This window comes from Solanum tuberosum, unplaced genomic scaffold (genome assembly GCF_000226075.1).
Source record: "Solanum tuberosum cultivar DM 1-3 516 R44 unplaced genomic scaffold, SolTub_3.0 scf00096, whole genome shotgun sequence".
Lineage (NCBI taxonomy): Eukaryota > Viridiplantae > Streptophyta > Magnoliopsida > Solanales > Solanaceae > Solanum > Solanum tuberosum.
In genome coordinates this window covers 1464972-1531187 of record NW_006239025.1, presented here as the reverse complement: position 1 = coordinate 1531187, position 66216 = coordinate 1464972, and the positions used below count along the sequence as shown (strand labels likewise).

General features: G+C 33.4%; 7 protein-coding genes and 1 long non-coding RNA gene across 11 annotated transcripts; 4 read left to right on the top strand and 4 right to left on the bottom strand.

Annotated features, from left to right (window-relative positions):
- Positions 1–10267: 10267 nt before the first annotated feature.
- Positions 10268–19550, top strand: LOC102598834 (ankyrin repeat-containing protein At5g02620-like). Of its 2 annotated transcripts, XM_006348304.2 has the most exons (4): positions 10384–11245; positions 11453–11982; positions 18908–18970; positions 19161–19218. In XM_006348304.2, exons 1-4 carry the CDS (start codon positions 10666–10668, stop codon positions 19167–19169), a joined length of 1182 nt encoding a protein of 393 aa, XP_006348366.1. In that variant the 5' UTR covers positions 10384–10665; the 3' UTR covers positions 19170–19218. The 2 variants fall into 2 exon arrangements, with proteins under 2 accessions (XP_015164663.1, XP_006348366.1); XM_015309177.1 differs by having other exon boundaries at positions 10268–11245; positions 18908–19550.
- Positions 19551–22407: 2857 nt separating this feature from the next.
- LOC102598277 (ubiquitin carboxyl-terminal hydrolase 15) lies at positions 22408–33182 on the top strand. The gene is made up of 15 exons (XM_006348303.2): positions 22408–22622; positions 23649–23749; positions 25443–25879; positions 27428–27818; positions 27955–28375; positions 28452–28603; positions 28726–28814; positions 28981–29066; positions 29157–29319; positions 29470–29593; positions 29703–29860; positions 29971–30055; positions 30428–30646; positions 32162–32223; positions 32387–33182. Exons 3-15 carry the CDS (start codon positions 25587–25589, stop codon positions 33042–33044), a joined length of 2901 nt encoding a protein of 966 aa, XP_006348365.1. The 5' UTR covers positions 22408–22622; positions 23649–23749; positions 25443–25586; the 3' UTR covers positions 33045–33182.
- A 170-nt stretch (positions 33183–33352) lies between these two features.
- On the bottom strand, positions 33353–34376 carry LOC102597635 (heme-binding protein 2-like). The gene is made up of 2 exons (XM_006348300.2): positions 34063–34376; positions 33353–33977 (listed from the first exon to the last, which is right to left on the bottom strand). The coding sequence occupies exons 1-2, from the start codon at positions 34317–34319 to the stop codon at positions 33545–33547; spliced, it is 690 nt and encodes a 229-aa protein (XP_006348362.1). The 5' UTR covers positions 34320–34376; the 3' UTR covers positions 33353–33544.
- Positions 34377–37599: 3223 nt separating this feature from the next.
- Positions 37600–38861, bottom strand: LOC102597954 (heme-binding protein 2). Its single transcript, XM_006348301.2, has 2 exons — positions 38570–38861; positions 37600–38201 (listed from the first exon to the last, which is right to left on the bottom strand). The coding sequence occupies exons 1-2, from the start codon at positions 38800–38802 to the stop codon at positions 37766–37768; spliced, it is 669 nt and encodes a 222-aa protein (XP_006348363.1). The 5' UTR covers positions 38803–38861; the 3' UTR covers positions 37600–37765.
- A 4731-nt stretch (positions 38862–43592) lies between these two features.
- On the bottom strand, positions 43593–44426 carry LOC107060814 (proline-rich receptor-like protein kinase PERK2). Its single transcript, XM_015309127.1, has one exon. The coding sequence runs from the start codon at positions 44424–44426 to the stop codon at positions 43593–43595; it is 834 nt and encodes a 277-aa protein (XP_015164613.1).
- A 6657-nt stretch (positions 44427–51083) lies between these two features.
- On the top strand, positions 51084–54571 carry LOC107060813 (uncharacterized). Its single transcript, XM_015309126.1, has 4 exons — positions 51084–51502; positions 53566–53761; positions 53847–53928; positions 54465–54571. Exons 1-4 carry the CDS (start codon positions 51115–51117, stop codon positions 54531–54533), a joined length of 735 nt encoding a protein of 244 aa, XP_015164612.1. The 5' UTR covers positions 51084–51114; the 3' UTR covers positions 54534–54571.
- Positions 54572–54653: 82 nt separating this feature from the next.
- Positions 54654–58522, top strand: LOC102597086 (uncharacterized). Of its 3 annotated transcripts, none has more exons than XR_001473546.1 (5): positions 54654–55751; positions 55837–55875; positions 56017–56457; positions 56677–57618; positions 58283–58522. It is a non-coding gene; the product is annotated as an uncharacterized lncRNA (long non-coding RNA). The 3 variants fall into 3 exon arrangements; XR_001473547.1 differs by having other exon boundaries at positions 54654–55875; positions 56017–56270; positions 56367–56457; XR_001473545.1 differs by having other exon boundaries at positions 54654–55875.
- A 1304-nt stretch (positions 58523–59826) lies between these two features.
- LOC107060812 (uncharacterized) lies at positions 59827–61630 on the bottom strand. The gene is made up of 2 exons (XM_015309125.1): positions 61056–61630; positions 59827–60868 (listed from the first exon to the last, which is right to left on the bottom strand). The coding sequence occupies exons 1-2, from the start codon at positions 61628–61630 to the stop codon at positions 59827–59829; spliced, it is 1617 nt and encodes a 538-aa protein (XP_015164611.1).
- Between the last annotated feature and the right edge of the window lie 4586 nt (positions 61631–66216).

The following is a 66216-nucleotide window of genomic DNA, read 5'->3' as shown; positions in this document are numbered from 1 at the left end:
AAGATGAGAGGAAACTGAGATTTCCAAAAGAGTTTTGCGCAGTTTGAGTACCATCTCATTTAAGAGAAAGATTTTTGAGTAATTATCTCAAATCAAAGAAAAAGTTATGTTTTTAAACATATGAGCTGAGTATTTTGGGAGTAGTATTGAGCACCTCTATGGGAACGAGTTTGAGTTCAGATAACTCACGTCTTCATAAACCATGTAGCCATCATGGGTAGAAAAGATCATACTTTTTAGATGATTCTTTAGTGCATTTTAGCATAGACTAGTGGATCCACTTAGTTAAGGCGTCCTATATGACGGGAAAGTATAGGACAATTATGGTAGCGTGGGCAAGACGTTGTATCATCACTTAGACTCATAGTGGTGGTTGTCGGTTAGAGAAACTCCCACAGAGTTATATTATATATAAATTGAGTTGTTATTGTATTCTTCAATACACTGAGTTGATTTCTACTGTTTTAAAAGATTTTCATATATTGCATGTGTATTGTTGCTTTATATTGAGTTGAGTATCATATCTTTGAGTTGAGTATCTAATCTCTGAGTTGAGTATCTTATCCTTGAGTACTTCTGAGTTAAGTTAGTTTGAGTAGTTTTGAGTATCCTTGGGTATTCCTTGAGTTGAGTAAGTTTGAAAAGGGGTGAGTATGTTTCCTTTTTATCAAGTTCAAGCTTATGTTATCCTTTAGAATTCCCCTTACATGCACGTACATTCCACGTACTGAACCATTTGGCATGCATCCTTTCATGATGCAGATTCGGGTATTCGGGATCATCAACAGGAGCTTCATTGATACCACATGGAGTTCGAGTTAGCTATGGTGAGCCTCCTTGCTTCTGGAGGATTTCATTTACTTTTCAGTTTTGTCAGGATGTCGTGGGTTTCATCCCGACTTCCATCTTTGTCATTTAGAGGCTTCATAGATAGACAGTAGAGTTTGAGAAGTCTGTATCATTTATTTTGTTAAATGTTTTAAAGACTTAAGTTGCCTATTTTATGGCGAGTTGAATATATTATTTTATTCATAGTTTTTCATTTGAGTTAAAGCTTTGTATTTCAGTTTCATGAATTTTATTCAGTTTTTAAGCTTTGTATGCTTGAGTTAGTCTTTCGCTTGTAATTAACCCGGATGAGGGTTCGCTTGGGGACCAACAATGGTTCTTCAGTACCGACCACGTCCAGGGTGTAGGCTCGGATCGTGACACTAACATAGAATAGGAAGGCACAAATAAAGAATAATATAATACATAACTTGAATATAGAGTAAACAAATAAACAAAACAATCAATGGTGAGGAGATAAAATCAGAAAAGTTAACGCAATTACTCTAGGTAAATAATCATAATAAGAAAACTACATCAGCTCGAAATACATTGCATTCAACTGTCAAGTGTCTAAACTGCCCTCAAATACAATTTTAAAGACAAAAAACTGCCATGTTGATACCTCACATTTCTAATATAGCAGAAGTAAAAGTACAAAAGAAAAAATTATGTTAGATTGCTTAATTTTCAGCAAACCAACGATCTTTTGTTTAAGAATTAACAAAGCAAGAATACAGTAGTATAGATTGGTATTATTTATGAAATTTCCTCTTTTCAAATATTAAAGACTCTTAACTTAAACTAGACTAGATGAAAAAAATTATTTTGAGAACTTCACTATATATTCATGTTCTAGAAATCAAACTATTCAAGACTCTTTATTTGTTTATAATTTTCTTTTTTCCTCAAATAAAACCTACTAAATTAATAGGTCAAAATGTCAAGATTAGCCCCGAAAAATAAATTAAAATGATGTAAAATTTAGGTTCAATCGTAAATTAGATATTCATAATCACATCGTCCTATATTAACAAGTCGTCTTCATTTGTAGACTTTATTTGTCAGAAAACCTACATATTTGTTTGCTTCTCTCCGGGTATGGATAATATTTATCTTGGTGGCATCAAGCAAATACTTGCAATCTCTTATCACATTCATTTTTTTATGCGGAAATAATCTCTTCTGATCAATTACAATTTGAATAGAAAAATATGATCATTTTTGGATATTCTAAATATAAAAAAAAATCATCATATAAAAAGGAGATAGGGTGAAAAACACACTTAAACTATTGAAAGCGTGAGTTACATACCTATACCTAAACTATCACTTACTCCCTCTGTTCCCTTTTATTAGTCATCCTTACTATAAATAGTTGGTTCATAATACTTATCATTTCATAAAATCTATGCATAAATTACAATATTCTTCCTATTTTACCCTTATGAGTTATTGGCCTTGAAAATATACATTTGGCCAACATAAAAAACTAAGTGAATAATACATGTTCATTGATCAAATTAATTAATCAAAATAAATTAATTCATATTCATTGATTGAAAAGTAGACTTCAAAAAAAATTAAATAAGGATAGAATAGTAAACTTACTTAATTTCTTAATGCACATGAATAAAGATGATGACATATAAATACGAATAGAGAGAATATTAGTTTGAGAAACACATCTCTCTCTTTTATTACACTCTCATCGTGGTGCATGTACTACACTCTCTCTCTTTTATTTTAAAAAATTATCACATCACACTCCACATAGACAAACATTCCACCTTTACAAAAATTAAATAATTATTAGTATTTATTAAAATTAAAGATTAAAAAATTATTATCTCCCAAAAAAATAATACTTTTTTATAAAATAAAATGTAAAATATTTTTCTTACCTCACTCATCACTTCCTCTCACCGTCCCCCCTTCCCCACCCATTTTTTTTGTTTAAATTTCTTTTATAAAAGTATTTAATTTTTTTACTTCATCCCCCCCCCCCCAAAATACTAATTTAGATATTATTTTATTTTTAAAAAATATATAATTCTACCCACTTCACCTAACCCTCCGCTTTCAAAATTTTTTTCTCGTTTTATGTTAGATATATACATACCAAAATATTTTTTACTTGCTGCCACAAGACTTTTTTTAAAATAAACTTTTTATTTATGTTATATACGGTACACAAGTAGAAAAAATTCCTAAAAACATATGTACATATCTAATACAAAACGAGAAAAATGTAAAATAAATAAATAAATTATAAACAGATAGTTAAATAAGATGGGTTAGAATTTTATTTTATTTTGTTTGGTAACTGTAATGTTTATTACCAGATTTTCTATATGTACAAAGTTTAGATACTCTGGATGTGGACATCTTCCACTCTCAGAGCCCATCTAATTAAAAAAAAACTACCTGCTAGATTCTATTCTAAGGATAGAAATTAAGCTTTTGCATAAAACATATAAATCTAGGTAGCATACTAGCTCTACAATGTATGTCCTGTATGATTGTTCTAATGATCAACTCCATGTTCCTCTCCTTGCTTTGAAAAATTTGGTAGTTCCTCTCTTGCCAAATATAGTAGATTGTTGCTGCAAGTGTCATTCTGTATATTTATGCTTGTATGGTTTTGTTTGAAGCATGCTCTACAGCCCACGTCAATTCCTCATTCCATCCATTACTGACTCTAATTATTGCTAGCCAGTGCAGGAGTTTTTGCCATATCCCTTTTGAGAATCGACAGGTAAATAATAGGTGTTGGTGTGATTCATTTTCTTCCTTGCAAAGTGGACATATTACTTCACTTGTGATCCCCCATATTTCCAATCTATCTATGGTGTATAATCTTCTATGAATAGCCAGGTACATTGCAAATATCCATTTAGGATTTCCCTGGTTATTGCATGTCATTCTCCTCCAGGGAACCTTTATATACTCCATTTTTAGCTTCTTATACATTTCTTTAATACTAAATTCATCTGCCTCCAAAATTTCTGCAAATTGCAGACCTTTTTCTTCCAGCCACTTGCCTGCATGCATGATTTTCCTCACTATCCAAGAAGCCTGATTTGCTCTCACTTCCCATGGTCTTCTACCTTTGAGGTAGAAGGTATGTACCCAAATAATCCATAATTTATCTTTCTTCTTGCTTAGTTCCCATAAGTGTTTTAGCAGAGCTGCTTTATTCCACACATATATATCAGTAACAGTGAGTCCTCCTGCAACTTTTGGCCAACAAAGTGTGTCCCATGCTATAAGAGCCTCTCCTTTAGCTTGTACCTCTCAATTCCATAGGAACCTTTTACATATAGTCTCTATTCTTTTGAGAATTTGCTTTGGTAGCAGAAAGATTTGTGTCCAGAAAGCTTGCATAGCTGTTAAAACACTGTTAACCAGTTGTAAACTTTTTGCATAAGACAAGAATTTGACTGTCCATGTTGTAATTTTTCCGAATATCCTGTCTATTAATGGTTGGCATTGCCCTACTGACAGTTTCTTTGAACTCAAAGGCACTCCAAGGTATCTGAAAGGGAGTAGTCCTTTTACAAAACCTGTTTGCTGCAGTATTAATTGTTGCATCTCTTCTGACACTCCTCCAAAGTAAATACAACTCTTGGCCTGACTTTCTTTGAGTCCAGACACCTTTGAGAAAAGCTGAAAACACTCATATAAGAAAGTACTTGATGTTATATCTCCTCTACTAAACAACAATAGATCATCAACAAAGCTTAGTTGTATGATGTGTTGTATGTGGCATCTAGGATGATACTTAAACTTTGGATTCCTTCTCAGTGTTTTCAGTAATCTTGTGAGGTAATCCATGGCAAGGAAAAACAAATAAGGTGACAGTTACCCCTCTCTTTGCTTGAAAAGGTACACTAGGACATCCATTGATCAATATTGAGTAAGACACAGTCCTGACACAGCTCATTGTCCATTCTAAGAACTTTTGAGGAACCTGCATACCAGTTAGTACCTCTTCCAGAAAATGCCATTCCAAAGAGTCATATGCCTTCTGCATATCTATCTTGAACATACATCTAGGTGAGGTTCCTTTTCTTCCATACCTTTTAACCAGTTCATGGCTGAGGAGCACATTATCAGTCAACATTCTACCAGGTACAAAAGCAGCCTGTCTTGGATCAACTAGATAGTTCATGACACTATGAAGTCTTTTTGTGAGCATCTTTGAAATGATCTTATACAAAGTAGTGCAACAAGAAATGTGCATGTATTCTTTTATTGAAGTGGGGTGTTTTACCTTAGGAATCAAAGTGACAGAGGTTCAATTTATGGGAGCATACATTTCAGTTGTGAGAAAGAATTGTAAAACAGTTGTTGTTACCTCCTCCCCTATGATTGGCCAAGCTTTTTTGAAGAAATAAGAGTTGAACCCATTCTCTCCTGGTGCTTTTGAATCCCCAATGCTCATAAGAGTTTCTTTCACATCAGCATCCTTGAATGGTTGAATGAGGACCATTTTTTGCTCTCTTGTAAGGACTGGTCCATCTTTTAGAACTTCAAGATGTGTAGCTTCCATGTGTTTATTGCATTGACCTAGCAATTTTTGATAAAATCCCACAGCTTCCTTTGTAACATCTATCGCATCCCTAATAACAGTCCCATCCTCTCTTGTGAGCATGTTGATCTGATTTTGAGCCTTCCTTCCTTTCATACTAGCAAAGAAATAAGCATTGTTAGCATCCCCCAGTTTGAGCCATTGTACTCTAGACTTTTGCTTATATATGTTCTCTTCAATCATACTCCACTTTGCCAGTTTAGTTCTCAGTAGTTTTTCCTCATCAATGATGTCTTGTGATATTGGCCTTACTTTCATATTCCTTTGTGTATCTATGAGCTCTCTTCTGAGTGTTTGTACTTTTTTCGAGACTCCCATAAACTCTTTTTGATTAATCTTTTTCATCTCTATCCTTACCATTTTCAGATTCCTCCATACCCCTTTCATGCCTCCTCCTAAAATTTGCCAGCTAGCTTCTACCCTTTTCCCTGAAGTCTGGATGTTGTCCTATGCAATTATAAAACCTGAAAGGTCTCTTCCTTGTATCACTTTGCTCATCCAGTATCAATCTTAAAAGGGAATGATATGAAAATAAAGGCTCCATAGCAATGACCTGTTGTGTATCCAGCTTGTTCACCCACTTAACATTAACTATAGCTTTGTCTATTCTGCTATATACATGTCCATTGGTCCTTGTATAATTCCTCCCTCATATCTGCAGTTCAATAAGGTTGGAATCAATCACACACTCCTTGAAATCTCTTATTTCTACATCTTGTACCTGACTACCAACTATTCTATCATCTTGTGCTAGTATAGAATTGTAATCCCCCATAATCAACCATAGATCATTAATTTGGCTACTCATTTGATGAATTGCTGCCCATAATGAAGCCCTGGTATTGATAGTATGTAAGCCATACACAGCAGTAAACTGAAACTGTGTATTATCTATTTCCACCAAACCATGTATGTATTGTTCAACATCTGCCACCTTTTTGAAACTAGCTTCCTTTGGATTCCATATCACCCATATCTTTCCTTTTATATTTGTGTTAGCATTAGTACACCACTCCTATCCTGGTAAACTTCTATTAATAATATGATTTTCTCTATCTTGTCTTACTCTATGCTCACAGATTACTATTAAGTTCACCTTATTCCTTCTCACAAACAACCACAGCTCCTTTTGTTTCATCTCCTGATTAAATCCCCTCACATTCCATGTTACTATCATGAATTGATGGTTGCAAAGATGTCATCTTCATTCCACCACTTCCTTCTCCACTCATTTATCCTTTCTCATAAGTCATGACCCCTGCTGTAGGACCCTGTCCTCCTCTTTCTTCTTGTATATTTCTATAGTCCCTTATATTAGAAGTTCTATGTCTTACAGTATGCCACTCTCCTTAACTGTGTTGCTTCATCCTTATCCTTAGTTGATTGCTCTTGCTGGTTTGCTTCAACCTGTTTAGTATCACATCATTGCTCATTGTTTGTAGTGGGTATCCATTCTTTCCTCTGTACTTGCCCCTGATTCTTCTTTTGGAACTGTATAGGTGCCTCTAGTTTTTCCACACACGAATGCCCCACTTGTAGACATTTCTGGCAAAATATTGGCTTCCATTCATACCAGACTTTCTGCTCTACTACTCTTTCTTTTGTATCCTGTATTTTAATCACCTTTGCCAGGGGTTTAGTAACATCTACTTCCACTAATATTCTGGCAAACGAGATTGTACTGACTTGAGTTGTACATTCATCTGCATACAAAAGCTTCCTCAAACTACTACCTATCTTACTCAATACAACTGAATTCTAACAGTTAAGTGGCAGATTTGGGAGTTTAATCCACAGCGGAATGGTGGTGAGAATTTCCTCTTTGAAGTTGAACTACGGCACCCATGGTTTCATTATAACAGGTCTTCTAAGTAAGTGGTGAGGTCCAGAGCACAACACCTTATCCATTTCTTCCTTATTAGCAAACCTTACAACAAAATACCCATCTACATGGTATAGAATTACAGATTTTGTGGAGAAAGTACCTTGTCCCATTATAAATCTCTATATGGCTCTAATAGTTGGAGTTGTTCCTACCACATAAACTACTATTAATTGATGGAGCCCATTTCTCATCATCCTGAGCTACATCCTCAGGTAAAATTTCTACTACTTCTTCCCCATCCACTATCATAGGTGGAATGTAATTTAGATTCATACCTCGAGTCGTCAATCTATTGGTAGCAAACAGATCTGCCCATGGCTTCTTCACTTCTTCAACACTCAATTCCAGCTTCCTCTGTGTTTTGTTTGGTGTTTTCCCTGAGTTACTGTTCCATTGCTTCCCAACAAATTTTGTTGTAGCCCAGATCCAGTTCCTCTTTTGTTTGAGAGCTCTGGCCATTGCTCCTCCATTTTTGTTTTCCCTTTCCCTTTACTAGCATCAACCATCAGTTGTATTTGTAGTCCGTCCAGTGTGAGCATCTGTACTTCTTCAATTGTTTCACTCCTAGTTAACTGCCCAGCTGTCGAGCTGCTAGCTACTCTATGGTGTATCTCCTTCTCGCAGTACCTTTGGTTAGCTCTTTTTGGTCATCCCCTCCCCATTTCCGACAAGGTGCAAATTAGTGCACACTAACGTGCGCCGAGAGAGAAAAAGAGATGTTTAAAAATATTTTATAAAAGAATTTTTAAAAAAAAATAAAAGGACGGGGGATTGTGGGGGAGGGAGGGGAGGAGGTAGTGGAGTGAGGTAAGAAAAACAATTTAAATTTTATTTTTAAAAAAATAATTTTTGGGGGGATAGGAATACTTTAATATTTAATATTTAATTATTAATTAATATTAATAATTTATTATTTAATTTTTGTCAAGATGAAATATTTTATCCATATGGAATGCCATGTGTCAAGGTTTTTTCAAATAAAAGAGAGAGTGTATTACACACACCAATGAGGGTGTGTTTCTCAAACTAATAAGTGATAGTCTAGGTATGAAACTCACACTCTCAATAGTTTAGGTATGATTAGGGGATAATTTAGGTGTGTTTTTGACACTTATCTCATAAATTAATAGTATTAGTTATAGTTAAAGTTAAAGATTAAAGTATTACTATTCCCCCAAAAAAAAATTATAAAATAAAATGTAATATATATATTTTTACCCGACCCCACGACTTTCTCTCACCGTACCACCCCTAACTCAATTTTTTAGTTTTTTTTCAAAAGATATTCTTTTATAAAAAATTCTTGTTTCGTCCCCGTTCCCCATCCCTTCAAATAATAATTTAGATAATATTTTATTTAAAAAAAACAAAAACAAAATTCCACACAACCCTCCGCTACCTTTTTTTCTCGTTTTGTTTTAGATAAATATATTTTTTTGCTTGCCGCAAAACTTTTTTTAAAATAATTTTTTTATTTCTATTATCTTCGGTACATAAATAGAAAATAATATTTTCTAAAAATATATATACACATCTAACACAAAACGAGAAAAATATAAAAAATAATAATAATAGATTAGGAGCAGAGGGTGAGATGGGGTGAGGTAGACTTTTATTTTATTTTTTAAAAAAGTAATATCAAACGTTTTTGGAAGGAGTGGAGAGAGGGCGAGGTATAAAAGAATTTGAAAAAATAGGACGGGGAATTATCCGGGGGAAGGGGTAAGGAGATGGTGGAGTGGATGAGAAAAATTATATATATATTTGGAATAGTTATACTTTATACTTTAGTTTTTAACTAATATTAATAGTTTATTTAATTTTGGGAAAAGGTAGAAGTACCTCCCTAGATTATGACCCAAATTTCAGAGACACACCTTAACTAAACTAAAGTTCTATTATCGCCTGAACTCATTTTTTTTTGTAATTTTGTATACCTTTTTGGCTTACGTGACATCCAAATATATCCCACGTGCCTCAATTGTGTGGAGTCGCGGGGTGTGCCACATAAGCCAAAAGGTGTACAATATTATATATAAAATGAGTTTAGAAGGATAATAAGACCTTAGTTTAGTTAAGGTGTATCTGTAATTTCGGTCATAGTCTAGAGAGGTATTTGTGCCTTCTCCCATTAATTTTTATCAAAGTAAAATATTTTATCGATGTGATTTTGCAAATAAAAGAAAGAGTGTATTGCTTAAATATGTTTCTCAACTTACAAGATTTTCTTTGTCCTCTTTGATTGCTTTAATTCTTTACTTCCTCTGTGTCTCTCTGGGTCCATCCTATGAATTTCCTAGCCAATAATAGTATGCCACGTGTGTAAACATGCATAAAAATTCCGTTTTTGAGTCGTGAAGTGTGAGAATGGCATAAGAAATTATTGTTCTCTCTTTATGTTATGTTCTTACCAACTAAGGAGTCAAAGAATCTTTGTTGGGTTTTAGACTTGTAGGGAAACAAGAAGAATAAAAGGCCTACAAGTGTTAAACTGGTCATTTAGATTTTATCCATCAAAGAAAACAAAAGGTATGTTGAAGAGCTACCTACCTAATCAAATCTTTCTTTAGTTTTACAGTTTTCCATGTTTGTGTTTTACCTAAATCCTCTTTTTTTCCATTTGGGGTTTGCTTTTTGTGAATGAATATGAGTTAAGGATTGGATTTTTAGTACATGTTGTTGATAAAGATTGTGTTTTTGTCTTGGAGTGAGAAAATCTTGTGTATATTTATCTTTGTCGTGTACTATTTCCTCTTTTTCCGATTTATTTGTCTGATTTAATTTATCGACATTTAAGAAAATAAATGAAGACTTTTAAATCTTGTTCTATTAAACTAAACATCCATATTGTTGTAGAATGTATGAAAATGACATTTAATCTTAATTTTGAATTAATGAACAAGTTAAAAAATAACAATATATTTTCTTTTAAATGGACTTGAAAGAAAAATCAATTGAAACAGGGTACCATTTTATTTTCAGAATGCCCTTCTCTTACTTGATTCAGATTGCTGCTCTTATTTTTGGATGTTATGCGTAATTTCTTTTGGTACATTAGAAAGAAAAATAAAAAATTTAAAGTTGTTCATAAGCAATATGCTTAAGTTGGAAACTTTATGTTCTTAATTAAGTGCATGAATCCAGAGTATTACAGAGCCTCTTCATGATTGTGATTCTCCACAAACAAGTAGTTTTTGGATATGCGCTTTATACGTGTACTTGAACGAGTATGTAAGTTTTAAAAAAATTGGATAAATGCAATGCTTTTGACTTAATCATTTGTCTAACATTGTTTGGTTGGGCACAGAATTTGAGAAATAAGAAGACTTTTGTGACACCTTGGATATATCCACACATAATGGATCTAAACATGTACTATGCTGCAATGAAAGGGATTATGGAAAATGGTGATTTTTCACTTGTTGATCATCTGAAAAGGGAGGAATTAGAAAATGGTTACCAAGTCACTTCAAAGGGAAACACAATCCTCCATGTGGCAGCTCTCTTTGGCCAACGAGGTTTCGTGGGAGAAGTCCTTAAGATTACCCCGGCATTATTATGCTATAAGAATAAGAAAAATGAAACTGCGCTTCACATTGCAGCTGATGCAGGACAAAGTGAAGTGGTGAGTGAGCTACTTAGCGTAGAAGGAAAAGAGACACTTGTGAGGATGACGGATGACATTGGAGATACGGCGTTGCACAAGGCTATGAGAGGTGGACACATTGACATTGTCAGGATGTTGGTGAAATTATTACTAGATCCTGAACACGACTTCCCAGCCAATAAGGCAGGGGAGACACCACTTTATTTGGCAGCAGAGTCTGGTTTTCATGATGCTTTGATTGAAATCTTGAACGTTTGCAAAGAACCAACTTATGTTGCAGGTCCATCCAATCGAACACCTCTACATGCAGCTGTAATTCAAGAACACACGGGTGAGTACCTCCTGGATGATTTCATCATATTATATATGGAAAATGATTAAATTTGTCCCTCTACTAACAGAAAGAAGCTATATTTGTCTTTGGTTAAGAAAAATTCAATAAATATACTCCTACAGGCATACTTTATGATCTTGTTAAACGAAAAAATCATTCATTTATCAGCATATATCATATATAACATTTGACTAATATATCCAGAATGCGCGAGATCACTATGGCAATGGAATAAACCTTTATGCGAAGAACCTGATAAATGGGGTTGGAATTCACTGCACTATGCTGTTAAACAAGGATTGAAAGAAATAGTTTCCGATATGTTGGGATGGAAGAAATCTTTAGCCTACCTTCTGGCAGGCAGTGAAAATGACTGGACGACAACGTTTCACATTGCAGCTAGTGAAGATGATGTGTTCATGATATTTCAGTTATTAAGCCACTGCCCAGATTGTTGGGAAATGCTTAATAGCAATGGCCAAAATGCTCTTCATGTTGCCATATTGAACGATCGTAAAGTGTTGGTCGAGCTGTTACTTGACTTGGAATTTTTTAATAGCCTTGTTGATGAGGCAGATAATGAAGGCAATACTCCACTCCATTTGCTTGCTGCCTCTAGGGACCATGTGCCGCAAATAATATTAAACCATCCTAGAGCAAAGAAGATGGCATTTAACAAACAAAATCAGACTCCACTTGACATAGTAATGTCTCGTACACGGACAATAACGAAGGTACATTTTAATAATCCGCAAATTTAATTTCTTTCAATTTGTTTGTCTAGTTGACACGTAAATAAGATTTTTGAATCTCCTCATCTTAACTAAAGATATAATGTATCAAAATTATACCATTTAAATATATATATATATATGAGTATATCTTTTCTATTTTTGTAGTTTTAGTATATTAAGTAAATATTTTTATTATTTTAAATAATTTTAGTATGTTAAATAATTATTTTACAATTTCATGTGGTTCGTTGAATTGTTAATTCGTGAATCTCCTTTGAAATCTAAATTTTCAAGATTCCTCTCTTCGGTTCTTTTTTTCTTGTAATAATAAAATATAATGATTAAATAAACTTCTTATGGGTTCGAGTATGCAAAATATAGAAAAACTCCTAACAATTCAAGGACCTAACTTTTTCCGACAAGAGAGAGTTACTCGGATGATAAGCATTCATTACTTCCAATCTTAAAGTTGTAAGTTCCAGTTACCAAGGAAACAAAGGTGTACTATACCAACAAGAGTTGTGGTGAAACAATAGATACTACTTCATTCTTAAACAAAGATTTTGGATTCGAGTTCTCCTAGCTAGGTACATATTCACATTTGTTAGGGAACGTTTTACCCCTAGTATGAAACTTTTCGAGGCAAAATTAAATTTTATCGGACTTCAATATGGATACCAGAAATTAAATGAAAAATCAAAAAGGAGGAACAAGATTAATATTTAGTCAACCCTTCAAAACTATTCAATATTTAGTTGCATTTTAATGTGAAAGACTGGCGACACTTTAGCCTCTCATTCTAGGACTTTCACGTGCAATCATTTCCATTAAGGAAGAGATCAACCCATTCATTCATTAGTACTAAAAGCTTTAAAAAAAACATCAGTATGGTATTGTATTGGAATTTGAAACTTTTGTTAAAAAATTTCTATAGGTGAAACTCGAATAGAGTGCAACTACTAAAATTTCAAACTTATAATTAATATAATATAATTTATAATCACAAATTTTACTGAAACGTCTCTGCTTTCTCTCCTTCTCTAGAGAGAAATGGATAAAAGGCAGACCAGATGACGAAGATATAGTATTTACTCTTGGAAATACTTAGTTCCCATATATCATTTTAAAGAAAATGAACTTTACTCTTACTCTTTACTCAACTCAAAGTTTAAGTCTTATAACAAAGTTAAAACGTTTGTAAAAAAGACTTCTTAAAATATGGTTCATGCTGAATTATGGATGTGAATGACTCAATGCAAGGTTTTCAATAGCCATAGATGGAACTCAAGAACTTCAATGATACTACTCATTTCAAGAATGCTCAACTCAGAGGGTTCATGTGAAATTATGTGCATGAACTACTCAACTCAAGGACTCAAAGATACTTCTCATCTCAAGACTGTTCGACTTATAGGGTTCATGTGAAATTATGGGCGTGAAAAATTCAACTCAAGGGCTTTAAGGGTAACATGTAATAGTACCATGATTAGAAATATAATCTCAAAGGGGATTAGTAACTCAATACTCAAGACTTAGAGCTTGAAGATACTACTCCTCTCAATGATACTCAATTTATGGATTCCATGCGGAATTTATGGGCATGGAATCCATAAAGACCAAAATACCCCTTACTATTTTTGGGTAACTTTCCCTAACTGGACAGCCCGACTTCAAAAGGGAATATCTCACTCATCCAAACTCAAAACATAGCAAACTCGGCGGCGTTGGAAAGAGAAGATCTTTAATTTAATATTTTATGGGTCTCCTAACTCATCATGTACTAAAAGTTATGGTTGTTTGAAGTTGAACCAAAACTTGAGAAAAACTTAGGAATGACTTGAATACTTTTCTCTTTTGTTCCTATTAGAACTTAAGGTGCTACATCTAGTGACCTTAACACTCAAGAAATTTTAAATTCCTTTCAAAAATCTCACTTACTACGAAGAACGGTTCGAGTCTTAGCTCAAAATTTTTCTGGAGTGTTACAGAAGATCAACTAACTAGGAGAAATCAAGGAACCGATATATCACTCTCCGAGCCTATACAGTAGACATGGCCGGCACTCGAGAATCATTGCTGGTCCCCAAGCGAACCATTAGCCTGATTGACTACTTAGCGGAAGACTTACTCAACCATAACAAGCTTATAAATAATATTATAAACATTTAAGCTCAACAATTTTTCAATTCAACTATCTGAAAATAATTAAGTTCAAAAATAGTAATACTCTATAAAACAGTCTCAAAACATTTCAACAAAAGGAAAAGTAATGAGAGACTTTTCAACTCTAACTATATATAAAGCCTCTAGTACTAAGATAGATATCGGGACAGAACCCTCAACAACTCAACAAAAGAAGGAAATAAGTGTGATGTCCTCCAAAGAGCAATAAGGCTCACCAAAGCTAGTTAGAGTGCAAATGGTATCAACGAAGCGCCATCTCATGACTCTGAACATTTGTATCTGCATCATAATAAGATGTAGATCAAATGACATCAGTACATTGAATGTATGAACATGCAAAGGGAAACTGAAAGCATGGATGATTGAGCTGACAAGACTAGGAGAAATACTCATCTTAACTCAACCCTAATACAAAAGCATTAACAAGAGATGTAATGTTTAAAGCATTATAAAACATAAGATATAACTCAATGATGTATAAAAATACAATAAAATACTATTTACTCTTATTTGAGAGATTCTCTAACCGACAACTATCACCATCAGATATATGATGATACAGCGTCTCGCTCACGCTGCCAGAACTCTCATATACCTTGTCGGGGTATAGAAAACCTCAACTAAGTGGATCCACTAAGCTATGCCTAAAAGTAATAAGATTTCATCTAAAAAGAATGATCATTCACCCATGTTGGCTACTTGGTTTATGAGTAATGTGAGTTGTCTAAACTCATCCTCAAATCAGTGCTCAATACTACTCCCAATAATATATATATATATATATATATATACACTTATGCTCAATGTTTAAAAACATTTTCTTTCTCAATTTGAGGTAATTACTCAAAAGATCCTCTTAAAAAAAAGTGCTTTGAAATATCTCTTGACTCATAAACTCATTTAGAAATTAAAGTTTAACTTTTACATTTGGGAATAATTAGTTCCCTTATATTCATTCTCAATCATGAATACGACTCTTCTCATTACTCATAATTACTTTCTCAAAACTTAGTTGAAACCATTGTTGATTACAAAAGATTCTCAAAATAACTCAAAAAGACATCTTGAACTTTCCTCTTAAACTCACTTTAATTTTAAATGTAAATTAAGACATGTGATTAGGACATGTAGGAACTCTCAAGAATGGGTGGAGTTTATAGGAGCTAATACAAGAAGGGAACGTAGTCACGACTCAAAGAAACACGTCATGAATGAAACACGAAAGAAAATAGGCTAGACAATCTCTGATGTACTACTGACGTGGGGCGTCAAGGCCTAAACTGACCAAAGTTTGGGGTGTACTGTTTGTGTGGGGCATCAAATCCCAAACTACGGAGCAAAAGCCCTGGCACTATGGGTGACACGTCGCCCCCACACCCCTGTCCAGATTTCTGATGAAGTTTTCAAGCCAAAAAAAGTCCCAACTAGAAATTCTCCTAAACTCTTCTTGATTCTCAAACCCACCATTAATACAAGTGGAATTCCATATGATCCTTTTGGGAAATCAAACTATTACCAAAGAGCAACAACACAAAAGAATTCACAACCTCCATTGTTCAAGAATTGAACAAAAATCAAGAATTACTCAAGAACTCTTTGAATACAACAATTTCGTGGATAAATTCAGATGTATGGCGTGAGGATAAACAAGTCCAACAGTGTGAGAAGCCTTACATACCTGGAAATAACAATGTTCTTAGCGAAAATCCACAGGATCTTGACGAACGCTCAAAACCTAGCTCTTTAGCCTCTTGAACTCTTCTTTTATTTTTCTAAGTGTTTAGGAACGACCAAGAGTGGTTTAGCATTTTATTAGACCCTTAATTGGGTGAGGAAAAAGTCCAAAATACCCTTCCACAAATGAATTGTCACTATCCGAGCCTACACCCTGGATGTGGCCGGTACTCAAGAACCATTGTTAGTCCCCAAGCGAACCCTCATCCTGCCTGACTACAAGTAGAAGACTAAGTCAAGCATGAATAAGCATCAAATGGAAAGAAACATTTAAAAATAGTTTATTGAATTTCAAAACTTCGCTGAATATACTGAGTATACAACATAAGTTTTAAATAAAATATCTGAAACTGAAAGACTCTCCAAAACTGTCTATCTATGAAGCCTCTATTATTAAGGAAAGATGTCAGGACAAGACCCACGACACCTCAAAACTACTAACTGGAAAGTAACACTGAAGTCATTTGGAATACAAGGAGGCTCACCAAAGATGACTAGAGTGTAGAATGATCTCAACAAAGCGCCTGTTGATAATCATGAAAACTTATATCTGCATCATAAAAGGACGCATGTCGAATAACATCAGTACATGAAATGTACGAGTATATAATATGGCTGAGTAACAAATAACTGAACTGAATGGCTGAAAGCAACTCAACTGAATCAATACATGAACATGAAGTGAAAACCATTTAAGCATTACAAAAAAATATACAATGAAAGCAATATGCAAATAATATATTTTACTTGTGGGGAGTTTCTCTAGCCGACAACCACTATCATGAGCCTGACAATGATACAACGTCCCGCCGCACGTTGCAAGGGCCCATCTTATACGTTGCCGGGGGTATATGATGATATCGTGACTATGGATCCAACTATATGCCTTCTTAGAGGTGGTGAGGAGTCGCATGAATAATCAATGTTATCTTATCCTACGCTGGCTACGTAGTTTTATGGGACTTCTGAGTTATAAAAGACTCTAACCCAACTAGGTGCTCGATACTACTCTCAAAATAATTAATATAATTTTGTGCTCAATTCACCCATTACAAAGAATGGACTTCTTACATTACTTGAAATAGTTTTCAAAACATGAGACATGTTACCTTCTTGAAAACATGCACTTATGAACTTATCTTTCACGTCCAATAATTAACATAGGTACATATATATATAGAATAACATTAGAAACTCTTAAGTTTTTATGAGATCGAACCTTTAAACTTTTTTCTCAAAACTCAGTTTGAAACACAATGATTGACTTTCAAAGAATCTCAAGACTTATAACTCAATTCGTAGGGTTCAAGCGGAATTATGCACATGAATGAATCAATTTACTCATTTGTACTTCCTAAAAAAACTCAGTTTAAAACTCAAGTGTTGGCTTTAAAAAGCTTCTCAAAAATTTATAACTCAATTCATAGGGTTCATGCATAATTGTGGACATGAACGACTCAACTCAAGAATGTTAATGCATAACATGTAATAATTCAATAATTAGGATTAGAATTTTAAAAAGAAATAGGAACTCGAGAACTCACAATTAACTCATCTCAAGAATACTCAAATCTAGGGGTAGAATCCATGATTACTCTTTTATTGATTTGAAAGTACATGTAGGGCGTGAAGACTAACTAGTCCAACACTAGGATAGTCTTACATACATGAAAGAACAAGGTTCTTGAAAAATCTTGAAGAAGAACTTGATTAGAAGCCTTGAAACCCTAGCTTGAAGGTAAACAATCAAGAAAATCTTTCTTGAGATTTTAATTGGTTTCTTGAAATCTCTATGGTCAAGAATTATGATTTTCATTAGTGATTCATAATTGTATGGAGGAATTTGAGTTGGAAAGAATGGAATTCGTTGGAGAAAAACTTACCTTGAAGAAGAATCTTGAATGGAGTCTTCTACTTTGATTTTTCCTTAGGGTTTTGAGAGAGAAGAGAATGATGGATTAAGAGATGAAAATCTGATTATTTTGGGGTCTTTTAATTAGTCGAGAAATTTGTTTAGGGTTTCTTAGAGGTAAAAAGACAAAAATGACCCTTTTTAATATTTTCCCGTCGGCAAATTCGTCACAACACTATATCAGGTTACTAAAATGATCATAACTTTTTACTCAAACCCCGAATTATTGCGAAATTGGTGGCGTTGGAAAGAAGATCCAAACACCTTTAATTTGATAGGTTATGAGTCACATAACTCTTTATATTCTAGGAGATATGGTCGTTCGAAGTTCACCCAAGTAAACTCTTACATCAAAACTTTCAACTCAGCTTTGTGCTAGGAGTTTTTAGTGACCTTAATTGATATCCAAAATCATTCTCACACTAAAGGATTTATCTTTACATATATGAGCAATTTAAGAATAACCTTATAAGTCCTTATATGCAAATAAATAATAGTTCGGACTTTAGCTTTGAAATTTTCGGGGTGTTACGCGAATGAAATGCCTTAAATAGAGAGGTTTTACTCAAACGGGCATAACTTTTTACTCCGGGCTCAAAATTAAGCAAACTTGGCAGCGTTGGAAAGAGGAGTCAAAGACCTTCGATTTGATAGTTCATGGGCTACCTAATTCTTTATGTGTTGTGCTAAAAGATACAGTTGTTTGAAGTTGACCCAAAACTAAAACAACTTGTACGAACCTCTATTTAGCTCTTTTGAAGTCCGAGGTGTTACACGATATCCTTACAAACTAATATATTTAAAGAAAATGATATTGTTAATTTATCGCATTAGATATTATTTGTTAGTATTGAGAGAAATATTATAATAATAATAATAATAATATATGATTTTTTCCCCATGATTATACAATTTAGTCTCCAAAATTTAGATTCTGTACTGAGGCTATGTTTTGTTTGCATCATTTGTAGGTAATAATAATAATAATAATAATGTTATGTATTGAAAATTAGAAAATCATGTTAGGATTAGTAGTATTCACTCTTAAATATGTTTGTTTTTGCTCTTTATTAATATATAAAATATAATATATAGGTGAAATTGGCATTCGATTTGTGCGGCATTAATGCACGATTGGGACAACGTTGTGACTTTGAGGTAATACGTCAAACAAAGGAATTGAGTATGACAAAACTACTACTAGGGACGGTGAAGGATGATGATGATGAAGCCAAAGATAAGAAAGAAAAACTAGAAATCGAAAAAATTATGAAGTCAACTGAAATACAAGTAGTTGTAGCTACTCTAATAATGACAGTCTCGTTCACAGCTGGTTTTACATTGCCAGGAGGTTTAGACGACAACGATGACAGTCCTAATAAAGGGATGGCGACTCTAATAAAGAAAACAGCATTCCGTGCATTTGCTATTTCGGATGTCCTGGCATTTACATTCTCAGCTAGTGCTATATGCAGCTACTTTACCATGGCAAATAGATATCGAGGCTACAATGAAGATACTAACGTTCGAGTTTTGAGGATGAAGTATCGTATAGCAAATGTTTTGCAACTTTTGGCATTGTATGCAGCTGTAGTTGCATTTGCAACTGGTATGTATGCTACTTTAGAAAATTCACATGCTCTTGCTGTTACTGTTTGTGTCATTTCTTCCACTTTTTTTCTTATCTTCTATTGGACTAGTATTCGTAGTAAAGACTAATTAATTCGATCACATGTAATTCATATATATATATATATGCTACTACTATTAATTTGTGATTTATCAAACACTTCTATATATATTTATTCAACCACACCCAATGCTTGAGAATTTAGCTCCAGGTGTTTTTGTTGCTACCTACATTAGACAATTGAGTAGTTTCTTAGATTATAGGATTCAATTCTATATATATTGCTCCATGTGTACGTACGTTTGTCTGAAAAAGTCTACTATTTACTTAGGGGTGGTTTGCATGTATTTATAACTTTGTGTATTACTAGCTAGTACCTTGTTTGGGGAGTACATTTTTTCAACTTCTAATGCGTAATATATACCATGCTCCATGAATTTCTATGCATTCGTTCTAATGCAATGCTCCGTTCTAGTTCTAATGCATGCATTGGTATGGTTAGAGACATAATTGTCCTCGAGACTTTTTCCACATCGATCGATCCTTTCCGCTAGGGGTGTACGTACATGATCGGGTTAGTTCAAGTTTTTCAAATATCAAATATCACTCTCCATTTCTCGCTCGTCAGTCCTCGCTTCTCTCACTTTATACAAACACAAATGTATAAAATGGGTTTGTGTTTGTATAAAGCGAGAGAAAACTGTATATACAAATACATATATTTTCGTCCTATACACTTATAATTATACAAGTACAGATCTTCCCCTGCCCAATTCTCTTTTGTCTTTCTCTCTTTCTCGCTTTATACAAACACAGATTATACAAATTACAATGTATAATTTGTGTTGTATAAAGCGAGAAAGAGAGAGAGATTTGATATACAAATGTTTTATTTCGATTCAATTGTATACAAATTCAAACTTTATGCAGATATACAAACACATAAAATTGAATTGAGAGGCTGCCTGCGATTTATACAAACGAGAGGTTGTCAACGATTTATACAAATGAGAGACTGCCAACGATTTATACAAATCTGATGCTCTATAGCAAATATAAAGTTTGCTATGAAGCGCAATTATACAAACTATAGCTATAGCATACAAATATGATTTTTATGTTTGTTAATTAAATCGAAAATTTATAAGATAACAATAGTAAAAGTAATACTAAAATAATACTCGTACTAAATTATGTTGGAAGTTGGAACTGCTATGATGTGAAGATCAATTTAAGATTCAAAAGTTTATGAGTTTTACATAAATTTCAAGTTAGTAGGAATTGATTTCTTAACAAAATATTTACAAATATTTAATTTATATATTTGGACAAAAAATTATTAAACTTATGTGAAATCGTAACTGTTCCATATCCTCCCCAAATTACTATATAATTTATTTCATCTAGAAGATGAAATTAAATAATACCAAGTTGGATGATTAAGCTGGAATATTTAGGATCAAAATTGAGATTAAATGTATACCTTCAATTTAAAAAATATAATTTTAATCAGAGATATCTTAATAAAATGACCTCTAAAAGTACCAAAACGTCAGATAATTAGATCCAAAGTATATTGAATTATTGATGAGTGTAGTCCATTTTTATTAATATTTTTCACTTGTACATGGAGACAATATAACTTTTTGTTGTCATCATTGGAAATAATAACTTGTAGCGGAATACCTTTTTTTTTTTTTTGGGTTTTGCTATTTATTACTAATGACTTAAAACTTATTATGGACAATATAATTAATTTAAAACTTTTACTCTTATTGTAAATATATGTAGAGAGATTAATATAATAAAAATAAAATGATATAAAATTGAAGGATAAATAAAGATAATTAATTAAATTAATATTTTCTTAAAGATATGGAAAAGAAAAAAATGACAAATAATAAATCAAAGAAAATATTTTTTTAAGGTGTTTTGTTAGTTTTTTACTCTCTGTATGTAATTTCATAAGTAAGGTATGAAGAACGTAGTGGGTACATAAATATTATTTTTATTTGAAATACAGAAAAATGATTTTTGATAGATCCTCAATTTGAGAACTCTGCATAGATAGTTAAACCTATTTTAATATTTTACTAGTTTAATTGATGATTATCTAATCCTAATCTCATTTCACTTTCTCCTCCATTTTTATAAGCATATAAAAAGTTGAAATTCTCTTTGGTATCTTTTCTTTCCCTTTCTTTACCTATCTTATCAAGAGGAAAGTCCTCATTAATAGATCCATCTTAATTACCTAATCATAACCGTCCACGTGGCTTTCCTTTTTCATTATTGGAAACTCAAATACACCCAATGGGTCCCACATATTATTCTAACCCTACAAAATACATTAAAAACATCATATTATAATGTCCCATTTTTTTTTGTTTATATTTTATAATGTCCCCATTCACTCATTCCTCTTTGTCCTCTTTCATTACTTTACTACAATATTCGTATTAATATATTTGTCTGATTTTAATTTGAAATAAAATTCTAAACAAATATTTATTTGTAAAATTTTATGATGACAAAAAGTACATAAAAATATCTGGAATGTTCTTTAGTCATACGCTCTTAAATGTATCATGTCGAAATTTAAAATTGGAAAATTGCCAAAAAACAAAAAAGGAAAAAAACATTCATTACGAAATGAAAAAGGGATAAGACAAATAAAATGAAACCAAAGGAATAATTTGGTAAAAAATCAACCTAATTTATATATATTGACCAGAAAAAATAAATAATAAATCTGTCGAGCTATTTGTGCGGAAATCCCTAAGTTTTTACTACCAAGTCTCTATCCTTTCTATCTCTCTCTCATCATTATTCAGCGGTCAAGATTATCTTAAGACTGAAGTGGGTCCATCATAATTCAGCTTCCTACCAATAATAACACGCCACGTGTAAGAAGATACATAGAATTGATATGTGAGTGATTATAAATGAATTTTCCCTTGGTCTTAAAGTGTGAGAATGCCAGAATAGGGGGTTTTGAGGTGTGAAGTGAGGCAAATGTAGAGCATGAGCTGCTGTTTTAGTTTATGTTATGTTCTTACCAACTAAGGAATCAAAGAATCTTTGTTGGGTTTTAGACTTGTAGAGAAACAAGAAGAAGAAAAAAACACCTATAAGGGTTAAACTGGTCTTTTAGATTTTATCAATCAAAGGAAAAAAAAGGTATGTTGAAGAGCTACCTAATCAATTCTTTCTTTAGTTTTACTGTTTTCCCATGTTGGGTTTTACCTAAATCCTCATTTTTTCCATCTGGGGTTTGCTTTTTGTGATGAAAATGGGTTAAAGATTGGATTTTTAGTACATGGTGTTGATAAAGATTGTGTTTTTTTGCTTTGGGATGTACATTTATTTGTGTTGTTGTACTAGTACCATTTTATTTTCAGAATGCCCTCTTTTGGGGTTCTTGAAAAAGCTGAGATTTTTTTTTTCTCTTTGAGTTTTCAGTTTGTGTTGTTATTGGTTTGTAAATACTGGAATTAACTTTTGTAATCCCCATTTCTTGATTTAGATTGTTGCTGTTATTTGTGGATGTTATGTACAAAACAGCTAATTAAGCTGCTAGGGAGTTGTTTAGTTGGGTGCTGCTTGATTAATTTGTCTCCATTTTGGGTGCAAATATTAGTAGACGTATATGGGAAGCAACTGAAATTTAATGACCTATAGAATAGCATCTTCAAGATTGTTATAAAAATAGTGATTTCTTAGGTGTTTGTGCTCTGAGTGACTGAGCAAAGAAATCTTCTCTAAAATCATTTGTTCTATGAGTGAATGACATGTTTGTATATATCCACAGATTAATATATACTCTTCTCTGACTCGGCTCTCATTATGTACATTGTTGTCTTGGTGTTTAGTATGTGTCTTACTAGAGTTTACGGTGCTAGCTTAATCGACTTAAATAGGCACTTGAATGCATCATCGTTACCGTCTGCACTTGAAATTATATCCATGTAAGAAACCAGTAATAGCATAGCACGTGTGTGGACATTACCAAGAATGAGATGTGAGTGTATGTACATTAATTTTCCCTTGGTCTTAAAGTGGGAGAATGCCAGAATTAGGTTTGGGGTGGAGGGATGGGGGTTGAGGTGTGATGCAAGGCATACGTAGATCATGAGCTGCTGTGTTATGTTATGTTATGTTATGTCTTACCAACTAAGGAATCAAAGTATCTTTGTTGGGTTTTAGGCTTGCAGAGAAAGAAGAAGAAAAAGAAGACCTACCAGGATCAAACAACGGAGTGGCGTGGTCAAATTGGTCTTTTGGATTTTATCCATCAAATTTAAAAGGTATGTTGAAGAGCTACCCAATCAAATCTTTCTTTAGTTTTACAGTTTTCCTTTGTTTTGCTTTTACCTAAATCCTCATTTTTACCATCTGGGGTTTAATTTTTGTGAATGAAAATGGGCTAAAGGTTCGATTTTGAGTACATTGTTTTGATAAAGGTTTTCATTGGGAAGTACATTTATTTGCGTTGTACTAGTGCCATTTTATTTACAGTATCCTTTGGGGTTCACTTATCTGAGTATTTATTTAAGTACTGATATGAACTCGAAAAAGCTGAGATTGTTTCCTCTTTGGGTTATTGGTCAGTAAATCTGGAATCAACTTTTGCAGTTCTCTTTCTTGATTCAGATTGTTGCTCTTATTTCTTCCTGTTATGTACAAAATAGCAAATTAAGCTGCTAGGAAGTTGTTTAATTGGTTTCTGCGTGTCTAATTTGTCTCCATTTTGGGTAGACGTATATTGGAAGCAACTCAAATTTAGGACCTATAGTATATCGTCGTAAAGATTGTAATAATAGTGATTTAGTAGTTTGTTCTCCGAGTGACTGAGCAAGAAACTTCTCTAAAATCATTTGTTCTCTGAGTGAATGACATGTTTGTATGGTTATATATGCAAACCTTACCCCTACATCATAAAGATGGAGAAGATGTTTCCGATAGACCTTCGCCTCAAGTAAAGCATCTCAAAGAAGTTTGAAAAAGAGAACATGGAAATGAAAGCAATAACAACAATGAAGTGTAGCGTTATGGAAAACACTACATATTTACCCCTAAGAAGTTGTGCATGATTGATGTCCTTGAATTGTTAAAACTGGGGTAAATGCACTTTGAACATAAGACACATGGAAGCAGTTAGGAAACTGTTGTGATGTATATATTCAGTCTGTTGAGCTAATTACACCATTACTCCAAAAAGTTGCTACCAGATTTCTTGATGTTGGCTAAAAATCTTTTAGTAAATAGAACTTTCAAATGTGAAAATACAAATGCATTTTGAAGTTGATGTAAATTGGGCGAAGGAGAGAAAACAAAAAAAACTTAAATCTTTTGATGCTAAATACCCAATCAGGACAAAGTAACACCATGGATTTTATGCGATATAATTTCAAGCCGTGGAAGAAAATAATAGGGCAAGGGTTTTGGGTTATATTAATCTGTATTCACCAAGCACTTCTGAGTGTTTCTTTGTTCAAAGTTATAGCTGATATGGATATGTGTAAAGCCGTCTACAACTAAATGCATTTGAATAGCCTGTGATTGTGATATGGATATGTGTAAAGCTATCTACAACTAAATGCATTTGAATAGCCTGTGATTGTGATTATTTCATAGCTGCCTGAGACCATGCTCTAGCATGACCTTTGTAGTAACTTCTACTGAACTGGTCCACACAAAGAATGCTTTAAAGAAAAGCAAAATCGGAAGGTTGCGTTTAAACTGATTTTTGGAAATGTCCTAGAAGTTCTAAACAGTAGAAAACATGTTTGGGGGGTTGTTTATTCTCCAAGGTTTATTAGATAAAATCATTTTACAAGGTTGCTGCTTGTAGAATATTCAACATTAGACACTTCTTCCTGTAAGAGAAACGGGGCTAATAGGTTATAATAGTTTCCGGTGCTATACATTTGAATTGTTAATAAATTGTTTTCTCTGTCAATTTGGGTTACAATGATAACCGCCTGCTTGATATTACAGATAATGTGGTGCTGGTGCTGGAATCACCTAACAAGAACATTACAAAATTGTGCTGCTGGTTTACTTCAGCTTTTGTAGCTTGGTAGATCAGGCTGCAACTTGAAGTTTAGTTAGATAGTTGGACATGAATTTGCTGGTGAGAACATGCTCGAGCCAAGGGAAACCGACATTCCGACTTTATTTTTGGTCTTGGTTGTGCTTCCCCTGGTTTCTTATATTCTTCTAGGCAAATGGAATGAGGCAGCCAAAAAGAAAGAAAGAGTTGGTTTGCTGGCTCAACGGGCTGCTGAAGAAGCAAATAAGACACAAACTATGTCTGCAGTAAGTATTACCCCTATCCCTCTTGTGCCTTTGCCAAGCAGTGCAACTCATCAGTGTGCAAGATGCCACAGTCCAGCCACAACTCGCTGCTCTCAATGCAAATCTGTTCGATATTGGTATGTTAAAAGTTCTTTTAGTGTACTTGATTCTAAGGACCCATTTTGGCCATAAAAACTATTTACCTTTTTCTGGAATAGTTTTTCACTTTATTTGAATATCACTATATCAGTGTTTGGCCATGAAAATTCCACATCCAACTTGAAGTTCAGAAGTTTCATTTCAAATTTGAAGAACAGCTTATAATCCATTTTACGACTCACTTTTCACTTTTGAAGTTGTATTTAAGTACATTCATCCACTTGTTTTTTGCAAAAGATATAACTGATCGCAACTCTATCTTCAATTTCAACTCCATAAGCTCCAAGTAAAGTGACAATAATTGGAATCTATGGTCAAACACCTACTAAATTATATATAGTTAGTTGTGTACAAAAATAGTAAATAGAGGACGGGGGAATGGACCAAAAATAGGAACGTTTTATTGTCTAAGAGTGTGAAATGGCCTGTCTTCTCTATCTCATTCTCTTCTCCCTTAATTTTTAATTTTCTCTTTTTCCATCTTGGAAAGGTAAGGTGGCTTGTGTTGTAAATTTATAGTTATATTTTGTCTCATCCCCTTTTATGGTGCGAAAGGCACTCTGAGGTGTTACCCAAGGTGAAACAGTACAATGTTAAATCACTACAGGATGACTAAACTCTCTCTAGAAACGTAGGTGACAACTATATACCCATCCGGCCATTCTTCACATATCCAAAATGGTAATTTAAGAATTTTCATAATGATTCATTTTTCAACCATACGAAGAGATGGACCTTTGCACTATTGAGATGTAACAAATTTAAAACATAGATGTAGCATGTTTAACGAGTGTCAGGTTATCAACTTTGAAAAGTGTTTTTTTTTTTTTTTTTTTAACATCCATCTTCTTCACAATTACTTCATAAAATTATTCCACTGTCCACTTCCTCGGTCTTTTTACTTTTGGTTCCAAATGTTCAAGGGGGAGGACTGCAGTCTTATCCCTCTACTTAAAAACCCATGCTACAATTATTTCACACTCTGAAGATTCTGAGTTGCAAGAATGTACCTCTCTGTGTGTAATCTATCTCTCTTCACTTCAGGTATATCTGAGTTGCAATTTGATCTTTCGTAGGTTACGAGGATAGGTTTTTGAGACACGTCATCTCCTTGAATTGAAACTAAACTAGTGAGTGTAAGAAGCCTATAATAGGAACACAATAATCTTGTTTCTAAATTTTCCTTGTTAGGAGCAGTCAGCAGATTAATTATTAGCACAAGCCTCTTCCCTCCTTAAAGACAAATTCTGCAAAAATGAAAGAAATAGTGAGAAACAAATAGGTAAAAGGGGGAAATGGGCATTTGGTTAATTTTTGGGTGTGAAGAAAAATGGATTAGACATGCATAAACCTGCTACATTTTTTTCTTTACATAATTATAGGTAAAAGCTTATTTCTTTTCCCTTCTCAAAAAAAGAAAGAAAGATTGGGACAGTAAGATGTCTCCAACACTTCTGCTTTTTCTTTATTGTTCATCAGACTTGTGAGCCAATTGTTATTCTTATCTGATGATGAAGATTGTGCAGCTCAGGGAAGTGTCAGATTCTCCATTGGAGACAGGTTCACAAGCTAGAGTGTCTTCAATTGGGTAATAACTGCAACAGCTCATTCTCTAAGCCTATGTTGACTGATGAACTCCCAGGACGAATGTCATTTGATAGCTATGTTGAAGCGCAGTACAACGACAACAACCTAAATCAGTCGTGGCTTGGCAAAACTTCTCCAGATGGTGTCACTGAAACACCCATTGTCACACCAGTTGCCCCTATTACTGTTAGTGTGGCAACGGATACATCAGGATCTCCAAAAGTTGGGAGACGATCTGTAGACAAGAGAGTACATAAAGGCAACAGAGACATATTAAGAAGAGGGGACGGAACCATGTCTGAGAGTTCTGAACGAGCCTCTCAATCTAGGGTTAGTGCTTCTGCCTCATGTTGTACTATCTCTTCAAAAGAACTTTCTATGAACCAGATGGTTATTTCTTTTCCAATCGAAAGTGTGAAAGTTTTGTTTGTTTCTTAATTTGCCTAAGCTTAGCCTTCTTTTACAGTCAAGAGATGGTGATGCCATTCTTTCGGAACATGATAGCATCGCAGATGGATTCAATTGTGAACATACTGATGTGATGAATACAATGGGAGAATGCCATATGTTACAAAAGCAAAAAGAACACATCTCAAGAAATCATCGTCATGTTTCAAGTTCATTGAATCTAGAAGGCCATGAAACAAGTGCATGCAAGAATCAGAAGGAGCTGATTGATGAAAAAAGCCTTACTCGAGAAGGCGTTGTTACCGGCACTCCGGCAATTCCATTGAACTGTTCTTCTGGAAAGACTTCAACAAGGAGAAGCAGTAGGGCTAAAAGTGCATCACCTTCTCCAGGAACAAAGTCCCATAGGACGCCAAAAACATCAAGAGAAGAAATGTGTTCAGGTTTGGAAGGGAAGGGACCGAATATTGATGAGTCAAGTATGTTTCCTTGTTGAATGTGATATGCTAATATCTGCATGTTGTGCTTTCATTTTACTGAGTCCTCACAATGCAGAAAATGCTAGAAGAAAGGATGCAGTCCCTCCACAAGCAGGCAGTGGGGTTGCAAACTTGGGAATTATGAGAATGTTTGGTCTGGCTAAATCATCAAAAGTTATCGGACATCAATCTTTAGAATCCAGGGCTGACAAACAAAAGAAACTAAAGGTCAGTATTTATGAAGAATCACTTAGGTTTGGAGAATCTTTTAACGTAAATTAAACAATAACATGATGTCATTGGCTTGTTTGGGCTTTGGCATGAGTCATTAATAATCGTCCAATGAACAGATGCTGTTTCCTTATGAAGAGTTTGTGAAGTTATTTGAATATGAAGACTTCACTTTGTTGCCTAGAGGTCTCATAAATTGCGGGAATAGGTAATATTGCAGATGTCTTTACCCTTATCTCATTTACTTTTGCTATCGAGATATATTTGTTTATTAAAAATAATTGAAAACATCCTAAACAGAAGTTAGCCTTATAGGTAATTTTGCCTGAATATATTAGCAAGTTAGTTACAGCGGTTGTTCGTTCATTTTGCAGTTGTTATGCCAATGCTGTCTTGCAGTGTCTGATGTGCACAAAGCCTTTAACAATCTACCTACTTCACAGATCACATTCTAGAACTTGTAATTTCACCTGATTTAACCCCTTTAATTACTTCCATTCTGTTTCATTTTAAAACGAATTGCAAAATTCACCTATTACATGGACATCAGACTGCAGGAAAGATTGGTGCCTTGTGTGTGAACTTGAGCAACATGCGATGATGTTAAGAGAAAGTGGAGGTCCTCTGTCACCAAACAGGATTCTTTTGCATATGCGGAGCATTAATGGCCAGATTGGAAATGGCAGTCAGGAAGATGCTCATGAGTTTTTAAGGTCTGCATTAAATAACATTTTGCTAATCTTAATGAAGAAAAAAAATGCACACATAGGAACATTGTGTTTTCTTTAACGACTTCAGTGGAAAGTTTGAATATCTTTTTTTTTAACTATTTGTTTCTCAATGGTTGTTCTGTATGTGTGCAGGTTTATTGTTGCTTCTATGCAATCTATATGTTTGGAGGCATTAGGTGGAGAAAATGCTGTTGATCCAAGATTGCAGCAAACAACCTTTATACAACACACTTTCGGAGGAAGACTTAGATCTAAGGTCTAAGATTTCTAGTTTTTTTTCCGGCTTATTTTGAATTGAAAATTTGAATGAATTTTATGCTTTCTTTGTAATTTTACCTAGTAACTTTATGTCTTAATATGACCAGGTCAAGTGTCTGAGATGCCACCATGAGTCGGCGTGCTATGAAAATATCATGGATCTCTCATTGGAGATCTTCGGTTGGGTTGAGTCACTTGAAGATGCATTGACACAGTTTACAAGCCCAGAAGATCTTGATGGGGAAAATATGTATAGATGCGGAAGGTATGTGAGCTTGGTTTTGAATCCCACATGTAGATTTCTTCCCAACTGAACATCCATATTGTTTATTGATACTGAAAAGACTTATGTTTCTGCTTATATTTCCTTAAAAGGTGCGCTTGTTATGTCCGTGCACAAAAACAGTTGAGCATACAGGAGGCTCCAAATATCTTAACGATTGTCTTGAAGAGATTTCAGGTACTGCTTTTTATAGAGGTCACTAGTTACTTGCTCAATGATTTTTGCTGCTTCTCTGACTAGATTAAAAGACACTGCCGAAGCTGTCTTAAATGTCAAATTAAATCTCTAACTAATATACCTCTAATTCTAACAAACCCGATTTTTGGTTATATTGGAAATTCCATTTATATCTTATTCCCGAAAGTCACAGTATTGAATCTACTTTTCATGTCTCATTCTGAAAGACATGCTATTGAAAATCAGTCATGAAAATAATTTACCCTTTTATAAGTTCTAGGCACTTATGGGCCTTAAATTCTATATTTTGCTGACTTCAATATTATTTTCTATTCATTGCTGTTGTTTAAACCTCACTTCTATAATTATCAGGAAGGAAGTTATGGGAAGATAAATAAGTGCATCACATTTCCGGATATGTTGGATATGATCCCATTTATGACCGGGACAGATGACATTCCTCCACTTTACATGCTTTATGCTGTTGTTGTGCACTTGGATACCTTAAATGCATCATTTTCTGGGCATTACATATCCTACGTGAAGGATCTACACCTACGAGGCAATTGGTTCAGGATTGATGATACTGAGGTAATTTGATGCCTGGAGCTTCTTAAATGTTTGTTTTTCTTATGCTTATGCCCAGAAAGAAGGATATGGGAAAGATATGAAGTTGGAGTGTTGTGGTTCCAAAGCTAGTAGGAGGTTGCTAGCCGTGGAATACATCAGGAATAAATATCTGAATGTCTTGTATGCTTCACATTAGTTAGAAACAGGATGTGGTTAATGACTTTCTTTACTTGGAAGTGTTTCTTTTTCCTTCATATGAGTCATGTCCTTAAGACCTAATGGTTACGATATGCTAACTTGTGCTAGGAAAATAGAAATCCTAAGAGTTAGTTGCATGTTTCTTGACCAGTTCCCCCATGAGAAATATAGCTAAGATAGCAAGAGACGTGCTACTTTCAGATGTATCTGATCAATTCTTTTTACTGATAATAAAGGTAGTAGAGCAAGGGACAATGTATACATGCTTATTGAGCAATAGTAGATGTCTGTTTTGTTTATTCTTGAATCACTTGTATTGTAATGAGGAAACCCATGATATCCATTTATTATGTATTTTAGTTGCCTTGCTACAAAACATGGTTTCTTGACTCTCAGCTTAACCTCCCGTGCATATTTAAATGTTTATTGAAGTAAGCCATACAATAATGGTAAAGCTGGTGTGACCTAATGGTCAATAAAGTGGGAGGAGAACCATGAGGTCTCAAGTTCGATTTTGGGTTCCCATCTGCCTAAGTCTTGTGGACAGAGTTACCCGATACCTGTGCTGGTGGGAGATAGCAGGTATCGAGTGAAATAGTCTTAGATGCACAAGCTGCTCTGGTACACCTATGCCATAAAAAGAAAAGGAAAATGACTTCTGGAATATGTTTTGTTGCTTTTTTGGTCTTTCCTGGGTCATGCCTTTCTCTGTTAGGGATGCTCTTGAAAGTTGGAGTTCACGGGATGTTGAGAAAGCCATCAAGAGTATGTCGATGATGATCCCTGGTGTTATCTTTTGGTGTTTATGGACAGAGAGGAACAAAAGATGTTTTGATGGAATTTCAACTTCTAGAAATCTTTTGCGAGGCAGATGTCTAGTTAGCCTTTTTAGTTGGTCCAAACTGACCCCTGTAAATAATTTAGAACTCTTCTTGGATTTTGTTAGCTCTATAGCTTAGAAAGAGGCTACAAATCCTTTTTTTGTGAGCTTAACTGATCTATCCTTGTAAAGCTTGCATCTTCTTGATGCCTTGAAATGAATCTACTTACTTCATCAAAAAAAAGAAAAAAAAGAAAAGGAAAAGTGAATTAGTACATATACAGCAGTTTGGTCCTTGACTGCACTTTTGGGAACCATGCTTGTAAGGATCAAAGGTAAGATTCACTTTGCTTGCTAATTTCTTTTGAGTCACTTTCTTGTTGAGGAATTTCACACCTTTGGCGACAATGCTAATAGGCAACTGTCAAAGGTGAATTCTATGACTTATTGTGCTTCTACTTGTTTTTGCTTTCGTATCTCGTCATACTGTTCTCATAAGTTGCATGTTCTGATACTAGGTACACCCTGTATCCATGAGCCAGGTGATGTCGGAAGGAGCATATATCTTATTTTATAAGAGGTAAAGCACTAGAGAGCTTTGACCTTTACCAAAGGCATGTTAGAAATTATAATCTAGATATCAATTTGGCCAATTCATATTTGTCATCCCTTCAGAAGCTTGTTTCATGACTTGTTAGAAATTTTACAAGATCTCAATATTGAATTGGTATGAAATTTTGTAGATCATCTCCACGACCAGCAAGAAAGATTAGCCGAAGACAAGTTCCTGGAGTTGTCAAGCACTGCCCACCAAAATCAACAAAGACTTCTAGGCCAGAGCAGACAAAAGCGGAGCATCTTTATGTTGGTGTGGATCCTTATACGAATCTTAGGCCGGAAATGAACAGTGACATAATTGATTGCACCTCTGGTGGACTCGTCAAGAACGCTAATAGAAATAGACCGCCGGTTGTGGGAACCTATACCGAGTCAATGACTGCAGAGTTTTCTGATGCTACATCAAGTAATTGGTCCCTCTTTACAAGCTCAGATGAAGCATCATTTACTACTGAGAGTACCAGAGACTCTTTTAGTACTGTTGACTATGGGGATGCAAGCGCTGCTGATCCATTCTCTTCCATCATCAACAGCTTATGTGCATCAGATTATTCATCTAACAGAACAGTCGCGTGTAGTATGTTTTCAAGTAGTAAACCACATACAAGATTCTTTTCAGAAAGTAAGGGTTCTGTTTTGGATTCAACTGCTGGGGCTAGCATTCCGAGACAGGTTACTGTTCCTTATTCTGAAGGTTTTCATAGTGATAGTAGTACCCATGTACATGTAGAATATGGTAGTGAGCCTAGATATGAACAAACTTACTATCCATATAATGTCTAGTTTCTTGAAATTCCAAATCATTATATGTCGAATTAGCTAGGTACAAGCTGTGCTTCTGTTTTGCTAATCAATATTTTATTGAATGGAAGCACATCAATCATTTGCTAGTTCAATGGAACAAGTGGTCCTTTTTATTAATTTGCAGTTGTAAATATGCTTACTGTGGCTAATTATCTTGACAATTTGTATGTTCAATAATCTGCATAGTTGCCCCTTTCATGAAGTATCTCGTGTTCATGCAAGATTAAGGGTTGTATCCTAAGGGAGTGTAAAGTCACAGGAACAAATTTACCGCTGCTCAAAGGCTCCCCCTTAACTTGCTTAATGGAATTATGTTGAAAGATATTGACAACACAGGTGTTTTAACCACCAAAATCTCAGAATCAGATTGTATTATACAATCTATATCTTATTTGCAATATATATAATGTAGCATTCTGGTGATACAAAATTACTAGGGACTTATCAAGTATCCTTTGATAAGTAGTAACAAGAGCCTCTCAAATGGCAAGTGCTTTGTCCAAATCAAAAGTAAACCATATCTCATTAACTCTGTTCTTGAACTCAAAGGGGGAGTTGTATCCCGCCACTGTATACAACGTAGTATTGTCTGCAGCATGGCTTTTGTCGATGGCTGCTGCCCATTTAGTGCCAGCAATACTGGCACTCAGGGCAGCAGCTTCTCTTGGAAGGTCATCATCAGTTATAAATCCACTGAATTGCCTGACCGCAACATATGTTTTGCCCCATTTTTGGAGATGAAGGCCTTCAGCTGGAGGTGGATTTGGCTGGTTCTTCTTAGGTACATAAAAACTCACAACAAATGAGGAAACACAAAAAGGTCCATCACTTGGCTTCACTTGAATGATAACTGGAGCTGTCATCTTTACTGTCTCATGGTAATTGTTCTTCCCTTGAATGTAATCAAATAGCCTGCCAAGCCACATTTTATTATAAGTAGAAAGATTAAACAACAACAACTACGCTTCAATCCAAGCAAGAATGAGTGGGAGAATACCTGAGGAAACCAGTTCTGGTGGCGGAAACATATGAAATATCATCAATGGGAGCAGTAGACATCCACATGGGAGAACTGTAACGGCGAATTTCATAGTCTTTTCCAGATTCAATCAAATCATAATTTGGGCATTCAATTCTTTGACAAGTTGGAGGATAGAAATTCAACTTTGTTGAATAACCGTTGCATAATTTGGAAACAAGGAACAGAAATAAACACAGCCTCATCATCAACAAATTCATACTTACACTAAGCATCTTTATTTCTTTTTGCTGTTTTAATTTGTCAAAATGAATTTTGGGAGTAAAAATATCAAAATGAATACAAACGTTAAAGGTTGTTACAGGTCTTGGTTATGCCACGTCCTAGGCAAAAACATTATCTCAAAAATCCAGAGTCCAGACAAAGCATCAAGGATAAACGGCTATTAGTTCACCACATTTACCATCTCTGGTTCAATTGGTTTGTCTTACGTGAAAAAATACGTCATTTTATATATTCAGCCATACTAACTTTTTACACCTAATATCTTAAAGTGACGTATTTACGATCACAAAATTTAAAGAGTATTTTGATACATTGCTTGCAACTTCAGTCCAAAAAATCATTTTGAAAAAAAATATTCATGCCAAGTTAGACGAAGACAAATAAATTAAAATAAAAGGAATATATAATAAGAGATATAAGTGTATGATTTTAAAAATATATAAGAGTGTTTAGTACAATTTTAATGCTAAGATCATCTCCAACCCATCTCTATTTAACTCTTGATTCTCTATATTTGGAGAGTAAAATAGAGAATGGGCATTCCAACCTCCCTCCATATTACTCTCTATTTTACTTTTTCAATATTTTATTATTATTATTACTATTATTTTCTAATTAACATATTATTTTACATATAATGTCATTAATTAAATATCTAATATTCATAATTCTTTTTAAATGTAATATAATATTTACAAAAATATATTATTTAATATATACTACTTTCACCCCGAATTAAAATATTTTAATTTTTTTCTTCTAATTTTCGTTAATAATATAATTTTATTTTATTATTATTTCCCTATAAGAATGCACAAAATTAAAATGATAAGATGAAAAATATAATTTAAAAATAAAATACATAACATAAGAATTTAAATACAAGATAAAATACAATACAATACATAACATAATAATTAATTTATCACAATAATAATTTAGTAATCCGGTAGGTCGTTTCCAAATTTAGCACTATTTGGAAAAAAAATTAGGGTATGATGGTAGATGAAAATCTCCGGTTTGAACAATTTTTAGGTAGACATAAAAAAATAAAGGACAAAAATACACATTTTGAACTCCGTAATGCATTAATAAAACATTTATGGGAGCAACGTAACAATTTTGAAAGTGAAATGTTTATGTAATTGCATTTCACTTTTCTTTGAATTTGTCTATTAGTTTGTATATTGTATAATATTTTCTTACAATTTATGTTATTTAGAAATTTAGGATAAAATAATTTTATATTAAATAAAAAATAAAATTTTATATCACATGATTATATAAAGTAATTATTTGGGAAAAAAAGGATTTGTATTATGAAATAAGAAAATAAGAATGCAATAGAAATAATAATATAATATTGAGGAGAGAGAGAAAAGGTTTTTTTTAGAGAGTAAAATAGAGAATTGGATTGGAGTTGGTTATCTGGAAAAATAGAGAACTATATATTTGGAGAGTAAAATAGAGTTTAGGATTGAAGATGCCACACCCTAAGGAAAAAAAATGTTTAAAAGGGAGTTGCTAGTTTTTTGGATGAAATCTTGTCGGAAGCGTTACCTCAAATAGATCATGCCGTGCGCAATTCAAATTTAGCCGGGACTTCAATTCGGACTTCAAATTTAATTGGGACTCCAATCCAAACTTCGAATTTAATCGAAACTTCAATTCGAACTCTAAACATCGTGTGAAAAAAAAAGGTTGTAATATACTCTGCAATGCATAGTGCATAGTTGCCACCCTCCCTATTCCCCAAAACCAAAATGAATAAAAAGATATAGGAAAAAGTCCACTGTGTTTCAGCATTTTAATTTTCCTAACAGCACCAATCAGTGGCGGAGTCAGGATTTTCAATAAGAGAGTTCAAAATCTGTAGAAATAGACAGTCAAACTAGCCGAAGGGGATTCAACATCGACTATATATACATAAAAAAATATTTTTACCATGTATAAATATGATAATTTTCCACCGAAGGGAGTTCGGATGAACCCCCTTATTATAAGGTGGCTCCGCCCCTGGCACTAGTAGTACTAAGGTAGAAAATTAAATCATCCTTTTTATATTTTCACATGAAAACATCATTTAACTTGCTAAATTGTTGCAAGGGGTAATTCAATGCACGAAGCATCTCACGTTCACGCAACACAATTTAGTGTACAAAGCATCTCATATATATTCACACAAGATCTTAAAAGAGTAACTTTCACATATAGCAAACACAAAAATCATATTTGTATGCTATATCTATAGTTTGCATAATTGCGCTCCATAGCAAACATAAATATGTATATTTTGCTATACATATACAAAAGAAAGCAGTTGTATATAATCAATTTCTGTTTCGGTATACATATGCAAAAGATCAATTGTATAATCTGTGTTTGTATAAAGCGAGAAAGAGAGAAAGGCAAAAGAGAACTGGGCAGATCTGGGAGAGCGGCGAGCGAGATCTGGGAGAGTGGCGAGCGAGATCTGGGAGAGTGGCGAGCGAGATCTGGGAGAGTGGCGAGCGAGATCTGGGAGAGTGGCGAGCGAGATCTGGGAGAGTGGCGAGCGAGATCTGGGAGAGTGGCGAGCGAGATCTGGGAGAGTGGCGAGCGAGATCTGGGAGAGTGGCGAGCGAGATCTGGGAGAGTGGCGAGCGAGATCTGGGAGAGTGGCGAGCGAGATCTGGGAGAGTGGCGAGCGAGATCTGGGAGAGTGGCGAGCGAGATCTGGGAGAGGGGAGATAGGGGAACAAAAATATATGTATATATACAATTTTCTCTTGCTTTATACAAACACAAACACATTTTATACATTTGCGTTTGTATAAAAGCGAGAGAGGCGAGGGAGAGACTGTCGAGCGAGATTCACTAGGGAGAGAGGTGAAATAGCAACAGTTTGCTACAGGGTACAATTAAATCAAATTGTGGTTATGACATTTAATTTGAATTAATAGTTTACTATTATATACAATTTTTCCAACTTTTAATGGATGATATAAGTGAGGCTTTTTAAAAATTCGATGGCATAATTGAACCTTTCCTTTTTTTAAATGACTCATATTTAATGATGATGAGATTTTGTCCATCTTAAAATGGATCATATGCCAAGGAAGTGTAATGTAAACAGTCTACCCTGATACAAACTTTAGTAGTGACTCATTTAATGACTTGAACTTTGATCGTTTATGACATATAGAGACAATTTTACTGTTACTTCAAGACCCCTCTTCAACTATTGCTAAATTGAATTATGGTTAAAGATCTTGACAACACACAGGTATCATTAACATCAAATTTTCTGAATCAGATTGTATTATACAACCTATCTTATTTGCAATATATAATGTAACATTCTGGTCATACATAATAACTAGGACTTCTCAACTATACTTTTGATAATACAAAAAAGAAAATGAGATAGTAAACTTTATTCTTGAACAATAACCTCTCAAATGGCAATTGCACTGTCCATAACAAAAGTAAACCACATCTCATTAACTCTGCCCCTGAACTCAAACGGGGAGTTGTATTGTGCAACTGTATAAAGCGTACTATTATCTTTACTCCGGCTTTTTTCGATGGCTGCTGCCCATTTAGTGCCAGCAATGCTGGCACTCAGGGCAGCAGCTTCTTTCGGAATATCACCATCAGATGCAAATCCACTGAATTGCCTGACCGCAGCATAACTACTTTCGTTCCATTTTTGGGGGTGTAGGCCTTCAGCTGAAGGAGGATTTTGCTGATTATTCTTTGGTACATAAAAACTCACAACAAATGAAGTAGAGCATAATGGTCCATCACTTGGCATCACTTGAGTCATAACTGGTGCTGTCATCTCTATTTTCTCATGCTTATCATTCTTTCCTTGAATATACATAAATAACCTGCCAATGCCAAATGGATACACTTAACATTTACGTAAAAAGATAACTACGCTTCAATTCCAAACAAGTCTACTGACATATGAATCTCAAGACATTGGAAATGAAGTGTTTTGCCTAGACAAACAAATGTTGGGTTTTTTAGAGGTGTGAGTGAAAAATGAATCGAGAAGACACACGAGAAATTAAAGTTTATATAGTATGAATAACACATTTTCACATTAGAATGATTATGACTTTTTTTTTATAAGACAAAGAGCACCTAGTAGGGTGTAGCCTAATGACCTAAGGTCTACAAAAAAAATCACCTTAATAGACAGAATGAAAGATATCATGTGAAATTAATCGAGTGCATACAAACTGACTCGTACCTGAGGAAACCAGTTCTGGTGGCGGAAACAAATGATATATCGTCAATTGGTTCAGTAGACATCCACATAGGGGAATTGTAACGACGAATTTCATAGTCTTTTCCAGATTCAATCACATCATAATTTGGGCACTCAATTCTTTGACAAGTTGGAGGATAAGAATCCAATTTTGTTGAATAACCATTGGAAATAAGGACCAGAAAAAAACACACTTTGATCATCAAAGAATTCATCCTTACTAGTGAGTATTTCTTTCTTTTTGGTGTGCTACAAAATATAGAGAATGAAGCACGTGAATTTATTGGAAAAATTTGGGAGTAGTAAAGTTATAAGTCAATCCAAAGTTATGATGCTAGAGGCCTTGGTTATGCCACGTGCCCACGTCCTAAGCAACAATATCTTCTAGAGTATACTAATATTTATTTAGACCATTAAAAATAAAGATACATTTTTTAATTTTTTTTATTTTCCACCCGGTGTCAGGTATCCACATTGGAGTTCGATCAAATCCGGATTTGCGTTGGAAAGTCCCACATTGAGGGGTAAAACGTTCCCTAAAATAAAGATACATCCTATCATCATATATCATATAACATAAATCATATATAATATGTGTAGATGCAAAGTTTGATTATCATTTTATTCCTATATAAATCAAATATTTAATTAATTAAATACTAAAAAGTAAAATTTAAATTAATGAATGAATCAACTATTTACAAAGTCATTATTGTAGTAGAGCCCGTTTGACTTAACTTTAAAAAAAAAGTTTTTTAAAAGTACTAATTTTTAAAAAGTCAAACTTAAGTAACTTTTAAGTTAAAAAATGAAAAGTAGGGAAGTACATGCTTTTAACTTTTTAAAGTTATTTTTAACTTTTTCAAACATTTCCAAGCTAAAAATGACTTAAAAATATGTTTGACCAACTTTTAAGTCAATCAAAACTGACTCTTAATTTACTAAGCACTTATTACAAAGTCATCACAGTTAGTTTTTGGTCTACCAAACACTAATTACAACGTTATCGATGTAAGTTTTTGGTCTACCAAGCACTAATTACAAAGTTATCAATGAAGGCTCTTGGTCTACCAAGCACTAATTACAAAGTTATCACTGTAAGTTCTTGGTCTACTAAACACTTTTTATAAAGTCATCACGGTAAGTTTTTGGTCTTCCAAGAACTTGTTACAAAGTCATAACCATAAGTTCTTGGTCTACCAAACACTTATACAAAGTCGTAACGTAAATTTTTGGTCTACCAAATACTTATTACAAAGTTATTACCGTAAGTTTTTGGTCTACCAAACACTAATTACAAAGTTATCGATGTAAGTTCTTGGTCTACCAAGCACACAACGTTATCACAGTAAGTTCTTGGTCTACCCAACACTAATTACAAAGTTATTAATTATTAGTATATAGAAAAAAAATTGTTGGTGTAATATACCAAAAATACAATAAATTACAGTTGAAATAAAATGAACAAAAATGAATAAATAAATTTTTAGGCTGAAGCGCGGATATCTTGCTCTCTTTAAGGATATTCAAGCCCACTGCGGCATAATCCACATCGATCCAGCAATAACACTCTTGACTTGTCTGTCCAGGATACAACAGTCCAACAATGTCGTACAACTCAAGCAACTCTAGATTAGTTGAAGAGTCTAAAGGTCCACATAAGAACACCTTCTTCAACATATATAATTACTCTCTTCTTTGTATTTGAAGACCTAGAATATTTTCTTTTATCTCAACTCTCTCTCTTTCACTACACTAACTCAATATAAACTTCTCATTTTTTCTTACATTATTTCTCTTGTATCTTTTTTCTTCTTCTTTTCACAAAGTAAAACCATCAGTATTTATAAGTGATGAATTCTTCTTTACAATAAATAAGAAGATAATTGGTAGTAAATTGGGCAAATAAATGACTCAAAGGTTACATAAGTTACAAGAATAATTAGGTAAAATAATGGTTAAAATGAAAAGTTGATGGTTACAAGAGTTACAACAACTAATGACCACATTCTTACACAATTGATGAGAGTAATGAGACACAAATGTAATGTCCACCAATGGACATAACATGATACATAATGTGACATATGATATAATAATATTAAAATGTCACACTAACATATGCAAAAGTATTACCATTTTCTCCCTATAATAAATTAAATATTAATAAGTAAAATTTAAATTACTTAATGAATCAACTAAATTATAAAATAAGTTCTTAATCTACCAAACACTTATTACAAAGTCATTAGTATCAACCTATTTACTCTTTTGAAATTACTTTCATTTATCAGTAATTATTACCAAGAGATCTACAATTTGTATCTATTTGATGCCATTTAATTTATCAGTTACATTTTTTTGCAAAAAAAAAGTTTACAATTATTTTTAATGTAAAAGTTAAGTATAAGTGAAAAATTGAAATAGAAATTTATGTTGTACTTATTAAATTTACTCTTTTATTTTTATGGATAATGTATAAAAAAATAAAATATAAAAGCAAACCACGAGAAATAAAAATCATATAATAAATGCAATGAGTCTTTTCATTACCTCTTATTATAATACCCTGTAGACTAAGAATCTAATTAAAAGTACTTAAATGGAATTTAAATAATTTACCGTTTCAAGCAAATGAAGAGACTATATCACTATTCATATATGTTGAATCAATATCAAGTAGAAAAAGTCATTATTTTAAAATATTATGTGGGTCATTGATTTGAAGAATTTGACTACTAATTCAATGTAATTGTTGATAAAAATCATATAAAAAGGCATTTTAAGCTCTATATATTGCGAAATCAAAAAGCTAAAGCAAACTGTAGTATTGTCATTATATGTATTATAAGAATACATGAATGTATGAAATAAGCAGTTTTCGTAGTATGCCAAAAAAGAAGAAGAAGAAGAAAGGCTACAAATTCGAAATAACGATTAAATGCATTTATATAATAATTTGAATTTGAAGTTTGTTCGAAGTTGTTCCATTTAAAAAGCGTTATCTTTTAGGAAGATAGGATAAGACAATTTTTCTTTTCAACTTTAGTTTATTATTCAAGACATAATCTAATAACTTTATTTAAAATATTATATACTTATTAACATGGAGTTATGCGCAAAGCGTGTGCCCATAAACTAGTATCTAAAGCATACATTAATTATGTTTTTTCTTTAAAAAAATTACACGATGTCTCATTTTTCTGTCTGAATTACCATTATAATCATTGATACAATTATATATCATATGCGAAATGGAATAATCATATCTAATGGGTTAAGACTTAAGATTATTTACTTTTATATAAGATAATAATGTACCATTTTAATAAAAATGAGATAAAATAATATTATAATTAACTAATATCTCAAATCAAATATCAAATAATATACCCTATACTTTTTCTTTTATACCCTATACTAAATAACCTTTTAAGGTTTTTTTGCTACAAAATATAACAAGGTAAAAAGTTAAAATGCTAGGGTATTTTAAAGAAATTGCTTCCACTGTTGGTAACCAATAAAAATTGCCTTAGAGTATAGAGTGGTAAACACCTTTTTTTCTTAATTAGAGATTCACTAAATATGAAGCCCTCTTTGTTAGGCAATACAAGACTTTTTTGAAAAAATTCATATTTAATCGAGCTCCACGTAGTGAGTGGAAACTAGAAAAACTAGTCGTTGCTTGTTTAGGGGGTCAAATTTGGTCATTTCACTTTAAATAAGTATATAGCAGATGGATTAGGGTTTCAAACTTGATATGGACTCTGGCTGCTGAGGCTGCACTTAAGATTTTGGTATTTTTTCTTTCTTTCTGGTGGATTCTGCTCTGTTTCTTCTGTGTTATGTTCTAATCCTGCAGTTTTTATTTCTGTTTCTGTCTCTGTTCTAATCTTATTTAAGTGAGTGAAGGGATTGTTATGAACTTATTGGTAAAAAGGATCAATCTTTTTCGCTTCTCCAACTAAAAACTGAGTTTAATTTATTTGAACATGGATATAGAAGAGGAAAATGATGAAATATAGCAGGTACTTATGATGGATTTGTGACCAGATTGTACTCCTGGTGCTGCCAATTTCGGCTGTGCTGAGCTTCTAGGACACATATATCTGGTTGATTATCTAATCAAATACTTGCTGATTCCTTTTCTATCCTTTGTTTTAATCATCTTGCTATAAATTTTGTGCCTTTTTTACACTCTTACTAAATGGGCTAAACATGTTATGTGTAAAGTTGAAATTTAAGAGTTGCTAAAAGGTAAAAAGTCATTCTTTTTGGAACGGACTAGAAAACAAAGTAGGCCGAACTATGTGGTTTGCGAGCTACTGCATAGGAGCGGGGTTTTACCTGTGCGCACCCAAAGGGTAGCGGCTGTGGGTTTCCCTTGTCATAAAAATAAAAATAAAATAAAAAGTAGGCCGAACAAATTGGAAGGTAGTGAGTAGAAGCATGTTATTCCAATTGCTAAACTGTCAAAAGATCTTCTTTGTTCTGTTGACTTCTACATCTGTGGGAATGGGAATTATGTGCTTCTTTATATGGTCTTAAGACAATTTTCCTCGTGAGTTAGCTTTTAAGTTGAGTTAGGCCAAAGATCCATTTTTTATCATATTCCCACCATTTCTATGTGTCTATATATGTTTTCTAATTTGAATTGCTGAGTGACTTTAGGTTCATAGTGAAGTAGCTGTCTGAGCTGAGTTGGTGAATAGAATGGAGGAATCAGATTATAGTTATTTAAAGCAGTTCATAACAAGGAACGAAGGTTGCATTGCATTACATACATGAAGGTTAGAAATACATCAACATTCACTAGAGTTAGAAAAACATATGAAGAAATCATGTTTTGGTTCTTTAACAAACATCAAGTTGATTTAGTTTTTCTGCTTACTCTTTTTTGTAATGTCCCTGTTACATTTTTCTCTCATCTTTATTATGTGATGATTATTATTGTGTCATTGATACAAAGAACGATATGAATGGAGATTGTCTGTTTCAAATTTTATCAGCCTTTATGGTCATGATTGTGATTGTTGGAACTAGATGATGATGCCGTAGTGTTTGTAGCATCAAGATGTTCGCCTCCCAATTGTTCTAGTGCACCCTTCTCGATTTTCTCCCTTTTCACGATTTCTTCATCTATATGTATATCTTCATCAATTGTCAGAATGACAGCTTTTGTTCCATCTGGACGGGTTACGATATCTTCATGGACTTTCCTATGTTCATCCACTTTCACGATATCAATTTCCTGAGAGGCTTTCTTCTTTTTCTTCTTAAGGAAGCAGCACAGAGCAACTGAGAGAAATGCTAGAAAGAACAGACCACCAAGCGAGACGAATATAATGATGATGGTATGTGAATGATGTCCTGGTGGAGATGGGGGTGGAGTTGGAACAACGTGTGGTGGTGGTGGAGGATAAAAAGGACGGGGTGGTGGCTTAATTGGTGATGGAGGTGGTGGACTAGGATAATGATGTGGTGGTGATGGTGTAACCGGTGGACTTGGACGTGGACGTGGAGGTGCAGGTGGTCTAACCGGTGGACGTGGTGGTGATGGTGTAATTGGTGGACGTGGTGGTGTCACTTTTGGTGGCGATGGTGTAACAGGTGGACGTGGTGGGGCCACTTTTGGTGGTGATGATGGTGTGACTGGTGGACGTGGTGGCACCACTTTTGGAGGTGATGGTGCAACCGGTGGGCGTGGTGGGGCCACTTTCGGAGGGAAAGGAGGTGTATTAGGTTGGTGGGGTGGTGACACACTTGGTGGAGGAAATGGATAGTTATGAGGTGGGAATGGAGGGAAGTAAGGGAAGTTGAAATTTTGAACATTTGCCATTGCGATGGAAGTTTTTGTCACTTTGCTAAAAGCTTATACTGAGTAAGATGTTTGATTGATGATGCTTATTGTTAGTGTTGAGTTTGAGTATATATATGACTTAGGTGTTAGTATGATAATACTTGTAAGGTTGTTATAACTTGACTCTTAGGCTAAGTTTTGCCAAGTTGTCATTGATTGCATTCCAAAACACTCATTTTTATTCATGTTTCTTAGGCATGTCATGCTGATCAAATGTTCATACCATGAATTTTTGGTCTCACTTAACCATGAATTGTTTCAAGCAACTAGGTTCACTTCAACATTTGCATGTGAGACAAAACTTGTTGTCAATTGAATAGGTTCACTGTCTCCGACTTGCTGAGATGTTCTGAACTCCTACGTCGTAGGTAAGACTAATTTAGGCCCATTACTAAAACTCAATGGACAACTTTTTAAGTGAGGCCAAAAGTTCGAGACCAATCCTTTTCGGGGCTTTCTTGCAGAACATCTTTTGAAAGTTGTAGCAAGGCTGGTTCTTCTAAAATGGGCTGGTTTGTTGGCCCAAGTCCCAAGGTGTAACAAAGGCCCAACCCACCAAAAATATGAATTTGTGGTAAAATTAGTCTTAAAGTTGTGGCTTTTACACTTTGCAAATAGTGTTATTAACATCTGCAAGATTTTAATTTACTTAATTGATATTCATGTGATGCTTTTTTAGTTTATTTACATGTAATCCTTTTGATTATGTCAATTTTGATCTTCATTTATATCTAAGTAGGTCAACTAATACCATTATTATTTCCCAAGTCAAATATGAGCTAGGATTAAGGAACTAAAACAATGAAAAGAAAAGTTTAGAGAAAGTGCTGGTGATTTAATTTTTTAGACAAAACACACAAAAAAAAAAAACTAATCAAGCATATACTTTGTATATATTCAATGAATTATTTTTAATTCAAATATAAAATTCTTCAAAGCTCAAGCCTATACAAGAGCGACACCTATCATCTTTGAAGAGACATTTCAAATATTCTACAAAATTATGATTATTCACAAAGAGATCAAAACATCAAATATTATCTTTTTTAAAGAATTGTATCAGATGCATATCAACAAACGAGTTATGTATTGCTAGGAGGATTCGAGAGTGAACCCTTCACTAGATCCGCTCTGGATTGTATATATGACTCAAAGATTATATATTCTACTTTTAGTCTTCCATCATTAACTAGCTTAATTGATTAATAAACTAATCTTTAATCAAGTACTATATGGATTAATAAACTAATCTCATGATTAGCATTTCCCAGGTCAAATATGAGCTCGATTTAGGAACTGAAAAGAAAAGTTCCGAGAAAGATTTCTAATTTGGGAAAATTGGGTTTTGGGCCACATTTGAATATGGGTTATGGGCTTACTATGAGGCATTGCCGTATGGGCTGAAGTAATTTAATATTATAATTTACAGGGGTAAAAAACTTAAGTATACTACTATAGAGGAAAGGCTCAAAATAGTCTCTCATCTTTGGGTTAAGGCTCAAAGTCATCCTTGAATTTTCACATGAAGCATTAATAGTCCCTTATGTTTGTAATATTGGTGCACTTTTGGTCCCCCTCCAAAATTTTGCCTATTTTTTAACATTTATTTTATCCATAACTTATGTATGATATGTTCAATCGTCATTTTATATATTTAGTAGAAATAATAACTCCATATGAGAGAATGTGAGAAGAAAAACATCTTGTTTTGTTAAGTAGAAATTGTATTGTAGGTAAAGTCGAGAAGTTCATCACGATAATTTCACGTGCAATAGTATAACTTTTTTTCTTTTCTTCCAACGTCATATGTTAAGATGTTCTTAGTTTAGCTGCAGTAATATTTCTACTGAACAGAACAATGTGTTCTTCTTATCACCTTCTTTCACATAGAGTTATTATTTCTACTAAATATATAAAAAGACGATTGAACATTCCTTACATAAAATTGTGGACAAAATTAATGTTAAAAATAGGCAAATTTTTTTAGGAGGACCAAAAGTGCACCAATATTGCAAACATGAGAGACTATTAGTGCTCCATGTGAAAACTCAAGGAAGACTTTAAGTCTTAACCCAAAGATGTGGGACTATTTTGAGCCTTTCCTCCCGAGAAAGTGTTGGTGATTTGATTATTACAACTTTGAGTACATAAAAATGTCAAACTAATATACCTTCTACATATTCAATAATTTTCTTTAGTACAAATACAAAGATATTCAAATTCTAAGGTCCGACAGAATTTCTCAAAGGCTACTCTAGCCTAAAAATAACTTAAGCCTATAAAAAGGAACACATTTCTTTATGTCGAATACCCCATAACATCAAATATTGTTGCTCGACGTTTTTAGCGATAAAATGAAGTTTATATTGTACAAAATTAAAACACAAGAATCAAGAGATAAATAGAATTGTACTCAGATACTTATTAGGAATTATTATTTTTTACTGGTGATTGTATTTTAAAATTTGTTGGGAACAGCTGACTTGCTATAAATAGTCTCTAATTAAAGTAGTTGTCAAGCATATTTATTATGGACTTAATAATTATTGTGCCTATACTTAGCTTTTTTGTGATACCGATTTCGTTCCTTTTGTGTGCCATATGCCTCGGCAAACGCCAGCATGATAAAGATAAAGCTCAAGCAAGCGATGTGGAAATAGGCGGTGGAGGGTTCGGATTACAAGATGGGAATTTGGTTGTTTTGGCTGGCGCTACGTCTCAGGGTTGTTGTTGTGGTGGTGGTGGTTGCGGGGGTTGTGGTGGATGTGGTGGTTAATTGAGTGAGGACAAAAGTTCGAGATCAATCCTTTTCGGGGCCATTCTTGCGTATCACCCTTTGAAAGTTGTAGTAAGTCTAGTTCTTTAATGAGTAAATTTTAGGTTTAGCAAACATAAAAATCATATTTGTATGCTATAACTATAGTTTGCATAATTGCGCTCCATAGCAAACTTTAGTGTATAGGACGAAAATATATGTATTTGTATTTGTATATACAGTTTTCTCTCGTTTTATACAAACACAAACACAATTTATACATTTGTGTTTGTATAAAGTGAGAGAGGCGAGGGAGAGTGGCGAGCGAGATCTGGGAGAGTGACGAGCGAGATTCTCTAGGGAGAGAGGCGAACGAAAAGATATGTATATATACAGTTTTCTCTCGCTTTATACAAACACAAACATAATTTATACATGTGTGTTTGTATAAAGTGAGAGAGGCGAACGAAAAGATATGTATATATACAGTTTTCTCTCGCTTTATACAAACACAAACATAATTTATACATGTGTGTTTGTATAAAGTGAGAGAGGCGAACGAAAAGATATGTATATATACAGTTTTCTCTCGCTTTATACAAACACAAACATAATTTATACATGTGTGTTTGTATAAAGTGAGAGAGGCGAACGAAAAGATATGTATATATACAGTTTTCTCTCGCTTTATACAAACACAAACATAATTTATACATGTGTGTTTGTATAAAGTGAGAGGGGCAAGAAAGAGACTGCCGAGCAAGATCAGGAGAGAGGCAAGCGAGAAATCTGGAGAGAGAGGCGAATGGCGGCAAAGTGTTTACTACGGATTATAATTAAATGAAACTGTAGTTATAGTATTTAATATTAGTTAACAAATTGCTATTTTATACAATTTTTCCTTCTTTAAAAGAGCTAGTTTCAAATATATATATAATAAAATATTTATTTTATAATAAATATAGTCATGTTTCTTTTATATAAAAAATACTTATTTAAAAGTAAGTATACACTAACGGTAAGATATATATTGCTAAAAACCATATAAAATATGCACAGACTATACAATTGTTTATCTACACATGAGCTATACATTATGATACAATCAAAAAATTGAATATAACTTAACTATACATGAAGTATACACTGATTATTCAATCTCGATCAACTCAAAATCACCTCTAAACAACCTCACATTTTAGATATGAAATCCTCTCGATGTTTTGAGTCTTTTAGTATATAATTCGCTTGAAACAATTCACGTTTATGCTACCTCAAATAAATAAAAAATAGGAGATAAGAATAAGAAAACGAAGAAGACTGAGAAGGAGGCAGTAGAATAAGAAGACGAAGAATAAGGATGAAGAAGAAGACTGGCCAAATTTTGAAAGATAAAAATGTCAAATGACCACTTATATCGTGATAAGTGGCTTATTTTTTTAAGTGAGCTATTTTTTGTATAAAAATTGGGGAACTTACATAAATCTCACTAGTTTGAAAGTTTATTACTTAATTAGATACACTCTAGTTTGCAATATTACGTATTTTACGAGATTTTGGGTTGTCTATATACATTAAAATACGTTTAGATACATGTAACTGTGGATACAATGGGGTCAAAATTATGTGTAATTTGTTCTAGATATATATTGTATTCAAATGGATTTACATGTATCTGCTAGGATACATAACAAATCTCGCTCGCCTCTCTCCATTTCGCTCGCCACTCTCCCATTTATATGGTATCCCAAATGCATGTGAATCACATCAAATACATACATATACATGTATCTAGTGTGTAACTAATGTGATTCACATGTATCTGGGATACATACGAATTTCGCTTGGCTCTCTCCTTATTTTTGTGAATCTAATAGCAAATATACATGTATCTAAGTGTATTTTCCTTAATATATAGTAGGATATTCTTAGTTAGTGGTAATATACGTAATATTTTGAAAGTATAGGTAATAATAGCGTAAATGGTGGTGAAGTATGTTTGGAGTTTTTCCTAAAAACTTTTGACATTTTGTCTAATTTGCGCCTTTTAAAATGGACTGGTTTGTTGGCCCAGGGTGTAACAAAGGCCCAACCCACCAAGAAATATTGCACTAACAAGGTTTAAGCTATTACACTAACAAATTTTCAAATAGATTAAACATGTCATTAACATCTGCAAGATTTTAATTTAGGGTACTTTCGCAAATAACCACTATAATAAAATTAATTATGTTTCATAGCTATAGTTTGCATATTTACGGGTTGTAGCTACAGTTTAAGCTGTCTCGTTTGTATAATTCGCAGGTTTGTATAAATCGTGGGTACATTAGTATAATTAAGTTATTTTTGTATAAATTCGAAATAACGAAGTTATACAATTACAAAATGTAAACAGCTATAAAAATTATATTATACAAAATTCGAATTATACAAAACTAAAAAGTTGAGTCGCGTAATTATAGCTAAAAGTAGGTCGTGAATTGTAATTAAGGCAAACTATAGCTATGTTACTAATTATCTAGTATATGTCTGCTTATATGCGCATAATTTTCCCTTTAATTTATTTAGTTGGTATTCATGCGATGTTATTTAATTAGTTTATCTACAACGTAATCCTTTTGATTATGTCAATTTTGTTCTTCATTTATATGTCCAAGATGTTGGGCAACCATAATATTGACTTAAAAATTCAAACAATAGCATTAAATCAAGATTACATTGACTTTATTAAGATGATTGTTAATTAGGTCTTCCTCTTTTCTGGATATTGTGTGACTCAGACAAAGAATATTCAGGTATTAATCACCAATTATATTATTTGTTTGGCTGACAAGCAAATCTACTTGCAAAGAAAGGTACTATAAAGTTGTTAGATTAATAAACTAATCCTTGATCAGGTATATTTATTAATAATCTAATCTCATTAGCATTTACCAGGTCAAATATGAGTTAGGATTTAGGAACTAAAAAAATGAAAAGTAAAGTTCCTAGAAAGTGCTGGTGATTTGATTGATTGCGACTTTGAGTACACAAAAAACTAATCAAGTGATATACTTTGTAAATATTCAATAATTTTTAATAAATACTTTATGCATAGAAATTCTTCGAGTCAGGCTATTCTATCCTACACCTAGTTCAAGCTTAAGAAAAAAGGACACTTATCCATTGAAAGGCATATGTAATATCTCACCAAGTGTTAGGTATTCACAAAGAGATCAAACATTAAATATTATCTTTCTCAAAGCCTTGTTGCTCGATGTTCTAGGCAGTTACAAATATATCATACGAAAGTTCATATCATCCTAAGTTCAAGAAATATACCATTAACACTGTAGAGAAAAATAACCAAGAGATGAACACATGGGCGTATTTAAAATTTTGAGAGGAGAGGTGCACTACTATAAAAAGGTGGGACTAATATATAAATTTTATCGGTATGACCTTTAGGTTTTATCACTTGAACTCGTTAAACATTAAAAATTATAGGTCCAAAATTACTTTTTATATACGTGAGAGGTGTTACCCAATTCAAGACGAAAAAGACAAGATAGATATATAAGATTTAAATTTCTATCGTTACTTAGAAAGGTGCATCCAATAATCATTGCATTATATAATATTTTGAGTGTGGATTAACACATCTATATTTAAGTATTTAAAAAATAATTATAACACTACTCTACATAATCTCAAAAGGAGATCATGGGTTCACATGAACCCGATGAGCCCCTCCTAGATACGCCCCTTGGATGAACATGAACAAAATTGTACTTATATATTTATCAATAAAATCACTATATCATCATATTTTATTTGTGATTACAGTTATTTTTCATCACTTTAAAATTCACTCATATTGACTTGCTATAAATAGGGTCTAATTAAAATAGTTTACAACTATATTTATTTACTATGGAGTTACTCCTTCTTGTGCCCATACTCTGCGTTATTCTGATACCCGGTTCCTTCATTTGGTGCGCCATATGCCAGATGTATAAGAAAAAACCTCAAGCAAGCGATGTGGAAATAGGCGGTGGGGCCAGCGGATTACGACACGGGAATTTGGTTCTGTTGGCCGGCGCTGGAGCAGCTGCCGTCGCCGGTGGTGCAGCGGCAGTGGTTGGTAGTAGTGATAGGGACAAAGGTTATAATAATAACACTAGTGGTGGTGCTGCTGCTGCAGCAACTGGAACCAGCACTACTGCAGATGCTGGTACATCGTCGTCCCAGGGTTGTTGTTGCGGTGGTGGTGGTGGTGGTGGTGGTGGTTGCGGTGGTTGTGGTGGTGGTGGTGGTTGCGGTGGTGGTGGTGGCGGTTAATTTGAATTAATTTATAGTTTTGACACCATTAATTTCGATTTGTTTTTTTACTTGATGTTTTGTATTTGTATATGGAGTATAAATTAATGTGGATAGGGTTTTTCCTTTTCTTTTTTTTTTATGCTATTTATCATGAAATTTTATTTATGGAATTATATAATATGTGTGGCTGAAAAATAGTATCATGTGGAAAAGGTGTTAGGACGATGTAAAATTTCTAGTTTATCTGGTTGAACTAGGAAATAATTCTCACACCGCTAAAGCTTTATTTTTAAGTAGAGAAATAAAATTTAACCGGAAAAAGAAAATTAGCCGTTTAAATAAAGTTGAAATTTTGTGGATGACATTTGAACTTCAGTAATAAATACATGAACTTCTGATAAAAATAATAAAATTTCGATAAAAATATTGAAGTTCTATTAATTTTATATTTAAACTTCACCTATATAAAACTTTAAATTTGGGTATTTTAAACTTCAAACACAAGTCAAACTTCCTGATCGAGTGAGTATACGCGCAGAAAAGTTTATAAAATGGGACAAGTTAATCATGTCAATAGACTATAAAAAATCCACAATATATATGCATTGAATAACAAGCTAGTAGTGACACTATAACCCAAAAAAAATCTTTAGCGGTAATATATATGTATATTAATAAAGACAGTTAAAATTTTTATTGACATTAGTTAATTGTCATTTGATTCAATATTGTTATAGGCTTAAGGGACATTTACCATCCGTGGCGGTCCTACCTTGTGCATATGGGTGCTTAAGCATCCACTGCCTTTTGTGACAAACATTAGTGCTATTTATGTATAAAATTTAGTATTCCATTGAAATGTATTAATTGAGCACCCATTTAATGTAGCAATTTATGAGCTAAAAAAATTTGAGCACCCATGATATAAAATTTCTGGATCCACCACTGTTTACAAAGAGTGTTAATTGCCTTTAAAAATATATATTTAGCAATAATTTATCTATTATCATCAATTAATTGTCGTTAAAGATCATTTTTGGTATAGTCTGATATTAATTGATTTACACTTCTTTTGTGGTAATATTGAATCTAATTGTGGCTATTACACATGTTATTCATATCCGCAAGATTTTAATTTATATAAGTACATGCTATACTCAGGGTGATGTTTTTTAAATTAGTTTGTCAGCACGTAATCCTTTTTTATTATGTTAATTTTGTTCTTCGATCATTTAAACCCTAAAAGAAGGTCAACCATAATATTGACTTAAAAATTCAAGCTGTAGCATTAAATCAAGATTACATTTTCTATTTTTAGGTTTGTTTGGCTGAAATGCGAATCGAATTGGAAAGAATGGTACTAAAATTGTAGATTAATAAACTAAATTTTGATTAAGTAGATTGATTAATAAACTAATAATCTCATGTCAAACATTTGCCATGCAAATATGAGCTTGGATTAAGGAATTAAAAAAAAATGAATTAGAAAAGTTCCGAGAAAGCGCTGGTGATTTGATTAATTACAACTTTGAGTATATATAAAAATTATTCAAGTAATATACTTTGTTTATATTTAATAATATTTTAATACAAATTAAATACAAAGTTTTTCAAACCCTAAGACCCCGTTGAGATTTTCCGGAGGCTACTTTATCCTGAACTGTAGATCACGTCTATAAAAAAAGACACATTTTTCTAGACATGTCGAATATCCCATAAAGTTTCGGGTTTTCACAAAGCCTCAAGGCTTAAGCTATATTACCAAATAGAAGTAGAACTTAAATGAAAAAGGGAAAAAGATTAGGAATTTTTGACCAAAATAAGCTATTTTAAAAACCAATTCACCAAACTAATACGCTTTTTAATTTTTTTACAAAAGTAGTATAAACATACTTCATGGTAACGTTTTAGGTTATTTTTATTTTAAAAATTCAACGGACAAAAACTGATGGGGTTGACGATGTTAAATAAATAAACGTTACTATGAGTAACGTTTTAGGTGTAAAACGTTACTATGAGTAACGTTTTGAGTGTAAAACGTTACCCACATATTTTAAACAGAAAAAGTGAATTGTGGTCACGTGGACCTTTTATTCATTCATATCCACAAATGTCACCATCCAAACAAAACAAAATACCAAAAGAAAATACAGAAGGAACTTTGCAAAATACATTGGTTAGTCCAGATCTACAACTATGGTGGTTTTGAGAAACCTTCTTCTTTCACTTCATCTCAGCCCCTTCAGCTTCTTTCCAGGTATGTGTCCAAGTCCATTTCCAAGATTTTGCAGCTACGAATCGATTTCCCTGACGTTCTTGTTCCTCTCTTTGCAACGAGGTAGTCACCCTTGGCGGCGATTGACCAGAATACCAACGACCCCAGCATCACTCAGATCCAGCTCACTGGTGACGCGGGAGTTCTCAGTAAGCAATTTAATCTTTGTTGTGTTGTACTCCACCATGTCTTGTACTATCATGCCTTCTTTTCCTTAACTGTTATTGTTGCAACTAGACGAAGAGATCATCAATTTTATCTTTGAATCCCTGTATGAATGTTATATTTTATTCCTGTGTATGCTCTGTTCACTGATTCTTGATTGGCCTAGTTCAGGTCAAACCTAATTCGTGGATAAACGGTAGCTCTTCTATTTCAAAATCAATTTTGGGGATTTCTTGTTATATCGAGTTTCACGATAAATTATGGCTATAAATCTTTCGAAAAGCTTGGAATCAAGTTAGTTTTTCTGTGTTAGAGCCTTGAGGTACCCTAGTAACGTACTAAAATAGGGACCCACAGCAGATTAAAAATAATTGAACATTTCGTTAGCAAACCGGGTATTATTACGGTCAAAAGGGTAATATACCATTTTAGACCATAAAATACTAGGTGAAAAGAACCCATCTGGAATTGAATGAATTTTTTGAATATTCCAGATAAAAGCTGCAATTTCATGTTTCAGGTTCACAAAGATATTATGATCCTTAGCATACTTTGCAGCCTCCTTATCGACTGTATCGTCCACTTTTAAGTCAAAACTACGGACGGAATTGTCTAATAAGTATGTTTTTTGTTGTCTAATAAGGGGGTACTTTTCCAAGTTGGTTCCCAAGACATCCCTAATTCCAAGGGAATGTTTTGGAGCTCTATCTTCTCGAATTTATATCGTTTTGGTTATATAGAATAATCACTCAAGAAATTCTGATTTGTAAATTGTGTTTTCATTTTGAATTGATGCATCTTGTTGATGCAAAGAGAAACAATGAAAAAAATGTTCACATGAAAATGGAATGGAAGACTATAACATGTTGACCTGCAATCGGCCTCTACTAAAATTGAGTTCATTTTCCAAATTTTTAATGAAACATTAGGTGATAATACATTTATTTTGATTTGCTTGTTATATTTTGAACTAACATTAATATTTAATTTACTTTCATACGTGTTTTTCATTTTAATAGATACGTATATGGCTGGTTATAGTGCATACCAATTGGATCCCGGTCCACTTGAACCATCAGTATTAACTCAACAACTTACCCATAGGTCACGGGATATATGGGATGGAAATGTTAATATGATTTTAAATACGAGGAGGTGTGATGGAAAATTTTGGGACCTCGTAAAGAAATATCCCATTCATCCACGAGTCTTAGAAGTGATTGAATTATTAGAATTATATGTTGTTTATATATCAAATCGACCTAGTATTGATCGTAGCTTGATCACTTCACTAGTAGAGATATGGCGTCCTGAGACTCATATGTTTCACTTTAGGACGGGTGAGGCGACAATCACCTTGCAAGATGTAGAAGTGTTGTATAGCTTACCTGTGAATGGTGATCCAGTACTTGGTGATGAGTCGATAAGGACCATATGGGATTGGCAAAATATTTGTCAAAGATTGTTAGGTTTTATTCCACGTCCTCAAGACTTCAACCGTAGTAGCCTCAAGGTAACTACACTTAATGCACATATGCTCGAGCAACTACAGTTACCTGACTTGGCAACACAAGATATGATCAATCAAATGGCTAGATGTTACATGTTTTGGATAATTGTTGGTATGATGATGGCAGATACATCTGGCAACTATTTAAAGCTTATGTTCCTTCCTATGCTTGAGGATCACAATGTAGTTAGCTCTTATAGTTAGGGTAGTGCAACTTTAGCGTGCTTGTATCTCTTTCTTTGTAAGGCCTCAAAGAGTAACCAAAACGAGATAGCTGGATTTCTATCACTACTCCAGGTATACTTAATAACTACATCAATTATTTAAAAATATTTCTTCTAGTTCATAATCTCATAATTATATATTTATATATTATGTTTAGATTTGGGCATGGGAAAGAGTTACTCTCCTCAAACCTCAGGTAATAGCACAAAGGGACACCGGAAATAATTTTCTTGTTGGTTTACCTAGGGGTCCACGTGCTACTAGATGGTTTGCACATTTTAGTTGGACTGATACCACTAAGCATGTGTTGAAACTCATTTCTTTTCTCTTTTTGTAGTTTATTTGGGAACCATATTCGGATGACTTAATTGAGAATCTTCTTGACTATTGTCGAATTGGACGAGACATATGGCGTGTTAGAGCTCCAATTTTTTGTTGGGATGTCGTCGAGGTTCACTTGCCTGATCGAGTTATGAGACAATTTGGATTGAAACAAACGATACCAACTCCATTTCTATTTGACGCCACACATTTTCACCATGATCGTAGGGGCAGACCAAATACAAATTGGAAGTTGGAGCATGCACAATGGTTACCTTTTTGAAACCAACGACTTCAATATATTTGTGATGCACCATTCAATCATGAACCACTTCGATATGATGACCCTTACCTTACTTGGTTCAGATGCATTACTCGTTTTGTTATCGGTAATCCTACTCAGCGTCCTCAACAACAAGAAGGTTATGTACCAAATTCAACGGCATATGAAACAATGGTATGTATTAGATTCCGTGTGTTCTTGATTTATCTTTTGAGGATATATCAATGGCAGGGTAAATATTACTTCTTCTCAAAAAATTTGACTTGGAAAATTGTTACTTATGTTTTTTCTTAGAAAATATTATATAAGTGCTTCAGATTGATCTTTGTTTGAGCATCTGTTAGAAAAAAGAATCGAAAATACTTGTTAGAAAAAGAATTGATCTTTGTGTAGGTGCGTCATATTCATTCCATGGTTGATAGAACGAGAGCACTTGGTGATCAGCCATTAATGGAGGATTTATACATATTTCGTGCAATGGTCCGGAATGAAGGAGAAAAATGCTTGACATATGTGCACGAGGCTGATAGGATTAATATACAAGCCGATTATAGAAGAGATGAGGTACATGATGATCATTTACATCCCCCTGTTCGTAGGCGAGGAAAATGTGGTGTTGCTGGTAGGATGGCTCGTGCTGTTGAGAAAGGACGAGCGCCTATTGAAATGGACGAATCAGTCTCCGAAGATGATCACACAACTTCTGATATTGGTTCCATTTCAAGGGGCTAAACTCAGGAGTTCACTCCTGGGGCATCAGGTATGACATATCAACCAACAAATACTGATATTGTCCCATACACAACATCACAAATATTAAGGAATCCAAGTCTTTCGTCACTTGAGAATGTATTTGGTAGTTCTCGGCCTCAACATTTTGAGAATGCCCCCAACTTTAATTCATCACCTGGGCTGCCAATGTCCATTGAGACCCATGATGCTGTTAATTATTTAGAGGACTCCAACAATAATATAGAAAGTAATGAGTTGGATGACTCCAACGATGAAGTGGAGAAAACAAACTAATGTGGTGAACCATCAGTGAATGAGAATCATACGAATTTTCCTAAGCGTTGTGAGACTGGTACTATTAACATCTTTATATTATTTTTTGACATAAATGCTCCTCTTTTTAGTTGAATAATTGAAAATTACCATTGCTTGTCAAGGAGTCACTATCTTTGCCAGCATGGCAAAAGAAACAAGCAAAGAGAAACAAATAACTATAATTGAGAGGTTTCATTGTACTCGTCCTCCCCCTCCTCTCTCTTCTCCCTTTGGTTTGCAGATCCATCTCTCTCCTCTTTTCCTTTGCTCTTTCTCGAAACACCACAGGTACTATGCATTCTCTGTTTCTTATCTTTCCTTTGAATTATTTGGTTAGCCATTACTTGCAGAGTTTATATCTTATGTAGATATCATGGAACTTTTGTTCAAGGGTTTGGAGAATGATTAGGCCTTGTAGGAAACAAGGCTGTGAAAGTTCTTTAGTCAAAGAGGAATTTTATAATAAAATTTCGTGCAAGGCTGTGCATTCTTAGGGATCGTTTGGTAGCTGACAAGAGAGAAATCTAGACCATGTTTTGTGTTAGCTTTGAATCTTTACTTTTTGCCTACTCAGAATATTCACTGTAACTAAGACTGCTAATATCAAGAATGAATGCTACTTAGATCTTCATTAAACTTTTATAAAGGTTGTCTTAATTTCTTTACTGTGTGATTTTTTTTTTCCTTGTAGCTGTTAGATACAGTTGAAGAATAATATATTTCATTTTATTTATGCTTTAACTAGTGATATATTCTCTTAAGTCAATCATTGTAAATATCAATCATTGTGCTGCTCCAAGCAATGTGAGTATTAACGCTTTCATTTGCTGAGAACTGTTCAAGATTTATGGGTTTTGGGACATGTTCTACAGTGAGATATTTAGTTTGTCTCTTGAGTATTTCCATTATGCTGTAGACCTACTTTGGGTCCTGATTATATTCTTTGTTCCAGTATAATGATCTCCCCTGCGAGCTTGTGCAAAGCTATTTGGACGAAGTAAATGACATCAATTTCTGGCGTTGAATTTCAATTTTGGAGTTTCTACTCGAGAGTTGTGTGTCCCGGCATTTATTGGACCATGAAGTATTGAAAGAGAAAGAAGTGTGTCCAATTATATAATATCAAACATTTCGAGTTGTTTGAAATATTAGCAATTTGAGCATTTCTAAGTTAAGTTTGTTTTTTCCTCTACATTTATAAGTTTATGCAGTAGATAACTTCATGCACTAATAATTTTTCCTCTATTAGCAATCTGGAAATCTGTAAATCTGGAAATTAACACTAATAATTTTTCATCTATTAGCAATCTGGAAATTAACACTAATAATTTTTCCTCTATTAGCAATCTGAAAATCTGGAAAAATTTATGCACTAATAACATAATTGCAAAAGATTAATGATTATTTGAGTTACATTACAGTAGATAACTGAAAGGAAATTAATACAATTAGACATCGATCCATAACTATTCACTTAAATTTAATTACGATTGAGACATCGACGTCTATCATGTCCAGTCTGCCTACATAATCCATATTCTCGCTCGTACACTATAGAACTACGATCCATTTCATTAGGTATTCTAGTTGTCCTTGGCCGATTAGGACGACGATAGAATTCATAACTTCTCATTGTAAAACTTGGAGATGGCCAAAATGCCTCATGACCAATAGGTGAGAATGACCCAGAATATGTTGCAACATAACTCTCTATTGTGAAATGCTCGCTAACAAAATTTCTAGCTAGCCATCCCATTCTATCAGTTACCTTCATGACATGTGAACATGGGAAGTGCAAATTAACCCATTTTCCATAATCACATTTTCTTTCATTCAGTGAAACACAATGAGAATTACCACCAATACCATCAACTTGTATAGATCTAACCTAGTATACCCCCGTGGGTATATTCCAATAAAAAACAAAATGCCTTTTTGAATTTTCATAATTCTTCTCCCACTTTATTTTGAACCTCCCAGTCCATAATTCATTTTGTTCTGCAAGTTGGTGCGCTATTTGAGACCTACGGGTATACTGTTCAATAGTTTGCTCCAATGAAAGTCTAACCATAGCAGTGACAGGCAAACCTCGTGCTTTTTTCAACACTCCATTAAACAACTTTGAAAGATTTGTTGTCAACACTCCCTATCTTTTTCCACCATCATGGCTAACAGTCCATTTGTCCAAGGGAATTTCCATGAGGTATTCATGTGCTTCGACATTTTCTTCTCTAATTTGCCACATCAAGGATTCAAACTTTCTTACTTGATGGGCTGAAGCAACCCTCCACATTAATCTGCTGAGGTCCTTGTTTGGAAATTTAGATTGAAAGTTGCTCTTCAGATGCCTTATGCAAAATCGATGGAAGGCTCGAGGCTCTTGAAATCGCCGAAACTCCTGCAAACTAGTCAAGATTCCTTTTGACCTATCAGATATAACACATACATCTTGTCTACTTTTTATCACATGTGCACTCAAATTTCTAAAAACCACTTCTATGCCTCTTTTGACTCTGTGTCTACAATAGCAAACGCTAAAGGAAGAATATTATCATTTCCATCAATTCCAACAGCAATTAATAATTTGATCTCATACTTTTCGTAAATATGAGTTGCATCTACTGAAATAACAGGGCGACATGTTTGGAATCCATCTATGCATGGCTTGAAAGCCCAAAATACAAATTTAAAGGTTTTTACCTCTGATGAACTCATAGACTTTTCGTGTTTCCATTCCACAACTGTTCCATGGTTAAAGTGTTGAAAAGCTGTAAAAAATTTAGGTAGGTCACTAAATGATTTCTCAAAGTCACCATACACCAATTCAAATGCGCGTTGACATCCAAGCCACGCTTTTCTGTATGTTACCTGATGATCAAATTTTTCATGAACCTTTGAAATGACATCTACCACCAAGTACTTAGGATTTTTTCTAATTTGATTTAGAAATAGTGATGCAATCAAATTGGTATTTAGATTGGCGTGACCACTAGAAAGCCCTTCAGTCTCACATCTATGATTTTCAACATATTTTCCTATCTTCCAAAGGTTATCTCCAACTTTTCGACCTCGAAGAAACCACAAGCAACCCAATAAACTATAAAACTTACATCTCACAACCCATAGACTCTTGGTAGATGTTACCACCTTGAACTCCTTATTTTTGTGCAAACTCCAAATCGTTACCGCCCGTTTCAACTTTTCTTTACTACTAAAAAACATACCTTTTTTCAAATCCTTTTTTGCTTCCTCAGACCAAATTGAACAATATTCCATCTCAGATTCACATGTAGACATGAAAATGTCTTCCGCATTTTCTAATGTCCTGAAATAGGGTATGTCATGATTTTGTATTTCAGACACGCCTTGTTTATGATTAAGAAGATTTACACAATTCTGAGAAAAATCTCTAATATCATCGATATCTTCATCAGGTTCACTTTCATCACCATCTTTTGGAGGTTCATCTTCCTCCGAACTTTCATCACTAATTTCAGCACTTACATCATTATATAGATCAACATTGGTCTCATTATCTCTGTAAAAAAATATTAGTTAAATTCTAGCAAAATTATAAATATAGAAGCTTGTTTTAAAAGCGATAATTTATACTCTAAAAGGTTATTTCTTCTATCAATAAGAGATAATTTATGTATACTGACAATAAAATTATCTTATTAAATTGTTACACTAAAATTCAGTAAAATATAGATTTGTTGTTTTACTTGGCCTCATAATCTCTGTGACTATTATCACTATGCATTTGACTACTTGACCCTTCACCAAATGATCGATGACCATGCATCGACAATTGTTGGAATGGTGGTTGAACAATCGGTTCTACAAAATGAGGTTGATTGGCCGTGGTAAAGCCATAATTTTGAGCCAATAAATTCATGTGATAACCATGATGACCACTAACTTGAAATACAACATTTTGATCTATTGATTTGGACTTTACATACATCTCCAAGACATTTATATCAATCTTATCCACAAATTTTTGAGGTATGAAAAGGAATTGTAACAAAGATTGGTCATTCTCAATTTTAAACTCAATGAACCTTGTATTGTTACCTTGAATTGAACATGGATATTTTCCAGAAATATCCATATGAATATTTTCACTATTTGTTCCCATTTTCTCATGCAACAATCCAACCAATTCAACATAGTTAGTTGAGGTAGACATGCTAATAATCATTCTAGCACATTCAGTATACCTAAATCCGTTCATATCCGTAATTATTTCGCCACCCCAATACAAAGCAACCATCACATTATGTTCAAAGCTCGTCATCTTTATCCTACACATAAAAATAAGATATTTTTTTTAAAATAATATTAATAAATTAGAAAAATAATTTTAAAGCTATAGTAAGAACTTAACATAATATGATAAATTTGACTTATTTAATTCATACCTGATGAAGTTTTGTGAATATTATTTTAACAATGGGCAACACAAGTGAAAGTTTTGATGAATATTGTTGGAATATGCAAAAAATTCCTTACAACAACATTTATTTTATAATCACATGTGTTGTAACTAACAGTCACGTTTTTAAGGTAAAACGTTACTATGAGTAACGTTTTACAGCTAAATTTGCAGGATTCAATTCTAAATTTGCAGGAGTCGAAGCCCCGTGATTGGATTCTTTAGAAACGTTACTCAGAGTAACGTTTTACACCTAAAACGTTACTCACAGTAACGTTTTAGGTGCAAAACGTTACTATGAGTAACATTTTAAATTTGCAGGATTTCTTTCTAAATTTACAGGATTGGATGTGATTGGATTCTCAATAAACGTTATTGTGAGTAACGTTTTACACCTAAAACGTTACTCTGAGTAACGTCGTCAGATCCGTCAGCTTTTCTGTCCGTTGAATTTTTAAAATAAAAATAACCTAAAACGTTACTATGAAGTACGTTTATACTACTTTTGTAAAAAACTTAAAAAACGTATTAGTTAGGTGAATTGGTTTTAAATTCCTCTTACTTTGGTCAAGATTTCAAAAGATTAGCTTATATCCATGTAATAATGTTGTAATCCAAATGATTTAACTTATTTAATTACTATCTATTCATGTGACATTCTTTTTGTTTGTCTGCAACGTAATCCTTTTGATTATGTTAATCCATAATATTGACTTAAAAATTTAAGCAGTAACATTAAATCAAGACAACATTGACCCAGAGATTACATATTCTACATTTGGTATTCCATCACCAATTAGATTAATTATTTCGCTGACACGCAATCGAATTGGGAAGAAAGCTACTTAAATTTATTCATTAATAAACTAATCTTTGATCCAGTATGTAAATTAATAAACTAATTAATTTTATTACTCCCTCCGTCTCTTTTTATATGTCATCTTTTTACTTTGCACTTGCATTAAGAAATTATGTAATTTTATCCTTCTACCCTTAATTAATATTTTTGGAACTCAAATTTTCAATCAATGAATAGGAATTAATTTATTTTGATTAATTAATTTAACCAATGAACATGAATCATTTACTTATCTTTTCTAAGTTGGTCAAATGTATATTTTCAAGGCTTACTCACAAGGGTAAAAAAGGAACAATATGATAATTTATGCATTGACTTTATGAAATGACAAATATTATGGATCAACTATTTATAAAAAGAAATGACATATAAAAATGGATGGAGGGAGTAGCATTTACCAGGTCAAATATGAGCTTGGATGTTTTCAACTGAAACAACGAAAAGGAAAGTTCCGGTGATTTCATTTATTACAATCTAGAAAAAAGATAAACGGTATGAAAGCATAACAAAACATTCTGAACAATAACAAAAAAAGAATCGATGCAAATTTTATCCTTACCGCAAAAGTAGACAAACTATTTCTTATAGACCCTCGAATGAAGGGAAAATAATCCAAAACAATTCAGAGAAAAAGAACTAAACCAAAGCGAAAGCATATAGCAAAACGTTCTGAACAATAACTAAAAAAAAAACAATTGAAGTATTAAAAACAATAGATAGTAACAAAAATCGTAAGAAAAAACTACAGAAACAATACTACTACAACTATTTATATGGCCGGATGAGTAATAAGACAACACATTATTACAACCTGTTGGTTGAGACTATCATTAATTAATAAAAATGTGCTCTCTCTAACAACTTAAGATTTTAGATGAGATGGTTACGCATTTCCAACATGATATAAGAGCACACAGAGGGTCGTGAGGCATGTTGCACCTATAAATAGCCTCTAAAGTAGTACCCGACCAGTTGAGAAGCATATATCATTATACTTATATTCTTTAGTTTTGTGTTTCCATTTTTGCTATTTTTGTGCTGCATATACTGCACAGAGAAGCAGAATAAGGAAGAGGAAGGGGCAGATATCGAAATTGGTGCGACAACGAATCATAGCGGAGGATTAAAAGATGGAAATATGATTATTTTAGCTGTCGCTGGTGGTGCAGCGGCAGCCACAGCGGTTAATAGCAATAGTGGTGGTTGTGGAGCAGCTGCAGGAGGAACCAGCACTACTGCAGATGCTGGTACGTACCAGAGATGTTGTTGCGGTGACGGGGGTGGTGATGGTGGCGGTTGTGGTGGTTGCGGTGGATAATTTAAAGTGATTTATACTTTTTATTAAGATGAGAGGAGATTGCTCGGGTGCGTGATAATGCAAATTAATAGGGTTTTTTTTTTTTAGGAATTGGGGGTGCACAAAATAAATGGTCAAACCTCGAATGTTAAAAGTAGTAAATCTGACGAGAGGGTATTGCTTAGATGGTAAGTACTAGGCATATTTCACCACAAACCTATAGATTGTGGGTTTAGGCCTTTTGCGAGGGTTGAATTGTCAATGTTAGCATCTCCTTCCTTCTTTTTTCTGTGAAGGATTATTCGTGTGTTGTATTCGAAGGTAATGCCAAGTCTCCGTTCTTGTATTTGCCTTATGGTTTGAGATAAAAAAATTTAAGAAAAAACAAAATAACCTATATATAGATGTGAGTTCGAGTCCGAAAGCAAAATGTAAAAGCTCCTAAGAAAGAGGCTGATTTTATTTATATTTCTTTAAAAGGTTTAGTGAATAATGATGTTGATATCACAATGATTAACTTATACAAATATCTACTAACTAGAAGCTAAAATCTCACAAGGCTAAAACTATATTTCCAAATAGAAGCAAAACTTACGAGAAAAAATATACTACTAATAATTTGTGAATTTTATCCTATGTATAAAAGGGTATTGAACGATGAAGAACTGAAAATTTAGCCATAAAAAAGTGCTTTTGACGTTTAAGAAGTTTGACCAAACAGGCTCTCAACGATCACTCATGTAATGTTTTATTTCTTTTTTTTTCGTTGAAAGAATTTGTAGGAACATATAGTACTTATTGGTACATGTACTCAATCAATTTCAAAATAATCTTCTAATAGATGCCCACATCAATTTGATTAAAAAACCAAAAAGATTTATAAATTGTCCTTTTTTTTCTGTTAACTTGGAATGAAATGAGGTACTATTAAATCATAGATTAACAAAATTATCTCAAGTACAAGCTAAGCTAGTATCCACTAGGCCTAATTGTTAGAAAATAGCATACACAGCGGAAGCATTCCAAAATCTTACAACTTGCATGAGTATAGACAACAATCACAAATACGTATCACATACAAGGTATGCTGAAAATTAACTCAGGATTACCTCTTGAAGCGTGTGCAGATATCTGGAAGCAAATCCAACTCCAGCTCTACAGTGTTCTACAGTGATCCCAATTAACAATTGAACTCTCTCAATACTTGGGTGGGAAGGTATCGTATAGAATCTTGAAATTTGTCTTTCTAGGTTAGAAGAATCCCTACTTATAGAGATGTCTTCCTAGTCCAAAAAGGAGAAGAAAGTATAAATCCTTATTCTTCAAGAAAACCCCCAAAACTCACGTTTCTTTCTTGGAAGAAATATACACGTTACTTTTCCTTCTTCTACTAGAAAATAGGATTCTGAGTTCTAGTTAAATTGGGCACTGGAGGGACCACATAATTTATTACTGAGGCTTCCTATTATGGAAATAATTCCAAATAATTAATTTGAATTATTCTTACCATAATAAATTACAAATCATTCCACTAAAAATTCGTAATTGCACTCCTCTATTTATATTTCGAAATTCACCATTAAACACTTATGTAATTCCCCATGTTAAGATTCCAGATACTAATCAATAAATTAAATTACTGACGAATTTAATTCAATGATTAATTTCCTTTAGAGCAACACTTAACTTATTTCATGTGCCAGATTCATAAATCTACCGGCCGGGTTTACACATGAAAACTTATAAGTTTCTCATAAAAAGGTGTATCATCAATCTCTATACTGAGACATGGATTCCATCAACTAACTAATTATTTCACCAATATATATTATTATCATCCAATCTACCAGGCATATTGACCCATCTCAGAATCTCACCTTTTAATAAATCAAAACAATAATTAATATATGCAGATCATAATCGTTATATCAAGATTAAGAATATAAGTACATTTAACAGTTTAGAGAATATGTTTTTATCAGTCAGTCTAAACATCTATCTCTGCTTGGTCCCGTTCAATACATACAAAATGCACTAGCACGAGAAGTTAGAACTATACCATTCTCATAATCAAGATAGATTACATTTAATCTCGTGCTACAATCTTTCTGAATTAGGTTCGCATTGAAAATCCTTTTATATAAGTAATTTATTTTAAATAATTTTAACAACCAAATAGAGGGAACATAGAGCCTAACCTCCTTTTCTATATCTTCGAACAAGAAAGATCCTATCCTATTAAGATTCTGATCCATAGATCTTTACGAAACAACTATACTAATGTATTCAAAC

What these genes read in the sequence shown, in the direction of transcription:
- LOC102598834 (XM_015309177.1), top strand. Translation starts at nt 10,666, where the DNA reads ATGGATCTAAACATGTACTATGCTGCAATGAAAGGGATTATGGAAAAT. An exon ending in TGTAATTCAAGAACACACGG is followed by an intron (nt 11,246 to 11,452) that starts GTGAGTACCTCC and finishes TAATATATCCAG; the next exon opens with AATGCGCGAGATCACTATGG. An exon ending in GTACACGGACAATAACGAAG is followed by an intron (nt 11,983 to 18,907) that starts GTACATTTTAAT and finishes TATAATATATAG; the next exon opens with GTGAAATTGGCATTCGATTT.
- LOC102598277 (XM_006348303.2), top strand. Translation starts at nt 25,587, where the DNA reads ATGCTCGAGCCAAGGGAAACCGACATTCCGACTTTATTTTTGGTCTTG. An exon ending in TGCAAATCTGTTCGATATTG is followed by an intron (nt 25,880 to 27,427) that starts GTATGTTAAAAG and finishes AAGATTGTGCAG; the next exon opens with CTCAGGGAAGTGTCAGATTC. An exon ending in TTGTCTTGAAGAGATTTCAG is followed by an intron (nt 30,056 to 30,427) that starts GTACTGCTTTTT and finishes TATAATTATCAG; the next exon opens with GAAGGAAGTTATGGGAAGAT.
- LOC102597635 (XM_006348300.2), bottom strand. Translation starts at nt 34,319, where the DNA reads ATGCTTAGTGTAAGTATGAATTTGTTGATGATGAGGCTGTGTTTATTT. An exon ending in ACCAGAACTGGTTTCCTCAG is followed by an intron (nt 33,978 to 34,062) that starts GTATTCTCCCAC and finishes GTGGCTTGGCAG; the next exon opens with GCTATTTGATTACATTCAAG.
- LOC102597954 (XM_006348301.2), bottom strand. Translation starts at nt 38,802, where the DNA reads ATGAATTCTTTGATGATCAAAGTGTGTTTTTTTCTGGTCCTTATTTCC. An exon ending in ACCAGAACTGGTTTCCTCAG is followed by an intron (nt 38,202 to 38,569) that starts GTACGAGTCAGT and finishes TGGCATTGGCAG; the next exon opens with GTTATTTATGTATATTCAAG.
- LOC107060814 (XM_015309127.1), bottom strand. Translation starts at nt 44,426, where the DNA reads ATGGCAAATGTTCAAAATTTCAACTTCCCTTACTTCCCTCCATTCCCA.
- LOC107060813 (XM_015309126.1), top strand. Translation starts at nt 51,115, where the DNA reads ATGGAGTTACTCCTTCTTGTGCCCATACTCTGCGTTATTCTGATACCC. An exon ending in TGGTGGTGGTGGTGGTTGCG is followed by an intron (nt 51,503 to 53,565) that starts GTGGTGGTGGTG and finishes TATTTTAAACAG; the next exon opens with AAAAAGTGAATTGTGGTCAC. An exon ending in TGGTGACGCGGGAGTTCTCA is followed by an intron (nt 53,929 to 54,464) that starts GTAAGCAATTTA and finishes TTCATGTTTCAG; the next exon opens with GTTCACAAAGATATTATGAT.
- LOC107060812 (XM_015309125.1), bottom strand. Translation starts at nt 61,630, where the DNA reads ATGACGAGCTTTGAACATAATGTGATGGTTGCTTTGTATTGGGGTGGC. An exon ending in CACAGAGATTATGAGGCCAA is followed by an intron (nt 60,869 to 61,055) that starts GTAAAACAACAA and finishes ATTTTTTTACAG; the next exon opens with AGATAATGAGACCAATGTTG.